The 72,089-nt window shown below is 41.2% G+C and overlaps 1 protein-coding gene across 1 annotated transcript; it reads right to left on the bottom strand.

Annotated features, from left to right (window-relative positions):
- Positions 1–31,662: 31,662 nt before the first annotated feature.
- FAM110C (family with sequence similarity 110 member C) lies at positions 31,663–39,510 on the bottom strand. Its single transcript, XM_041477519.1, has 3 exons — positions 38,279–39,510; positions 34,815–35,130; positions 31,663–31,830 (listed from the first exon to the last, which is right to left on the bottom strand). The coding sequence occupies exon 1, from the start codon at positions 39,423–39,425 to the stop codon at positions 38,319–38,321; it is 1,107 nt and encodes a 368-aa protein (XP_041333453.1). The 5' UTR covers positions 39,426–39,510; the 3' UTR covers positions 31,663–31,830; positions 34,815–35,130; positions 38,279–38,318.
- Positions 39,511–72,089: the final 32,579 nt, after the last annotated feature.

Below are 72,089 nucleotides of genomic sequence, written 5' to 3'. Positions count from 1 at the left end.
ATAGAAGGAGTTGTGACTGCTTTGTTGCTGTTGCTTTGTTGTTGTTGCCTTTTTAGTTTTTTTTTTTTAAGAGAGAGAGCTGAACTACTATCGTAGTGATTGGATTTTTCTGTTCGCTAAGCAGTCTAAATTTCCTTCGTTGCCAGCTGCTGCCCAATGTAACTGTAGTTGTGCAGATTATTTTACAGAGATGAGTGCAATTTTGAGGTATGTTGTCTGGTGCTGAATTGTTTGTCAGGGAAATTTAACTGTAAATGCACCAATATATGAACAGACTGCATGAAATTTGCAGTCATGTGCTCATGATATCACCGCTTTTCCATTTTAAAGATAAACAGCCAGGCTGGATGACTACTGAACAAATGAACAGATGTTCCTTCCTCATCACTGAGCACACTGAGTGTCATACTGATTTATATGACCTGGAAAGGATGTATTTATAAAATATTTTGGATCTGGAAAAGCAGAATAATTATAAGACCTGTTATTTAAAGCTTCAGCACTGAAGCACAATATTTGGCTGTAAACTGTTTGATCACATCTTCAGTCTCTTGCTAACAGGAAGACTGTTGCCTTGAGCAATTTTAGCAAGAGCAGGATAACTGCCTTAAAAAGGCTGCAAGCCTGGATGTGTCACTGTGGTGGTTTAGAACCAGGTGGGAATTAAGCTCCAAATAATCTGCTCCCCTTCCGTGCACCTCCCTCCGAGAGACGAAAGCAGAGAGATGGGTCAAGATTACAATTTCCTGAAGGCAAAGAGCAACAGGCTGAGAAAGAACCAGTAACAGCAACAATATTAATAACAAAAGTATACAAGAGACACAACAAGGTGCTCACTACCTCGACTCAGTTCCATGTGGCCCCTGAGAAAAAGAAAAGATGGTGGACATTTCCACATTTCACAGCTGGCTTTTCCCTTCCCCAGTGAGAAAACCTCAGGATTTTTTTTTTTCTATAACTTGTTTTGAATCTAGATATTGCAGCAGAAAGGCCGTATCTGGCAATCAGCATTGAAAATTGCCACAAAAAAGCCATTTGGGCAAATACCACTAAACTTCCCTATGGTGTTGTAACACTTCCAGTAAATGACTTGTGCATTAGATGAAGGATGTCATCAGGTCACTCTCAGGGAGCTGGTGTGGTCAGTCACACAGCTCTGAGGTGAGACAGAGAGGACAGGGCTCACATGGAAAGATCAAACTTCACGTGCTGCAGCCATCCCCCTCTCAACTTGTTGTTTAAACTCCCCTTGCTGTCAGCACAGAGAAATATCTACTCTGGAAGAGCAGGCATCCCTTAAAGTCAGTGAGGATGAATAAGCACCTCCAGAATATTATGATCTCATCTAGTGTAGGCAAAGGATGGGTGTTTGTCAACAAAAGACTTTCTCTTCCTGGTGACTAGAAGAAACAGATGACTGATCAGATAACAAAAAGCATATTCAAGCATTGGTGGAATTGTGTCAATGTAAAGAGTGCATTATAACTTATTTCCCTTCAAAGTATATAAGCAATTTTAACCAAACAAAATGCTGCCATGCTATTACAATTGACCTCTGAGGCTGGATAACTGAGAATCCCATTAATAAGTCTCTTGGGGTGAATTATGAATATGCAACTACTTTAAAAGAGAGATTAATTTCCATATAACACAGGGCCAGCCACTCATAAAAGGGCATTGTGGTTTATACTGTGCCTCAGATCCACACCCAAAGGTTTTACAATGCAGTCTGGCATCCTGTCTGTCCTTCTCCTCACTCACTGGGGTGTCCAGCTCTAGTGTTGGCTTGTGCAGGGTTGATGAGGTTTTCTCTTGGACCTGTGGCAGAAATTGGCCCAAGATGTCCCCAACTACTCAGAAGCAAAGCATATTAGGTGGGGTAGTGATGCAGTGTGCAGAGCTCCCATCTGTCAGAGGGAAGCCTGAATGGTGGATTTGGCCACCCATGGATGAAGAACAGTGTTTTCCTCCAAAGACAGATTCAGCACTTGCATATATTTAAGTATAACTAAATGGCACACCAATAATTTTTACTAATCCTTCTGGGATGGACCTTTCTGGGGTCCAACTCTCTGGTGATGAAAATCCTGGTTCTATGTAGGCTCTTCTTTAGGTATTTTTGTAGATCTGGACCATAATGATTTACCTCTTGTGACAGTCACACATCTTAAGATGAAACAAAGGTATGTGATTAGTAGCCACTGGGACAATCAGCTCTTCATATCTTGAAATCTAAATTTTACCCACTGGAAAGGAAGCACAAATGGATCACTTGCATTGAGAAGGACCCATATTTGAAGTGACAGTGGGCTGTCATGGCAAAAAAAATAATTTTCAAAATAGGTGTTTTAAAAGCAAGAAGGAAGATATTACAGTTCTTTTGTGGTGGGTGAAAGGGAAAAGTCAGTTGGCATGTTATGTGGTGTAGAAGCTGGATTAAATATAGAAGGATACTTTCTTCTGTCTACATCTAAGTGACATAATGTTCATGTGAAACCCTGAAGTAAAAATTTTCCCCAAAAAGCTGAGATTCTTAAATGACTCATTGAAAACTTGGATTTTCTTTCAATGTATTAGAGACAGGAAAATCTAAAGACAGTCCCTGAAGAATTAGAGTGTTAACCAGCCAAGTCCCTCAAATACACAGCATGTCCACGTGCTAGTTTAAAATTTCACTCTTAATAGTATAGATATGAAGCCTTCCTCTGAAGTCAGTGGAGTTATTCTCAGAATAACTCAGAAGAGAAAGCACATATAACTCACTGTATAGGAAAAAAAACCCAAAAAACCAAACCTCAAAACTTGCTATGACTGAAGCTGAGAAAGTGTTTTATTATTTTGTCCAAGCAATATCTTGACATTGCATGTGTTATTTGAAAAACTTCCTATTTCTTGAGTCTGAGATAGCACCTGGAGGGCTGGCATATGCACAGTGAAGGAGACATCTGGTCTGGAACAAAGCTGTCTTTTAGCTCAAAATAAACATCACTTTTCCTTCAACCACAAACAGTAGACAGAGGTAGGGATGAAAGCCAGGTGAATGTTACACAGTGCATATCAAAGTGATTATAATAGGAAGAACTTACAGGGCATGCAATTTAATCACCTCTCCAGAATCCAGGGCATTTTTCTGCTTTTTTTTGTTTTTGCAGAGGCCTCACTGTGGTTCACCAGGTTTGTTTCAGTAGCTGAAGATGACATTGCAGACCACCCCGTGAAGCTCTGTGGGACAGTAGCTGTGTAAAGCCTCTCTTTGCCTGGTTGCCACCGTGGAGGGACTGTGGGAGCAGGCAGGGGAAATGCTTTCTGGAAGAGATAGCTTGAATATGGTACCCAGCTGGTTCCTGTGCATCCCTGTGATGCTCCTATCCTGCTGGCATTCTGGCCAGCCTGCTCACCTTGGTCAAATACATGGGACTGCAGAGTGGGAGAGGTGCCACAGTGTCAGGGGAGCTTTAGCCTTGTGTCTGTGAAATAATAATGATGAGGCAATCAACAAAGGCCAGGGCAGGGTCCTACACACGGGAAGGAACAACCCCATGCACAAGCACAGGCTGAGGGCCATCCTGCTGGCAAGCAGCTCTGTGGAGAAGAGGAAGAGGGGTCCTGGTGGACAACAAGCTGTCCATGAGCCAGCAGTGTGTGCTGGTGGCCAAGAAGGCCAAAGGTCTCCTGGGCTCCATTAGGAAGAGCATTGCCAGCAGGTTGAGGTAGATGATCCTGCCTCTCTGCTCAGCCCTGGTAGGGCACATCTGGAGTGCTGTGTCCAGTTCTGGGCTCCTCAGGACAAGAGAGATATGGAAATCCTGGAGCAGGTCTAGTGGAGGACAGCAAAGATAAGTAAGGGACTGGAAAATCTCTGTATGAGGAAAGGCTGAGCTGAACCTGTTCCCCCTCTAGAAGAAAAGACTCAGAGGGGACCTCATCAATGTATATAAGCACCTGAAGGGAAGGTGTCTAGAGGATGGAGCCAGTCTGTTGTTGATATTCTAGTCCTTGGCACCATCTGCAAGGGCCCAATATATATAAAGTGGGATGTGGAAACATCAGCTTTTAGCCATGAGCCTGTCAGATATTTGCTTCTAAAATCTATAAAAGTGACAGGGTTTGAGTGTAAAAATTTGAACTAGGTTCAGTAGTTGAAAAATTTTTGGATGCTTTGCAAATTAGAAACAATTGGCAACCTGCTGGAAAAAATGTTCTTGCTGACTTTTGCAAACTGTCATTTCTGATAATACTAGCAAGAAAAGCTATTTTATATCCTGGAGGACTGTTCTTGAAAAAGAATATAAAATATTCACTTTTCTTTCAGGGTGGCAACATGGAAGAAATTGTGCAGCAAATCTGGATGTATGACAGGGAAGAGACCACCCTTGCTACTAATGAATACCCACTGGAAGGAGTGTGATGGATGATTGAGGATGAATTTGAGTTCTGGGAAGGGTATGATTTCTGGTTTCATATGGCCTAGAAAAGTAGTGAAAATTTAATTAAGTTCTAGACACTGCCTCTTGGGAAGGTCACTTCAGGACCCACTGGGATAGATGGGTTTTCTTGACGGAAATACTTTTGCAGGCTTCAGTGCAGGGTGTACCTCATGGGCTCAATATATCTGGGGAGTAACTGAGTGTGCTAGTTCTGCACGGTAAGACAGACATCCTGAGCACATCAAGTATACACTGGAAACACAGTTCATCGATGAAATCCACACACCAAAATCAACCTCTCAATGCTCCCAAATAATCAGACTTTGGAATGGGTGCTGAAGGGTAACCTTCCTCCCCAAGGAGCATCTCCATGGTTTCTGGGTGCTGAGCAAGCCAGAGGTCCCAAACAAAAGCAGGAAATCCTCCTGTTCTGCCTAGGTGAGACATTGAAACTCTAGAAGTGAGTGAAAAAATAGAAGCCCTCTTGGAAAGAATAACTCGAGGACAGAGGCAGGAGATATCCAAAGGAATGCCATAAGAGGCTGCCTGTAGTTCTTAAGAAAAAGAAAAAATTCTGTGGAAGAGGCCGTTTCTCATGTTATTTCAAGGTGGTCCTGATAATTTCCTGAACAAATTAACTTGGACAGTTTACCATTTTCAGGGATGGCAAATCCATTACTTTCAAAGAGCTCAGCAGATAAATCCCAACCTGCTGCAGGGACAGCATATGCACAACTGAGCAGGAGATAACAGAATTTCTGCTTGAATTTCCACTATCAACCACAGCAGGTTTTCAGCACAGTTATTTCACAAATATACCATGGTTCATTACAAAAGCAGTCTTCTCTCTTAAATTTTCCAAGTACTTCTTATAAGACTGCCACTAACACCACTAAATACCTGTTAAAGGTAATTTAAACCTACCTAGAACAAATGTCTTTATGAAAGACCAAAGGGAAAGGGAGGAAAAGAACAAGAAATCCTTAGAACAGATTAGCATCACTAGTGTGACTGTCTCAGATGGTCAGTGGTGCTGATGTCATGCCATTTATGTTCAAATTTTACAGGATTTTATAAGAGAGTGGAAGGTCCTCCCCAGACAATCATATGCCATTATTCATTAATCTTGTTTTGCACTTGGTGATGTTTTTGATCTCTCGTGATCTTTCCTGGTACCTGTTGTTGGAGGTGGCATGGGTGCAAAAAACCAAAACTCCTTGGTACGATGCCCATGTAGAAGAAATTAAATAACAGTTTTTACTTTAGAGTTCTGATAAATACAGGTAGTTCTCAAAGCAGCCATAAGAAGTATTTTCCTCAAGGTATCAGTTGTTTAAAACAGCTGTCAGTACACATCTCAGACTTGCTAGACACTGATAATCTGCTAAATTACTAACGAGCAGTTTAACATCAAGTGAAAAATTTCCACCTCCTCCCCCATGGATGCCAGGTACCCGAAAAAGAGAGCTCCTAAGGCGAAGACAAGAGGCACAGAGAAGTGGGTTTGGCCTTGTAAATTAAGTAAATTAAGTAAATTAAGCCTCATCCTGGGCCTGTTGAAGTGTGTAGACAGTTACTGCTGGGTGATGTTAAACATGTGAAAACTGCTGCAGGACAGGACTGGAGAGACAAAGGGAAAAAGTTAAAATCTGCACATTCAAGTCAGGTAATGACTAGAGTGAAATGCAGCACAAAGGAAAAGGTTTCTGATAAATTTCTACAGTCATACTTCTCTGTGTGGATAAAAGATTTGAAACTGAAGACAGAATCTCTACCAGCTAAAGTGACAAAAGGGAGCAGGAGTAAACAGCTGCCAAAAAAAATTGTACTTAGCCCAGATGTGTCCCTACTGCCTCTTATATGGTCATTCCCTCCTCATTCAGCTTCCCAGTAAAAATAAACAGTGCTAGAAAGCTATTATTGTGTTCACTGAAAAAAGTACAAATGCATAGCAAAAATAAATGTTTTTCAAAAGTGGAAATAATCTTAAATTGCAAAAGACCTTTTCAGGAAAATAAAGGGATTTAGGCTGAAATGAAACGGCACATTAATGTTTGAGATCAAAGCCTAAATAAACCCAGAAATGAAACTGATTTTTTAAGTACACAAATGTAAAAATAATGACACTTTAAACATTTTGGTGTATTTTTGTCCAAACTGCAATACCTCGTCTCTTTACAGACAGTAGCAATACCAGTGTAAAAACCATGTTACTTACTAATTGGCAATTAACAGAAAAAAATGTTTATTGTTTTTAGGCATAGCCACAGTGCCTTTTGAGAAGTTTCTAGAAAAACCAAAGAACACACACAAAAATAGGAAATGTTTATGGAAATTTGTGTCTTTTGCTTTTGGTTGATTTTTTTTGGTTGGTTGGTCATTTAGTTTGGAGTTTTTTGGTTTTTTTTTTGTTTTTTTTTTTTGTTCATCTGGGGGTTTTTTGGTTTTTTTTTTTGGTTTTTTTTTTTTTGTTTGTTTTTTAAAGTACAAATTGGTTAAAATTAGTTCTGTCTGTTTCATGGTTTGTGATGTTTGGGGTACTTATTTTCAAGCCTTTCTCCAGAGTAGTGACACCTGACAAAGCTAATATTTGTTATTTCAATAAGCCAAGATTTCCACATAATCACTTAACTTGAGGATTAGCTTTTTAAACACAACATTTAATGTTATGTTATAGCTTGTGTTATCAGATAACACTATTTCCGTCACCAAACCTACCAGAGAGCAATTGCATGCTCCAGCAAGTCAATTGAAGTGGTCTTACATGAGAGGGTTTTAACTAGCAAGAAGAGAAATTAGCTAAGAAGTGACCTGGTTTCCATGCTTTCACACAGTGATATCTCCAGAGGAAAGGCAAGCCCACTGACTAGATGATGGCCTTATCTCATTTACAGGGAGCAGCTTTGTGACTTAGAGCTTTATGAACAGCTTTTTTCACCAAAGAGGAAAATCTACCTATTTAATTGACCTGCTTATTTGATTTGAGCAAAGGCTATTCCCTCTCATGCAGTGCAGCAGCTCAGTGATTTAGATAAGAGCTGTTGCTTGTTCACTTCCTATCAGCCCTGCCCTGCTATGAGAGAAGACAGTCTGGAAACTCCTGAGGAACTGGGGATTAATTTCATGAGGACCCTGGCACAGGACTTAAAGTCTACTAGATCCTGATGGCTGCTTGAGGAATCCTGCATTACCTATAGAGATCTTAATTGGCTCAACACAAGAATATTCCATTCGCTGTGCAAACAAACACAATTAAAAAGTGTTAGTTAGACATTCCTGGTGGTGTCAGACCAAACCCTCATCCTAGCAAAATGCAGATGTTATGCTTCTGCTTTTTTGTGCTAGACAGGAAGCCTGCTAGCTGAACAGCAAGCTTTGTCTTATGCTTGACAACAAAAAGCTACATTTTTCTTACAGCAGTTCAATCTTGCAGAAACAGGATAAACAATTTGAATACTAGACCCCAGTAATGTTAACATCCACCCTGTTCAGTGTCCAGTGCTTTCCTCAGAGCTACTGGAGACACAAATAATCTTACAGCAAAGCTGTAACAATTGTAGACTCAGAAAGTTATGGTGAGAAGAAGCCTTTAATAAACATTCTGTTTTAAGACAATGATCAAACAGCTATTGTAACTAGTAAGAAGCCACAGACTTTAGGCTCTTTTTACATCTTCTGTCAGATTATTCATCAGCATCACTACTATGGATTATAAGCAGAAACATCATGAAAGCAGAAACATCTCACCTTAGACAGCTGTCAGTTTTCAACTTTACAGCTTTAACTAGGTAGCTTAATACAGAGATATTTTTCCAATGTACTTTACTGACAAATATTACCAATGTCAATCCTACTTATTCTATGGTTGTGAATCAGCTGAGAGTGGGCTGAAGAATGTATATTATTATAATTGCCCAAAATAACACCCTCCAGAAGGGTATTTACCCTCACCAGATGATTCAGTCTTTGTCATGCATCAGTACAGTTGGTTTAACTCCCATCCTGGCCTTCAGGATTGTTGCAAAATGTGAAATATGTAAAATTTTCTTAAGAAAGGATGTTCTTTAATTCTTGATCTTTGTATACTTTCAAACCCAATCAATAAGAAGAGAGATTTAAACCATTAAACAGATAGCAGCTAACAGGGTCTAAGTGATGTCCTTGTGTTAGAAAAGCTAATTACTTGTTGGTAGAATTGCCTTGTTAAGGTTTAGGGCTGGACATGATCTCAGACTTAAGGGGATGTTAACAAAGCTTAGGAGGAAGGATGCCTACTGATAGAGGGCACAAAGAGTGCAGAATTTATGGGCCACAAAAACAACTGGCAGGACTTCCAAGATAGGCAGAAACAAATAAACCCAACTCAGCAACTGTGCTGAAATCAGCTCCAACTGGGTAAAAGGAAATTCTGGCAAGGGGAGATCTGCAGCCACCAACTCAGGGGCCACTGACACAAGAAACCCACTGACCCAAAAGAACAGAAACACTGAGCATGGGGACTAATTAGCATGAGAGGCAAGAGAGTCATTAACCAATAGAAGATAGAATGCTAATTAATAGAAGAACTGTGTAACTTGTGTCCAATGAACACGAACTGCTTTGTCTGCTAAAATGTATGCATAGTAAAATGTTATGATAGATGGTGTGCTTGATTTGAGGAATTCCACCAAGCACTCAGGCTTGCACAACTCTGAAATAAATAATCAATGTCTCTCTCGAGTGTTTAATTACTGGCTTGCTGCACACTGGGTAATGAATCCAATTTTTGCGGACAGCACCCCTGCCCTATGAGAACTGCATCTGAGCAGCTGGGCTGTCAGGTAATGCCCTGGAGGAGCCACAGGACGCTTTGCAGAGCACAACCCCAGTGCACAGAGGTTACCATGTTCATATATCTTTGCAGGATCAAACCTTTCAGTATAAATCTGCCCTTTTTATCTTCCTTGCCTTTCAGTTCTGTTTCATTTGTGGCTGATTTGTTCCTGCAAGCTCTTTGGGAGGCATATTCCTCTGCACCTCGTAGGTTTCTGCTTTTCAAGGTCATTTTACCCATGGAAAGTGATATTTCGACTCTTTTTCCCAAGAGACTTTAACAAAAAAAAGCCCTCAGTACACTGAATTCAGACCACTGTCCAGATTTGTGATCATGGCCGCTTGTTTTGACACTGTCATTTCTGAGTGAGGCTGTTATTAATCTGTAGGAGGGGAAGAGTGCTCACTATTTTACCTCGCTGTCAGCTTACTACTTCATGTATCAATGTTATGAATGCAGTTCTGTTTATATTTGTGAAGCCCTGGCAAAATGTTAAGCACTCTAGCAGTGCTGGAAATTAATATGATTTTGCTCTGCAGAGCACACAGCTCTTTCAATAGGACAAAGCAGTTCAAACAGGTCTTGACAGAGTCTGGATAGGAAAACAACACCAAGCCACCCCTTGTTGCATTTTTTTCTGCAAGCAAAAGGCTGGGTTGTATCTGGCTGGAGGATTTTCTTTCTCTGTGTGTTTCTCTAAAATACCCTGAGTCACCACATAACTCACAGGAAGAAAGGTAAAAAAGCTGTCTTTATTCATGTTTCTTTACAGCCCTGATGCCTCTTCATGTTCACAGTAAGTGCAGAAAAACTGTACGTGCTGTGATTTCTTTTGATCTTGGACTGGCACCTGCTGGTGTGGGGAACTGGAGGCCCTGTGATGAATGATGGCTCAGCAGCAGCCACCACACAGAGGTTAGAGATCATGGAGTTGATGTGCAAAGGTAGGTCTGAAGCCCCACTGTGCTTTCGTCAATCCCATTCTTAATCCTTATGGCATCTGATTTGAGAAGCAACAGCTGTGAAAAATGGATAGCAGTTCCAAGACTGCTTTTCTCCCTGCCAGAAAGCCTTGTGCACTACAAATAGCAGTTGAAGAAGTGTGTGTATTTTTATCACTGAGAAGTCCTGGAGGTGCTTACACCCAGAATGCCCCTCCTCATCTCACTGCTCAAATGGGGCTCTGAGGAAGCACTTGGTGCCTCCTAAACTGCAGCTCTCCCAGCAAGCCATGGGCACTTAGCCTGGTTAGTGGTCTCTGAAATAAAATCTAATGAGTAATACAGTCAGAAAGGAAGAAAGTAATTTGGAAAATAACAGAGAGAAGGATAACAGTTTTTTTTAAACATTTACTGCTGCATTTGCACCTGCTTGGCCATATTAATCAAGTTTAATAGTCAAAGACAGAAACAAACTAGATTTTCTAGGAAGTTTTAAAGTAAACCACAGTGCATTGAGGGATTTTTTTCTGTTTGACTGCTTACTTGAAAAAGTTACAAAAAATGGCTCACCACACCCTCACACCCAGACAGCCTTGTTTTTTGTTTTTATTTTTTTCACCCATTACAAAGCATGTAGGCAGTGCAACTCATGGTGCCTGAGTTCAATGCTGGGGTGAGAAATTTGCCCAGATTGCCAGGTCCCAACTCCATGTGCAGTCACTGGAGACAAGCAATTAGGGCATCTACTCTAAGATTTAATTCATTTGCCCTAATTAAAAGCATCTAGAATTCAGCACATGATTAAGGATTTTTCAAAGCTCTGGTATATGCACTGCTACCTATGACAGACTTGCCTTCCAGCAGCCTTCTTCCCTACTTTGTCTATGCCCAAAGCCAGTTCTGAGTCATGGTGTGGGTATTTCTTTGAGACGGATAGTTGAAACTTCCCCTAGCAACTTGACATTTTTAATTGCATAGCATGGTACAGAATTACTAGACTAAGCATAATACACCAAGTCAATAAGCCTTGTATTACATTTTTAACCTGAGGCTTCAGAAATCCATGTATTTATGTAGGTGTGTTTCTTGTACTTGCTTTGAAGCCCAGGACATGTATAGCTTAAGGGAGCCATACGACCTTCTTCATTTTATACAGGCAGCTGTGTGAAAGACTGGAACTTACAGCTTTGGTCCACACCTACAATCATTTTTCTATGGGTGAGAAATGTTCCTTTTTTCAAGTACAGGAGAGCATTAAATATCTCAGAGTATAATAAATAATGACTCCATGTTTCAATTCCAAAGTGGAGACTTCTGACAACAAAGACTCTGCCCAGAATTATACCTATAGAGGAGGTGCCCACATCTACTCTTTCTGTTTTAGGAGACACTGACAATTTGTGACATGAACTGAATATGAAGTCAAGTAAATGTATTATCTCCCCAAGGAAAAGAATGGACTGTGTTTAATTCCCTTGATTATTGCATGAAAAAATTACTACCTGAACATGACATTTCCATCCTGACAGGAAATGTGCCCCTCCCTGGGGCTCAGGCATGGAGATGGAGAGGCTGCAATCTCCAGCATCCTTGACAAGACAGAAGGTACCGTACTCCTAAACATGTTAGCTCGGCAGAGGCTCCTTGATCTCCATCATTCAAAGCAAGGCTCAGTCTGTATTTGGGCCCTGGCTCACCTCACTGGGCTCAGCAGGAGGTGGGAGGGCAGTGCCCCACATGGGCAGCGCCAGGCCAGAGCCTGCAGCAGCCGTTCAGTGACAGAGGGTGTGCAGTGGCAGAGGGTGTGCAGTGACAGAGGGTGTGCAGTGACAATGGGTGTGCAGTGACGTGGGTGTGCAGTGACAATGGGTGTGCAGTGACAATGGATGTGCAGTGGCAGACGGTGTGCAGTGGCAGAGGGTGTGCAGTGACAGTGGGTGTGTAGTGACAGTGGGTGTGCAGCACGGAGCCTCCCAAGGCAGGGAACAGCTGGCAGGCACACTGTGCCTAGGAGCAGGGCTGGGTGCATAGTTTATTCAGCACTAGGTGAATTTGCAAGTAAAAGCATCTGGGAGATCTCAGTCTAGCACAGCATTCAAGTATCTGTTAAAATTTAATCCAATCAATAACTTGTTGACTTTGGTGGGACTCATGATGAGCCTCATTTTCAGGCTGTGTTTAAGTGCTTGGCTGGATTCAGGTTTCAAATATTAGTTGCTACCGAGTTTTGTGTATTCTAATGCAGGTAAGTGTGGAGAAAACAGAAGGTGATACCACCCCTAACATGAATGCTACTAAACTTGTTTTGGAAGAATCAGATAATTGCAGTTCAAGGTCGAAAGCTAACTCTCTGTTTTGCATGAGAACATGTTTTACGGTTTCCTCTCCTAGCGCACTTTAGGACGCTGCCATTGCTGAATTTTATTTGCCTTGCCTACCTCCAAGTCCCTTCTACTTGTTTCCTTCCTTGTTTCACTGTTCTGGGAACTGGAGTTAAAAGGAAAGCAGAGAACCTTTGAAACTGCAGCAAGCTGGATTAACTGGGATAAGCAGCCATCCCTCCCCTCCCCTGCCCTGCTGTTTGCAGCTGAGTGATAATATCAACCAGCCCTTGTTCCTTGCACTGTCCCATGTGTTTTCTCTTTCTCTTTCTGTTTTTTTTTTTTTTTTTTTAACCTGCCTCTGGCTTTAATTCCACATGCACCAGTGAACAGCAGCTGCTAATGCTTGATCTAACCACCACGAAAGGAAAGCTTTTACACAGCCTGCAACCTGAGCTTCTGCAAACACAATTCAAAACTCCAGCTGGTCAAGGTGCACCTCTGCTCACATTTCCTTTTATCAGAGGGCTGCAGGGGACCATTCTGGGCAGATTATTTACTCTCCTCTGTATGCAGCCTTACATTTCATATTGGAGGTTGCCACCCATTAACTAAACATGAGATTAATAATTGTGAGTAAAAATACTTGTTCTTTATAGAATTTACTTAGATCATTAGAGGATCACACACTATTTACTCAAATGAGCAGGCAGGAGCCAAGATGTGGATGCTTGTCTGCACTAAAACTCTATTTTCAATCCTTTTTGCCAGCATAGCTGAGAATCCAGTATGGGTGAAAATAAGAATGCCAGGCTCCAGCTCCCCCAGAGGACATCACAGGGTATGGTGGTAAAGTCATCATACTTGACATAGCTTGCTTACTGCCTGGTGCTATTGAAAAGGACTTTGAAAAGCAATCTGACCCACAGCAGAGGCTGGCACTGAAGGTTACTTCTGCGTCCAGAGCAGGAAGGTAAGAAAGGCCAAACACCATGAGATGACCAAAAGCAGTAGAGGAAAACCACATGAATGTATGCAGGAGGAGCATGAAAAGGCTGTCAGGCCTGTTTCCTTCAGGCTTTCTTCACTGCTTTTTTGCTGGCAAGGAATGAATGAGGTGGCTGGGACTTGGGCTGTGTCTCACAGACCGGCTGGGGAGACCCTGCTTCTCCTTCCCCAGTGACTGCAGAGGAAGGCAGTGAAGCTTTGTCTCAGCCTCTGAAGTGAGGCATGAGTCCAAGCCTCTGCCTCTTTTGTTGATACTCTCTATACTTAGCAAAGAAACGAAAATGTCCTTGAAACGTGTGGACATGATGGGCACTTGTTTGCATTGGGTGTCCCCAGGGAATTCTCAGCTAGTATACATCCTTCTGCATTGCACCACTTTGGGGAAAACGATAGAGCTCCCTCCTGCCTTGTAACTGTGTTATGTAAAGCACCTGAATATGCTACCCTCTGAAAAGTTGTGCCAGCTCCAAGAACCTCATTCAGATATTTCAGATATGATAATGACCCATTTAAGGAACTAATTAAAATTGGATGAGTTTCATATCTCCCCCAGTTTTGGAAAGGAAAAATCATAGGCCAAATATAAATTTCATAAATGCTTGATATAACATCTGTAGGAAGAAATTTGGCATAGGACATCAAGACCTGGCCATTTTGAACAAATGAAAGTACCTAAAACAGTCCGACCTTCAGAATTTATAATAATACACTGGATGACAATGGTAATAAATGCCAGGTAGTGGGACAGAATGTATCTAATGAAGCAGTTTTAGCCATGTTTTGACATTCTTTTCAATTATGTTTCTTACTAGAAGGACGCACAGTTTTGTAGTACTTTTGGTTCTGAAAACACTGCTTTTTTTCCTCTATGCAAAGCAGTACATCATCAGTTATTTTAGAGCCACATCCACTTCAGTGGTGTCATTTCCATTACAGCAGTGGAAAGCTGCAACTGTGTCACTTCACTGAGAACTATGGGCCAAGCACATTTTCCTGAGTTTTATGTTAAAATCCATGGATAATCTAGTAGGCTATACACTGCATATGAACCAGAACACCAATTTCTTGCACTCCATACAGAGAGACTAAAATCTGTGCTCTCTTACTCATTTGTTTTGCCAGAATCACAAAACAAATGAGTTGAAAGGGACTCCTAGAGATCTCCTGTCTGACCCCCACGTTACAGCTCTGTCAATTGTTTATGCACAATTGTAGGTAGAGCAGAGGGCAGGGTCACATCCTTTGATCTACTGGCAACACCACTTTTAATGCAACTCAGGAGGTTCTTGACCTTCTTTACTGCAATTATTTAGTGTTGGGTCACGGTCAGCTTGTTTTCCACCAGGGTCCCCCACTCCTTCTCTGCAGATCTGCTTTTCAGATGGCTGTCTCCCAGAGTCTATTGGAGCATGAAACTTTTCCTCCCCAGATGCAAGACTCTGCACTTCCCCCTACTGAACTTCATGAGATTCCTGCCAGCCCATTTCTCCAGCCTGGTCAGGTCATGTCCCTTTGAATGCCCACAAAACTCCCTGGTGTGTCAACAACTCATTCCAACCTTTTAGTGGCTGCAGTCTTACTGAGTGTTCTCCCTGCCCCAACATCTAGATCATTAATGATGTTACGAGAGCCAGTGTTAAAAGCCCTGCTAAAGTCAAGATAAATATCCCCTATTCTTCAGTTTCTGTGCAGAAGACTGTCAGCTCAAGCATCTTTTCCTCTTCTCAAATCCTTGCTGACTATTCCCAGCCACTTTCTTGCTCTCATGCTTAGCAAGGTTTTTCAGAATTATGTGTTCCATCACCTTCCTGTGACTGAGATGACACTGCCTGGCCTGTAGCTCCCCATATCCTCTTTCTCACTTTCCTTGAAGACAGTGATATTTGCTTGCTACCAGCACTCATGAACCTTTCCCAGCTGCCATGACTTTTGAAATAGAATGGGAAGTAGCTTTCCAGTGGCATTGATCAGCTCCCTCAGCACTCATGGGTGCATCCAACTTGAATTCACCCAGTGTATTCACAAGTTCCCTAAATGATCCTCCTCCTGAAAGGCAGCCTTTTTTGTTCCACTCTTTCCCACTGGTCTCGAGGCCTTGGGACTGATGAAGGACAAGACGAGTGAAGACCAAGTTGAAGGCAGCATTCAGCCTCTGCCCATTAACTACGCTGTCCTTTGTCACCAGGTGCACTGCCCCATTCAGCAGCAGACACATTTCTTCCAGTCTTCCTTTTGTTTTCAATATATCTGCTGAAGCCCTGGTTGCTCAGCATATCCTCCATATAAAAATTTAACTGTGGGTGTGCTCTGCCTTTCCTAACCCCATCCTTGTATGTTCAGGCAGTGTACCTGTAGTTCTCTGAGGTTACCTGTCCCAGCTTCCATCTCCTGTTTTGTCCCTTTTTGTTCTTGAGTTTATAGAGCAGTGGCAGTCCTCCTCCCACCTCTGCTTTTATACCTCCTTATGAGGATGGACTGTTCTTTAGCTCAGAGATGACCATTAAAAAGAAATCTTTAGAGTCTTTCTAGAACTGTATCCCATACAAATCTGCTATATAACTATCTGAACAGACCAAACTCTGCTCTCCTGGAGACCAGGGTTATGGCACTTCTTTTTGCCATGGTTCTTCCTCTCAGAATTCTGAACTCCACCAGCTCGTGGTTGCCACAGTCAACTGCCTCCTGATTTTTATGTTCCTGTGAAATTGTCTTTCTTTGTAATAATGAAGTTCATCAGAGCACCTCCCTCACTGATCCTTGTCTCTGAACTGCATAGCCCTCAGCAGCTGAAAACAGTTGGGTCTCTGCTGGCAAAGCCCAGGGATGGATGATGAGGAAAACCTTACAGGCACCAGTCACAGATACAGAGGCATGGCAGATGCCAGGTGGATTCCTCCACATTCTTTGTTCCCTGCCTCACCTCTTGGTTCACAGATCCAGAACAGCTATGCAAAATGATTTTGCATATTTTGTGCTTCCAATACATAGTATGAAACCTTTTCCCAAAAGGCACCCACAGCAAGGCTGTTCTGGCAGTGGCCCCATTCCCCAGGTGCTCACTTCACAAACTGGCCCATGTAACAGGAACTTTCAAGGCTGAGATAAAGCCATCTGCTGGAGTAGCTTTAGCTACAGGAACAGAAAAACGTGATAACCCAGGAGATTTACAGTGCTTATGTCAGCAAAAAAGACTAATACATGGAAAGCACATCTCGAATCCTGGAGGCTTTCACTTGTGGGATCAGCTCAGTCCTTTCATGCAGATTTGTGTGTGCTCTGGATAAGCACCTGCTGGAGGAAAAGTGGAGGGCTGCTGAACTGTAAGATGCAAAAGGCCACTCTCCACAAACAGAACCATGCTATGTTCTGGGTCTGAGCAACAGGGTGCAGATTTGCATCAGGTTCACTGCCCAGTCCTAAGTAAATGAATCATGCAGTGCTATTGAGAGGAACTCTCTGAGGACATTGGAGACTGAATGTTGTTAAGAGGTGGACACAGAATGCTCTGTTCCAAGTATGACCAACACTATCTGGATATCTGTCACAAAAGTCACCATGCTTCCCTCATAGTCCAAGATAGAATAGGCCATATTAAAAACTGTTGACACTAGACTTCTGCCTGGTCTTGAAGATCACATTTTTTCCTGTTTCCACTTCTTCCAAGACACTTTTGTCAACTGATAACGAGTATTCTCCTTTTCTACCTTCTCTTCATACTTGATTTTTGCATCTCATGCTACAACAGCACAGTAGTCATATTTTTCAGTCTTTACCTAATATTACTTTTCATTGAAAACAGTGGAAATTAATTCCTGGTTTCATATGGTTTACCTAACCTAGGTTCCTGAGCTGTACACAAGCACCTGGTGCTTGGTGAAGCAATCCTGCAGAAATGAGGGCTTCATGGGGCACTGGTTCTCACTCAATTTTCACACTTCTCATAGATGCACTCAGCTGCAGCCTCACATGCCCTGTTGAATCACTCACCCTCTGGGGGATGTCCTCTGTGCCCTGGCTGAATTCATCTTTGAGTGTGTGCCACCACAACAAGGTGACAGGCTTTCTGCAGACTGATGTGCCACTGGGGCGGTAGTGGCAGACGGTCCTTCCTGTCCTCAGGCTTTGAATTATGTGAAGGAAAAAGCTTTTATTCCTTGCTGAGCTGGGTGACACATGCTTCTTTCAGATTCACAGACATATCGTAACTCACAGAATCATAGAATGGCTTGAGCTGGAAGGGACATTAAAGACTATCTAACTTCAAAACCCCTGCAGTGGGAAGGGATGCCTTTCACTAGACCAGGTTGTTCAGAGCTCCATCCAGCCTGGCCATGAAGACTTCTAGGAATGGAGCAACTACAGCCTCCCTGGCCAAGCTGTGCCAGTTCCACACCATCCTCACAGTAAAGGATTTTAAAAATATTTTAGCATCTAACCTAAGCCTACTCTTTTTCAGTTTGAAGCCATTCATCTTGTCATGTCTCCACATGTTCCTGTAAAAAGTCCTTCTCCATCTCATTTGTATTCTTCCTCTAGGTATTGGAAGGCCACAATTATTAGGTCACCCCAAGGCCTTCTTTTCTCCAGGCTGAACAATCCCAATTCTCTCTGCTATTCTTTCCTCACAGCAGAGCTGCTCCATCCCTCTGATCACCTTGGTGGCCTCCTCTGGACTCACTCCAACAGCTCCATGTCCTTCCTGTGCTGGGGACCCCAGGGCTGGATGCAGCACTGCAGGTGGGATCTCACCAGAGCCGAGGAGCAGAATCCCCTCCCTCAGCTGCTCCCCATGGTGCTTTGGCTGCAGTCCAGGATACAAATGGATTTCTGGGCTGCAAAGGCGCCTCTGTCCAACCTCTCATCCACAATGTCCACCATATCTTGGGGTTTTTCTACATGAGGATCCAAGCGCAACATGCGCTTACCCTGGTGGTCTAGCAATGTGGGGTGTCTGTGTGGGGGGCTCCAGTGCCATTTGTGAGAGCTAAGCTGAGAGATCAGAGCTGGTGTCTAACCATGGTAACAATTTTTATGTGTATCTATGTACCTTCATCTAATATATAAAAGATGATTAATAGTACAATTTGTAAACAGTTTTGTACTCCATGGGTTGTTTGAGGCTCTGTCATTGTTCCCAGACTCTACAAAAATCAAAGAAACATCACTGATCTCCTTGAAATTCCTTGTGGTTTACTGCTTAATTATTTTACATGCCTCTTCTAAATTAGCCATGGTTAGTATGTACAGGTTTGTGCATGGCACTGACTGCACTGTAACATGCACGTACCTGAATATTATATAGCATGATTAATGCTGAGTACTTAAACACCAGCTTTGCTGGTAGGGATTGAGTGCAGTCATCTGTGTGACCTAAATTGCTTTATGAGCTGGGGTTGCTAAGAGAGAGTGAATAAGTGATGGGATGGCATTATGAAATCATGTCTTCTCTTGTGTAGCTAAAAATGGCTGCAGTCAAACACCAGTGGGTCTAAGTTTGCTTTGGGGTGTGGAGAACTCAGATATTTGCAGTTTCACACAGGAACAGAATTCAAAACATCCTTTTCTGAAGGGCTACTTTGCTGAACGTTAAGAAGATTGGGCAAGAACTCCAAAGTCTCACTGACATTTGCTATTTGGGTTTGCCATCTGCCAATGGACATTTTCTCAGCTCTTTAGTGCTGGAGGGTTTACAACAACCATTACAAAGCACTGCAGGTACATGCAGGCAGAGCTCACCTGCTGTGCCATGAGCAATTCCCAGAGGCTCCAGCAGCCCCTGGCTTGCAGCAGCAGCACCACTAGCAGAGAAGCTGCGTTGGAAAGTGCTGTGTATTCTACATGTTCACTGACACCACGAAGAATCAGCTTGTTTCAGGTTTTTAGGAAAGTTTTTTGTATCAAAAGGATACAACAAATAGTGATGGCTCCAGTCAGATGAGGATAAATCATCTTTTAGAAAAGAAAGGGAGCAGAAGATTACTAGTTACATAGCAAACTAGCACAGTAGGGCTTTGCACCGAGGTTTGGCACAGCTCTGGTTTTTCTCGTTTACTATGAATATATATATGAGGTCTGTAATTTGGTAAGTAAAGTACCTATGAGTAAAGGAATATCCAAAGCATCATTTCACAATATTCTGGGGGAGATTCTTGAATATCTCAGGGAAAATCCAACCAAACTCCTCAAAGACATTTGTATGAATTTTCTGTTGTTCTGTGGAAATTCTGATTTTTACTGTGATAGACAAATCAAACCCTACATTCTTCCATTAAAAAAAAAAAAAAAAAAAAAAAAAATTAAGGCATGTTCTAGTTCTCAGGGAAGCTGTGTAACAGTGGAGCTAAAAGGCCATATTCTCATTTCACATTTCCTGACTTAAGCAAAGGCTAAAACTTGGGTAAACTGTTTATTTTCTCTAATTATGGAGCAAATGGAGGCACTAACTGAAAAGGTGCATTTATTAGTAACGATAAAAGAAAAAGAAAATTGGGTTTGAGGCAGTACACAATTGTGTTGCTGTTTGTTCTTAGGATTGTGGTAGCTCAATTATGGAAAAAACAGTTATCCTAGGAACAGCACTATTGAGTAGGTCTACGGCTTACATGACTCTAGAGAAAGCATTCAATATTTTGTTTCCAGCATTCTATGCTATGTGTGTAATGATAATTTTTCTTCATAAACTCTGAGGGAATCCTTTCAATGCCAAATCCAATATTCTGGCATCTAGCCCTAGTCATCATCTCTAAAGAGAACAGGTTTTAAATTTGTTTCTATTTCTTATGAAAAAATAAAATTGCAGTCCTAATTCTTCTTTCACTGAAATGATAGTGAGGTTAGAAACCTCTGTAGTCATAGTCTGTATTGCTATTTTTAGAAGAAAGCTCTCAAAACTGTCCACTTAAACCTTTCAAAATAATTGAAAACAAATTTCCAGTGGTTCCACCCTTTTGATCTTGTACAAAATGAAAAGAAGATCCACTAATATTCAGGACTGCATGAATGTCTGTAGTAAATTTTTTTTTCCTAAGATGAAAATTTTATTTTTTGATTGTTCTAAGATAAAAGCTTCAATTCTGTTTTTGTCAGTGTGATGTACTTCACATCAATAATCCCATGATTAGTTAGCATTTAAGGGGTATATGAATACTGTGAAGAGTTTATCAGCTCATGCTTTCTCTTGGCTTACTGCCTAATTGGGAATGTGACTTTGATCAACTTCCAGTTCAGCAGGCTTTGGTGCTTCTGTTATGTAAACACACATGAAAATGGCTATACATACTGCAATGATTATTACACCATTAATGTCTGCAAACTCCAGAAATGTCTGTGTTATGATATTAATTTTCATTGCTAACCAGACCGTATTAGGGGAAATCCACTATTTTGTAACTGGTGTGCCAGTTCTTCTTTCACATTGGTGAAACTCTCTTAGGAAAGACACTGAAGAATTCTGAAGAAAAATTGCTCCTAATGAGAGAATCATGCAACTGAATGGAAAAAGATATGATAAACTGATAAAATCTTCATTTAATGGTTTAGAACATTAGTCATGTTTTAAAATTATTTATGTGTCTGCCTTCCTTTTTCCTCATTCATTTATTCATTCATACTGCTCTCCAAAAAGTGAACAGTATTTCTAATTCTGGAGAAGACAAGAGTCCATATGCAGCTCTGTTTTACATTTCATGTTTTTGTATTTTTAAACGTTACTAACTTTTTATTGGTTGATAGATTAGCAATTGGATGAGGCACGCATGTTTACAAACAGGTCTGCCAAACCCCTTCCCCAAAATAAAAGGCAGTAAAAGAAGAGAAATGTTGATGTATTTCTTAATTCTGTTGTGTACCTGTGCTTTTTAGAATCATGAATCTTCATCAAAAAAGAGACCGAAAGGCTTTGTCATTGTGAACTGTATTCTTACTGATTTTTTTTAAAGCTAAGTTCAAATCCATACAATCACTTGGTGGTACTTGCCCTCCAGCACTGCTAATATTGAAGCATTGAAAGAACAGTGAGTCTACTCTGAAATATCAATATCCAGTGCATGTTGAGTCTGTATTTTAAAATATTGTATTTTTAAGCAGGAATCCAAAATATTTCTCAATATTTTGAATTACAAACTGCAGGAGACACGTTGCCAATAAGGGGTGGGTTCTTATGTGGTGTCTCTGCAGAGCTGGACTGTCAGACATGTCTGAAGTTGGCCTTTCTGAATCAGTTCCTGTGCTCTTAGGAAAAGCTTGGTTTTGCATTGAGTTCAGGCAAAAAATGGGAGCTCTTTTCTTTCAGAATTGCAGAAATTTCTCAACTGTTAATGTCTTTAATGAGGTCTGTGGTTGAGTAATTTAATTGCCCAAGTATAGATTAAGATACTAGCAGTATTTTGAAAATGTTGGCTTTGTTTTGACTTGCATCTGTTGCCTTTACTGTAGCTGTCCGACATTTCTTGACATCTAGAATGTGAACTGCTTTTGTTGCAAATATAATATTGGTTTGTGTTTGTGCCTTTTCAAGCACTTGGGGATGCAGGGTTTGAAGGCAAGCGTGTGCTGGTGCAGAGAGCACCATCCTACAGCTTTGGGTGGATTCTGAGCTGTGCGGGTGCATTGCCCACACCACAAGCCTGGTGCAAAGTAGGTGGCTTCCTGATGGATTCACACAAATGTTGAAAGTTGTCCCAGTTACATGTTTTGCCCTTCACAGCTTTTAATCTTTGCCAGTTTGCCAATTTTTCTTCCTCAGAACATGCTTGGTTTTAACAAGCCAATAAAATATAAATACCAATCCATTTAGTCCTGTATCGTATCTTCAAAACTAACCAGTTCATGGGACTTCAGCAAAAGAATTAAATGTATATCAAAAAGAAAAGAGCCCTTAGGTCTGAAGGGCTGATGAAAAGACCTGAAAAGCTATCAAAAAGTCATAGCATAATTTTTATTAGATAATAATAGGAGATATTACAGTCTTTTTTAAGAACCTATTATTATTGCAAACCTTTATTTTAATAATAAAACAGACCATTATTTCCACTATACCAATTCTCCCATGACATATCACATATCACATATCTCTGGTAAAAATATTTTTTGCATTCCTTTGATCAGCAATTCCGTTTTAAACTGTCTCCTCTCAGCTCCTTCTTTGATCACCTTTGACAGACTACTAGATTCTGGAGGACTAGTCCATCTAGAAGAGCAAGAAAAATCTCTGGATACAAAATATATTTATTAGAAATATGACTTAGGCATGTCTCCAAAGCAGAAAGTCAGGATAAAAGACATAAAAGCTAGTGCAAGGAAATGGCAGAAGCAAGAAAGATTGTCTGGTATCTCTCTGGTGCTACAATTCATTGTTTGCCTTAGGGTTTCAGAAAACAGCAGCTGCCTGAGCCTTGATGGCTAGAAATCAATAATATAGATTTCATCTGCAAACAAATGCAATCTCTGCCCCTTCAGGGGAGGAGCAGCCAATACCTCAGGCAAACACAGGACATGACTTTCAGGTACACCCAGTGAATGCCCTGGGAAGTGTCGTGTAACCTTGCAAGCAGCCTTATTTTCATAAGCAGAATGAAAAATCAAAGGGCTAGATATGAGGGGGAAGACTGCTGGGGACAAATTTAGGAGCAAAGTATAAAATAATTACTTCTAACCAGATTATAGAAAACATGTAAACAAGATTCTAAGAAGAGTGCAATTTCTTAGGAAGGATAGCTGAGCTACAAACAGGCTTTGTTTTAAAATATTTTATTGATTTCTATTTCCTAGACACTTTTATTTCAACCTGATATTGCCTGTGATTCCTTCCTTCCTTCCTTCCTTCCTTCCTTCCTTCCTTCCTTCCTTCCCTTCCTCTCTCCCTCCCTTTCTCCCTCCCTCTATAGTTCTCTTTCAAAGATAAAAAAAAAGAAAAAATCCCTTTAGCATCAGCATGTATTTTCTCAATTTGATGGAATTTTCATTTCTTTTTGCTTCAGTTTTCCACATAAAAATAAAAATATCATTGTGAAATAATCTGAAATGGGTGTTACAAGACTTCCTGGATGATTTAAGTGTGTTTCACCACAGGCTTGCTTTTCACAATATAAGTGATAAAGCAATATTTAGAGAGGGTACATAGACCTTTAGAAAAAGAGAAATGATAGCTAGAAGGGAAATTGCCTTTAATTTTCTCTCTGACACAACTATATTTGTTATATGCAAAATATTTTATCACAGCACACAGAAATCACAAATTGCTGACAGTAACACAACCGAGAAAACTGCAGAGACTCAAGGTATTGTTCCAAAAATCTTTCAGTTAGTTACACATTAACAGCTTCAGTAGTTGTACATTCACATATTAAGAAATCATCCAAGTTTAGAGTTCAAATAAAAACTTCCTTTTCAGTGCATTGCACTTTATCTGGAAAAAAGTAATGACTTTTTATATTGCACTCTAATGGCCTGGAACATGTTTGTCTGACTGGAATACTAATGAATAGTCTTCTTTGATATTAATATACTTGAGAACTTATATGTACATATTGAAATTTTAAGATGAAGGGAGTCTGGTGCCTAGACCCAGCAGTGTACTAGCTAGTAAAGAGTTTTGCATTAATGGTATAATGAGAGCTCTCTAAAACCCCTGTCAGTAGTTTTGGCCTTTACCAATAACAACAACAACAACAACAATACAGTTCAGCTGAACAATTATTAATTAACTGTATTTTCCATGATCTGTCTCAGGACCAAAAAGAACCCAGCACCCAAAATGAGCCCATTTCTGAATACACCAGATGCTCTGAGCACACTGCTTTCTCTCCTATGTATGTGATGTTTTGCTTTGGCTTTGACTATTCTTCCTGGCAAAAATATATTCATTTTCAAAATTTCTAATTTCATTGGTGCCTAAATTTTTATTTTTTTTGGGGGGGGGAGAGGTGGGGGGGGGCGGGAGAATATTCATTCAATACTTCTCTGAAAAACATGAACTCCATTAAAGATCAATTCCATTACGAAAATATTTTTGTTGGTATTTTTTTGACCAGCTGTCATTTAGACATCTAGATTTATGTACACCAGTGACTCACATCTCCTTCCTCCACTGATTTTCAGCACCTTTGCTATTGTTTTGACAAACCGCTCTTTTCTCTCCCATTATGAAAATAAAACAAAGACCGTTGTATCAATCCCTGCCTTTGTTTTCCCTGCCTTTCCCGCTTTTTTGGATAAAGACACAGCTTTTTTTATGGAATAGGAGAATACCACTTTATTTTTCAGATTTGCCTTAGGTGTTGCTCTCTATCATAAGGATAAACCAAATCTCACCATGTCTCAGTTAGCACCACTTTAACCTGCTGGTTGTGAGATTGAAATAGCCTTCAAAAAAGAGATGTAAAGGGAGTAGACAATTGTTCTAGACAGCCACACTCCACAGAAGTTAATTAATATGCCAGACATTGAGTTTATCCTTAACTAACTTGCCTATTCCTAGATAAGTAAGACAACTTTTACACTCCCTCTCAATGTTAGGGTACCACTGTGGCATCACATTTGCTGAGCCCACCTAGCCTGGAGGCACCCAACATTCTTTGCCTTATTGGGACTTTCTGCCAATGACCAAGTTGGCTCTGCAGCATTTCTTCCAGGGCCCCTCAGATTTGACAGATTTGGGGTTTACCAAGTGGAAGCTCTTCCAGCCACACCTGGGTGGGGATTTTCAGAAACCGCAGTCCAAAACAGTGACCAAAATGTTTTACCTCAATAAAGGATTTAAAAAAAAAGTGACAGGCCCTCTCTAAAAATCTCAGTAGGCTTTATGACTTCAGACAAGCACTTTCACAACGATACAGTTTATGAACACCAGATGAGGGTGGGATTGCTCTTGTCTAAGTTTAACTGGCCAAAGGTTAGTAGTCTAAATCAGTCCCTATTCTCCCCCAGCAGTCAGCAGTGAGCTGTAGGTAGCTGCAGAAGTGATTCATTCCAGGTCTATCTGAAGACGGGGATGACTCACTGGCTGCAGGGTAGGCAGTCAGGTGAGATGTACTGGGCTGCTGGGCACTGTTTGTTAGCCTGCCCCTAGAACACAGCAACAGCCTCAGCTGTAAAATACCCACAGGCTGCATCACCTCCCGTTTCGAGCCAGCCAGGAGCACACACCTGGACAGTCACAGCAGCTCACAGGACAAGTGCTGGCAGGTTCGGCTGCCAGAGCTGAGTCATGTGGCTGAACCCTTGGTACCAGCATCTGTTTGCAAAACTGGCTCTGAGATACTTCTGATAAAGAGAATTATGATTTGGAAAGGTTGTGAGTTCTTTTGAAACATTACACCACTTCAAACAGCTCAAGCTATGACCCAGCATCTTAGCACCCCCCTCTCCTTGGCTGCAATATCACGTGGCTCTTTCTAGCTGTAACTACTACCAATAATTGATTATTACTCAATTAAATGCTGTGAGAACCTTAAGCCTAAAAAGCAGAACATTTTATAAGGCCAAAATCTATGACTTCATTAAAATGATTCTCACATCAGCTTACCTTTACCTTAGATGCTCACCAGACTCAAACAGCATAGTGGATCCAACCCAATTGTTAATAAGGAAGTCAAATCGTTGACATATCTTTCACTTTATTCCTGATGAATTTTTCTTGCCTCCTCCACACAATGGAAAACGCCATCATCACAGCTACATTTTCTTTTTACAGTCTGGGAGCTTTCTAGTTCACTTTTTTCTTCATGCCTTAAGAATCCTCCTTGAAGTGATTTAATTTTCACATCCTTTTTTAGCTACACTGGCTTTTCTCATACTTCTGATGGATTTGTTGCTATGTGGCACAATTCTTCCTAGGAAACACATCCATTTATGTTTGACTATTTTGTGTTTCCATTGCACCATCCCATTTGATTTCACTCAGAACCACCCACGTTTACTTCCTGCTTGGATGGAATTTGTTGTCTTTGCTTTACATTTCATCCTTGATCATGGTGGCAAAGGTGTGATCCTGACTGTGCAGAAAACATTGTTGTGTCTCCAGCTATGTCTTTGAGGTTTGTCACAACGAACAGAAGCACTAGGAAAGGCTGGGAAGGCTGCAGGAAATGGACATTGGAGGATTCTTGATATTGGACATATTTGTACTGGGCAATGCTTATGCTTTGCAGTCATTCCCAGGACATTAATATGCTACATGTATATGTCTACAGCAAAGCACGACACTTATCCATGACCAGAGTCATGGATACCATAAATTTCATAGGAGAAGTTCCTCATGGCTCTCCTGCCTCCTCCACTGAACTGTGAATCTGAATGAATACCCAGGCTTGTAGCAAAATGCAAAGTGTAAAATTGGTGTCCTTCTCTTTCTTGTTCCCATTCAGTACCTGAAGAGTCCTAAATGTTTGGATGGTTTCAATCTGGATCATAACTGTGTTTATAGAACTATGAAAAGTATTTATTTCAAAAGAAATATACCTATATACGTTGAAAAGATATCTATGTAGAAGAATGTTGAAATGTTAAGTGTTGAATGTTAACATTAATAGAGAACAAACACAGGAGTTTTGTTTTAATTTAGGAATCAATTCCTAAATTTAGGAATTTAGGTCAGTGTTTGTTTTAATTTAGGAATGAGCAAAATAATTTTAAGCTGGGCTTAAACTGGAAATAAGTATTTGTGATCTATTTAGAGAGAGAAATACATCCTTTTTTGAAGTGGCAGAGCATTAATTTAGATGTAAAGAAACCCTGTTCTCTTCCTTTAACTTACTAGTACATATTCTATTTACACAGTAGGCAAGGGCCCTGAAGCTGTAGTTGAGAGGATGATCCCTGGAGAGCACTTTTTGAGTCCAGGTCAACCACCTTTCTTCCCAGCAGACCTCCTTCCCAGCAGTCCCCACTCCTCCATCACTCCTGCCAGGAGAAGATGCCCAGTGTGCTGCAGCACTAAGGGGAGGCTGGCGGCGGCCAGGGTCTGCTCTCGTGCCCCTCAGCACACACCCTGCAGGCTGGAGGGCAACTAGCTCCACTGCACTTGAGAGCCAGATCTCATTCCATGGCCACATCTCAGCTAAATGAGTGTTTCAGAGCTTCAGATCTTCTCAGTGGTTTCTGTTCAGCTGAGCCCTGTGGCAAGCTGACACAAACTAAGCAGAGAGAGGACTGCTGAAGGACAATTGAGCACATGGACATTTGCAACACTTCTGAATCAATTTTATTTTACAGCTAAAGTAATGCAAATAGATTTAAATCCATGCTTCTAATTAAAACAACAGTTTCCTGTGCCTCCCAACTGCAGTCAGAATCTGAGTTCTATTCTGTGATGAAACATCAACATCTCTTTCACAATTTACTGCAACTTTCCTAGATCTTGCCAGCTCTGCTGAACCATTAGATAGGATGTAAATGCCCTTCTTAGGGTACTCTGAAGAAAGACAAAAATACATCAAATTATGTCACTTTGGAAGTTAAATATTCCTCCAAATTAGTTTTCCTTTTTTCTGTGCATTTTGCAGGGCATGATTTTTTATTGCATTGTATTCATTTTTACCGTAAAAAATCTTACAGATTATCTCTATGTAGTGTGATGTAATGAACAAATTTAGGTTTTTTATGTACTCCTGCTTCTGTGCAAACATTTTACACATGAAGACTGTTGTTAATATTGGTCTCAGTCCTCAGGTAAAGCAAGATGCTAACACAATACAAACCATGCTGCTTTATGTTGTAAATATTTGAAGACCAGGGGAATTTATTTGTCAGTTTGAGATCAAGCATAGGTAAATGGGGAAGTTAGACAATGTGCCCATGGAAGAAAATCATCCTCTTGGATAGTGCATGATAAGACTCTCAGGCACATGGTGTGATTCTTGTGATTGTCCTGGGCAGGGCCAGGAGTTGGATTTGATGATCCTAATGGGTCCCTTCCAACTCAGCATATTCCATGATTCTATGATCAGTGGGCAGAGAAGTCCTCTTACCATCCTACCACTTTGTTTCTGCAATTGTTTTAGAGCAATGTAAGATGATCTATGAATGTCTCAAACTCTGCAGGAAGAAGATGGTCTTTCTACCAACTGTAGGGTAATAAAATTATACAACCTAAATATCTGAAAATTTAGGAAAATTGGAGCTTCCAGACAATTAGTCCGTCTTTAAATGTTACATTGAAGGCCTATTCTCAGAAGTTACACAATTTTCAGCCTCTTTACAGTAATTGATGTCAAGGAATTTAATCCTTTTTTATGATGCAATCCTATTCTCATTGTTGTCAGAGCAGATGGAGGCAGCTGTGCAGATGCTCTTCTTAAACCCAATAGATGCCTGGAGAGTCACCTCAGCTTGTGTTTGCAGGTGAACCCAAAAGACTCTGTTTGATGCTGGTCCACCCTTGCATGTGATGAAAAAGTTCTTAAATTCACTTTCCTGCATGAAATAAATGTTGAGTGAAGACACCTTTCTGTCCTGGGTTCCACACAGAACTGCTTCAGTCTTTCTTTTTCAGTCCTGCTACTGCAAAGCTTACCCAATTGGCTTTCACTGTCCTAATGCTCTTATTTGACCCCACCAAACTTCCTAGAAGGTTTAAACTATAGTACACCATGAAAAGACTTGTGAATTGGGATTTGATTTTGCAATAGCTGTGCTCAGAGCTCTTTGAGGACAAAGTGTCTCCACAGCTCTGAAAAATATCCTCTAGAAGACATAAACCAAGCCAAAGATGATGTTACAAAAAGGTATCAAAGAAGAAAACAATGAAAAATTATTGCTAAGCAGGAAGAACTATATAGATGTAAAAAGACTAGGAAGTTGGTCTCAGATCTTGTAAGCTTCTCCTTAACAACAGAGCACATTAATTTTTGGACTTTTTGCATGACTAGTTCTTAGTTTCCTTAGGGCAGAAACAGAAAGATTGAGCAGAAGGGTGTAAAACCTAACTGAAAGCACTATTCAGAAAAGAAAGATTACAGGAATGAGGATAAATAGAGCAGTGCCATGCGTAATGACTGGCACATGAATGAGTTCATTGGAAATGTAAACATGGAAAGGGACTGGCAGAGAGGGCGTGAGATGAGCAACTCAGAGCGATGAATAACTGCGGAAGTGGTTAAGACTTCCTGGTCACCAAAGAGAAAAACAGTGACGGAAAAAGCTTGGGCTAAAAGGAAGGAATAGGAGAAGCACTCCCCTTCGTGTGCTCAGCTGTGCCTGCCTCTCTGTGTGTGGCTCCACATCTTGGTGCTTGTTGCTTCAGTGCTCTAATGCTGATCAATAACTGACCAATAATCACATGGTTTTGTGTTGATTATTGCTACCCTCTGGTTCCTGTTACTGCCTATGAAAAAACCATAAAAATTAGTACTCCTGTTGAGCTCTTGATGACTGAGGCAAACTTTGAAACCCAGACAATCACAGCTCTTAGATATTTTTAATCATAACTGCTGAGGCAACTCAAGTCTAGTACAAATGTGCAAGCTAATTTTACAGGATTTTGTGTTCTTTCAGTAACTACATTGATTCTTGGAGATGGATATATGTAGCTGACTTTGATCTGGAAGGGGTTTTTTCCTATGATATTGTTTTTCTGCTATGTCACAAATTTCATTGGCAAGTATAATTGACCAAAATTCTCAACACCTTTTGTCATGGAGACCTTGACAGACTGCTGTTACATCACTGCCTGCAAATGAGCTCAGCAGTCCTTTCTAAGTTCATTTTATTTCCAAGGATGGCGCATCTACCACCTCTCTCTACAACATTATACTTAAGTGAATTGACATAGTTCCCATTTAGTACCACAGGATAAAGCCAGGATAAATATGGCCCAATCGAGAAAGGTCCTCAAAATTTGAAGGCATCTCTTTGCAGAGTAAAGCCAAGTCCTGTATTTGTTTATTTGCCTGCTGTTGACATAGCATGGCCCTTCTTTGGCAAAAAATCTTGGAGATACTAAGTGCTTTTGCAGTGGTGTGTTCAGAATGCCTCAACATCTACAATACATCTGAAAAGACCTTTTTTCTGGGTTCTTTCCAACACCAATTTACTACTCAGAGACAAATCAGAAGCAAAGCAGTGGATGGGTAAGCTATGACTTTTAAAGGTTGCTTGCACCAGACAGTGTGAGAGCAGGAGCTTGCCAAACCTTACTTCTGGAAGAAATCCACTGGACTTCATAAAATATGTGATTAAGGTGTTACCTGAAAAATTACTTAAGAACAATGTTTCTAAATGGTAAGCTGGGCTGTAGCCCAAGGTCATTCTCAGACTACAACGGCTCTGTCCTCTGGAAGGCAACAAGATGAGCAAAGGCTTGCTGTGGGAGATTAACCTCCACAGAAACGGGGATGCATGTATTTCACCCTTTCCAGACTTCCTTCATACCTTGCACTGACACAGGTCACGCAGGATTTATGAGAGGAAGGTACATGTCAGTAATAATAAAGTTGCTCTTGAGTTTTTGTGGAAGACCCCAATCTGCAGAGCAGGCATCCTTTACCTCTACCTCAAGTTGTCTTAAAATGCTGGCTGGTGAAACTTGAGTCTGAGCAGATTAGACCATACCAAAATGATAACTATGAAACTGGAGTGCACTGGTTTCCTGTAAAAGCTCACTGTATGCAACCATTATTTCTGCTCCTTTCTTCACTGAATTCTTTCTAAGGAAAGAACAGTCAAACAACAGTTTTTTATAAGATTCTGGGGATAATATATTTTCCAAGCAGAACTTCAAACTCCCTCCCACTTTGGACACTGGATGAGTGTGGTGTTGCCTGCAGCACATCGTTTGACATCGTTTGACAGTGAGCAAGACTGAACAGAATACTAAATTTGGAAAAAAACATAGTACCCATAGAAATAAACTCTATCTTTTCAGCCATATTCTGAAATAAAAAACATTGGAATGTTGTAGAACAGCCTTACCCTCATGTAATTAAAATTTACTGATATTGAGAGCTACTAGTTATTGTGCCAGCTCCTTGAGAGATTCCGTGTCTAAGCTCTCAGCCAGGGGTCCGGGCATGGCTCAGGGATGCATTGCACTTTGAGATGAGTATCAGCCTCACTCACAGAGAAATAATTCCCTAATGGGATTCCAGCTTTAAAATAACAGCACTTTAATGGAGACAGCAAAATAAAAGTATACTTTAAAAAAAACAAACATTACCTCTCAGAGTGGTAGTTTTATTTGTATGCATTCAACAGCAGGCAGTTTTTTTCACAGGAATATAAGCATAACAATGGTGAAATATCCGTATCAGATCCGACTAGTATTCCACTTCAAAGGATTCAAAAGCAGATGTAAGAAACGTCACAGGAGGCAATGGCAGGACAACCTGCTCCAGAAGAAAGTTTCTGCTTAATCCCCACCGATGTAATGCTTGGCCGATTTAATAAAATGTGTAGACTTATACCCATTAGAAAAGTAATATATACATATATATATATAAAAATCTGTATTTCTTATAGATTTCTGTACAGTAATATTTACAATATATTGCAAACATTTCAGTCTTATCTCCATATTCTAGACCATAAAGCCCAGACTTTGTACTTTTCTCCTGTTATGCCACAGCTGCGGACATTGCCCCTTGTCACAGCACTGGAGAACCATGAAACACTCGGGTGTAAACAGCAATTTGTTCTGTACACTTGCATCCCATTTGACTGTTTTGTTTACATAGTTCTAGTCAAACAAAACAATTCCATTTATGACTAGCCTTTGTCATCAGCACCGTTTTAGGCTCCCTAGACTATTGGAAAACCAGCTCCATTGCTAAAACTTCTGTTCAAACTGCAACAGCCCACTTTTCCACAGTTTAACACCAAAGTTGGAAAATTCCACCCATCCCAAATAGTAAAAAAAAACCAAAATAAACCAAAAAATGTTTTTTGTTTTGGTTTTTTTTTTTTTTTTTGAGAAAAAGATAGGCAGTGGCTAACATTAGCAAGTTCTTCTTGTTTTGAAGGATATGACTGAAAGACCCAGCAGAAGAAACAAGAACCCTTTACATGTAACAGTAACAGGAGCGGAATGAAAACCTGAGCTCTCATCATTTGGAAAAAACACTGAATTAGCCATTACCAAAACCTATGGGGAATGAAGATTGTCATCTACTTTTGTTCTGACATACAGGAAATGTAAATTATTAGCTTCCCCACAAGGCATTATTAAATAAAGGGAATCTACAGCTTAACAGGCAAAGATCTTAGACACATCCACATCAACTCTGAAATAAATGGGAGTGCTTGGGATTCCTAAAGAGTTTGAACAAAGCCAAAGAAATTTTGCCACATCAGTGTGGAAAGTCACCTGAATCCTACTGAACCATCCACAGGGACAAAAAGAGGGACTAAAAAAGTATTCAGAATGGGTCCAGTTGTGATTTCACTAACCTCTGCCATAAAACCCTCATCAATTTTCAGAAAGGCTGATGTTCAGTAAATTTTCAAGCAAATGAAACATATTCCTTCCTAATACTGAAAATTCATGAGTAATACATCTTTCATCTTAACTCTTGAAAGCTGCTCAACTGACAGAGGAACCACAAATAGAAGTTTGAAAATGAAACAAGAATTTTCCTTGGAAACAAAACAAATTAATTATCTTCTCCTGTGGCAGGGCACTGGATTGTAACTCAAAAGATTTTTCCTGCACCCTGAGCTATCTGCAGTAATCCATGTTTTTGAAGAAAAGCATCCCTTAGCTCTGATATATAAATATATATGTGGTACAGCATCTTGCTGGGAGCATGAACAGAACAGATTATCATACATCATACATCACATTATATTCCTGACTAATAAACCTAGAGACTGTGATCCTTACAAACCTGCACCTTCAGTGTATAAATCTTATCATATTAGCAGCATCTTGAAGTTTTCTGAGAATCATCCTTTTATAACAATGTAACAAATATATATAGAGATTTCGTTATATAAGAAAATATCCACATATGCTACCCTCTCTGTAAGTAGGAAGGAGCTCACACAAACTACTTAGTTTTCTCCCATTTGAAAAGTGTGTTCAACAGTTATTTTATCTGGAATTGTTATCTAGTTATCTTAAGAACTTCAGACATGTAGGCCTTAGTACCTAACACTAGAAACAGAAGACATTGCATTTCCAGACTGGTGCTGTAATTGAGATAACCATCCAAGGACTGACAAGCACATTTAAAACCCATGGAAGTGCAACTCAGATGATATTTAGCTGATGTCAATGAGCTCTTCAAGGGCAACTCTCCCACAACCATGGTAACACAAAGTAAGCTTTTAACCTCTGCAGGACCAACAGCTGAAGTCAACATTGTGCCAGTCAGGCAACTTTCACAGATGGATATCACTGCAAATGGAAGGGAAAGTGGCTTTGGCTTTTTTTTTTTATTTTAATTGTTTTGTGGTTTGCATTGTCCATACAGAAATGCTTTGATTTTCTAGCAAGCAATGACAAATTGGGGTGTTTGAGGCATAGCCAACAAATTCCATGAGTTACTGCAGAGGCCTCATTCACTACACTAGTGATCCAAGTATCACCTTTTAAAACATGTTTAGCTCAGGCAGCCCAAATGAAGCATTTTACTGATGATATTGAGTGAGGTGTTGTCTACACTGGGTGTCATCAGGACATTCCCTGGCCTGGCTGTGCCCTAACATGCCTTCTTGCCCTGCAGCGCAGCAATGCTGCCTTGCACAGCCCTACTGCAGACCCACACTGGGGAAGTGTGGCTTAACACAGCCTGGCACAGCTGCCTAACACCATTCTGTAACAGCCTGCTCCCTCACTGCCCAAAACGAAAGGTGTTACACCAAACCTTGCAATGCTTGCCATGTCAGACTCAGGCACGTATCACAAACAAACTGTACTGTTCTGCAAGGCAGAAACAATGCAAAACCTCCCTCAATACCTGTTTCCTGGAACCATGCTCCTGGAAGTATTTGGTGCTATTCTTTCCCAATGGCTGAGCACGCTGTGTGACAAACGAGCAAGAGCAAACTAGATGGATATAAGGTACACCGATTTGGCTTGTATGCTCTCAGAGAAAGGGAGGTTTGGCAGGGATTTAGCTTACATATTTGCCAAGTATCTCAGATAAGGCTGCCACAGTTAGTTTTCACCAGCCAAGCAAATGATGGTGAATGATGTCGGGAGGAGCTCTAATCAAACAGCCCTGGTAAGGCAGAGCCTTTGGACATTCAGGTGGAGTCTGTCTGCAAGGAAACATCTGACCCAGAGGTCACTGCCACTTCATTCCCACCTTCTCCCCCCAGCCCTGTTGACAAATTCATTGCTGGAAAGAGATGGGTGCACAAAACAGACCTTCTGTCACAGCCTGGAATGACATCCTGAGGCAGTGAGATGATGTTGAATATTATTGTGGATGGCAGCTGCAGCCATGCTTCAGTTTTCCAGGGGATTTTGTTTCCTGCTGTCTTGCTAGGGCACAGTTCACAAACTCCACTTTCCATTGCAGTCTTGGACACCCTTGGGCTTGAGAAGAGTAAGGCTTCCAGAGGATGGGGGCGAAGGTAGGAAACAACAACAAAATACTAAACTTGGACAAAGTACACATAAGCCAAATGAGGGAAGAGTTTCTTCCTGCGTCTGGTTTTGTTCTACTTCCAAGTCAACAACTCTGAAGAAAGAAGAAAAACAGTGTCATTTGTTACTTATCACATCAGACAAACTTAACGTGATACTCTAAAGCTTTTATTCAGCTGCCTGTGGCTACTGCCAACATAGTAAATTACCCTCCCCAGAGATTTCCACTTGAATAATGCTCACCCAGTTAAGAATGATGAGAAACTCAAGGCTGAATAATCTTGATTCAGCTCAGGAAGGAGGATGCAGAGGGAACCCTCTTCCTAGAATCAAGCAGAACTGACAGTGAGAGGAACTGGACTGCACAGGTCAACCCAGGCAGCTTTCTACCAAGAAACAGCAGTGACTATCTTGCTAAGGACCTCAGTTTTCTGAAGCTCACAACCCACACTCTGCAATCATCTCTCTGATGAAACACACTAAAGAACCTGATCCTTCAACCAGCTCTTTTATTTACATGGTGCTCCACCAGGTCCCAGAAAGCTCATGAAAAATTAAAACAGCGAACATAAAATATGAATGGAATAATCAGGAATGATCGCTGGCCCATAAAAGCTCTGCAGTTCTTGAAAGGTGTTTTAGACATAACGAATGCCGGGATTTCAGAAATGAGGTTTCTGCCTCATTGTCCAAAGAAGATGCAACAATTTTCAAGCTTCTGTAGAAAAACAGGAATTTCTAAGGATGTGCCTGGGAACACCAGGAAGAGCACGTTGCTCCCCAGCAGAGAACAGCAGTCCACTGCCCTTTAGTAAGCAAGCTAAACAGAGCCAAACACTTGGATATTGTGAAAACATAGATATCTGACTTGATGCTGTATTGTCAAAGTGTAGAACTGAATGAAAATTTAGACCAGAACTACAAGGCTCATCTCGCAATCACGTAACGATAAACAACTCTCTCCTTAAATTCTGTACAGTAGATGTGATATTTACCTTATGGCAACTCTTGATGACCCTTGTACAGGTATTTTTAGCTGACCTTTCTGAACTTCCAACTTCTGTGGCCTAAAAGCTAAGTATGTTCTCAGTTTTCAGAAACTACCTGACAGATGAGATCAAACAGTTGAGAGTTAGCCCTAATACTCTTAAAATTAGGTTTATAAATAAGGACCCTCTGAATTAGTCTTTCCTAGCCTGTCAAAGGAATTACTACCAGAGTAATTAAAGTTATTGCAGAATGAACATAGCATCACTTGAAGAAACTTGATGTTTTTTTCACTGAGATCTTTCCACCACCTTGTTAGGCTGTGTACTACAATTTTCTCTTATATGGTAAAAATGAAAAGCCATTGACCAAGCTCATGTGAGGTTACACTGGTTCAGCTCCTGGTACTTCCCACCCTCCTGCCCTTGCCTTTGCCCTGGTGCAGCACCTCCTCTGCAGAGCTCCCAGGGGTGCTCACCAGCATCTCCTGCCTCAGCTGCAGCACTGGACACGCTTAGCAAATAGATGGGGAAAGGACCAGCTGCTCCCTCTGGAGCCAGCTCTGTGGTGATGACCTGGACCTTACCCCCATTAGGGGCATTCAGGAGCAAACAGGCTTTTATTTGGTTGTTTTTCTTGCGTGGTTCATGCTTGCTGGAATCTGCCTCCCATACTCTTTGTTTAACAAGGCTGGCAGCTGTAAGGAGCTTCACAAACCCACCACCTTCCTCATTTTGTTTTGTGTATCTCCCTGGCCTTTTATCACAGAAGGATGAGCAAGGAGAAATTATTAGTTTGGGAGACCCCTTTCTTCTAAAATTATTGGAAAAGGATTTGTTACATAACAACACTTCTTTTAAGTTGTCAACCTGAGAACGTTCTTATCAGCATGGCCTTGAAAAGATATTGTATAATGGCTCTCTCCCTGTCTTCCTTCTCTTGCAGGAAGAAAACAGACTATTGAGAAAAATTCTAATTCTAAAGATGAACAGAATTTCACATAATTAAAACCAGTTTCAAGTAAATGGATAAAAATCTATTTACTTGAAACTTGAAATTGCCTTATATGGATTAAAAGAATTTAGAGTGACAGCCTCACATCCACACAGGAATGAGGCTCAAGCACTACAATTCTCCACATTCATAGGACCCACATGCTCTGTCAACAGCTGTGTCTACACCAAATGATGTTCATCTCATGCACCAATTACGAGCTGTCAGAAAATATACATGTAATCCTTCATATCAAGACCTACTCATGAAATTTTTAAATACCTGACGGTAAGCTGCAGTAGTTATCCTAGGGATTTTATGTACTGGAAGAAGAAAAACTTATCTCATAGATTATCAACATCACAGGCTCCATAAACATAGCTCTTTTCCAGGAGATCATACGCAAAATAAACACCACTTTTATTAAACCCAGGACACTGGCTTTTACCAGAGCTAAATTTGTTATGCTTCTGTCTGTGAAGTAATTGATTTCTAAGCCTAGATCCACACTTTTGTGTTAATTATCTTTAGCTTAAAACACTGGAGCACCCCTCTGACCAAGGCAAACTGCACAACCCATTCCCAGCTACCAGCACCAAACCACACAGCAAAACCCACTGCAGAGGAAAACCCGAACTCTGTGAAATGCTATGAGGTCACCTGGAACAAACTTTTAGGGTCCCAACAGAAAGCCAGGGAGGAAATAAGATTGACAGCAAGGCACTGATTCAGTTTTGCTTTTCTGATACTTGGGGGTGCCTATGTGTAAGGAGAAGGAGAGTGAAGTAAAAGGGGAAAACTGTAGCAATGTAATGTAAATACAGTGCACTCCTGATGAGTAATAGTTTCAGCAGTACAGTATAAATACAGTGTACTCCTAATTAGTAGCAGACTGTTCAGTCTGTTACAAATAACTGTAACTAAAGGTTGAATACATTTCCTAGCATTTAATATAGCAGAAATTAGAAGAAGTAAGATATTTGCAAAGCAGGAATCAGCAAAGTGCAAGCATCCTCCACTGACACTGACTCTTTAATTTCCTGATCTAAACCTGGCAAGTTGCAAACATTTACTTGTTCATATTTTGTCTTTTGTAATAACAGATCTCTGATTTGCAAAATAGCCATACCTGGAACATGTGGTAAACAAAACACATTTTCCTTCAGCCCTTCCTGAAAAGACTAATATAAACCATGAGAAGTTAACTGCTCTCTAAAAAGGAAAGAGAAACGCAAATTGTCAGGGCGAGGCTTTGCACACACCTTGAGTTCACCAGGCTCCAACGCACGCTGAATGAAGCCATCACGCCAGTTCCTGGATCACCTTATTGGTCTCCTTGGCTTTCTTACACGTGTACAACCATTTGATTATCCGAGCGTTGCGCTCGATCACAGAGGTGCTGCTGGGGACCTGCTCCGTGAGCTCGTCCTCCAGCAGCCCCTCATCCCCGCTGTGCCTCGTGAACTCGCTCTCCGATGTTGCCACGCTGATGCTGCGGATCTTGAAGGAGACGTTGTCAGACACCACAGAGAAGTTCTCTCTCCCAAGATCCTCAATGACCTCCTGCTCCAGGCCACAGTACTTGAAAAATGTTTCAAACTCAGCGAAGGACTTGGAGTAGCGAGAGCTGATGTCTGACTGGGAGCGATGGAGACCTCTCCTCTTCACCTCCTTGACCTCTTCAGGAGGTGTACTCAGTTTTGAGGGTCTCTCATGCTCTTTTGTACATACCCCTGCCCCTTCAGTGCTCACGGGGATAGTCTGCACCGCTCCATGTTCGCTGGGCTCGTGGTCACCATCTTTTGCTGAGAGAGGCTCATTGCCCTCGGTGGCTGCGACGTCCTCCATGACCCTGGGCAACGCAGGGGAAGCCAACTGCTTCTCTTTTATGGACCCATGGAAGATCCTCCTCACCAAGTTCCCCCGGGAGCTGTCCTGGCTTTGACCTCTCCCGAGCTCACATTTCTGACGGTAGATCACCAGGGAATCCGGCCGCATCTGCCTCCTGGTGCTGCGCCTGGCGATGGGGGGCCCGTGCTGCAGGGGGGCTTGGCAGGAGCTCACCGCCGTGCCCAGCTCCAGGGGCTTCGCGCCCGTGCCTCTGCCCGTACCTCTGCCCGGCTCCCTGCTCGCTGCTCTGCTCTCCACGGAACAGGTCTCGCTGCTGCTCTCCGAGGCTGAGCTGAGCGCGATGACGGGATCCTGCCTGGTGCCGATGACCTGCTGGCTCTTTACGTACTTTGCCTTATCGGCGGCCAGTCTCTCCACGGCACTTTTCCTGCCCGGCTTGCCGGCCTCCAGCTGCCTGCGGAGGTACTCGGGCCCCTTGTTGAGGAGCCGCAGGGGGAGGGAGGAGTGCAGGTCGGAGATGGCGTGCATTCCCACGGCCCGGGAGAATTCAGCTGGCATAGCAATTCCAGGGACGCGGATCCTGCTTCCAGTCCCGAGAGGGAAGTGGGATAAGAAAATTAAAAAAAAAAAAAAAAACAAACCAAACTTTTAAAACAGGGCAAAAAGGAGAATCGCGTTGTAGGACAGCCCGGGCGCGCAAGCGGCGGCTCCGCGCTCCCAGGGCCGCGCTCCTCGCACCGTCGGGGCGCCGCGCGTCCCGCCCGCCCGCCGGCAGCACAGCCAATCCCGGCCGGCAGGAAGCGAGGGAGAGAGGGAGGGAAGGAGGCAGGAGCCGCCCTGAGGGGGCAGCGGCCCGGCCCCGGCACCTCCCGCTGCGCTGGGGCGGCCGGGGCTCCTGGGGCCCGGCGCTGCGGTGGGCGGGGGCAGCCTGCTCCGACGCCGGGGCGCTCGGAGGGTTTGCTCCCCTCCGAAACGTCCTGTCCCGGGCCGCCGCCTGGGAACGGGGCGCTGCCTGAGGGCCTGACCCGGCAGACCCCAGCGCATCCTGCCCTTCGGGGGGCACCGCCTTGCCCCGCTCCTTTCGCGGCCCTTACGCGGTGCGTTCCCCCCGCGGGTTTCCCTGCCCGGCCGTGCCGGGCGCTGCGCTCCAGCGGGAAACCTTGGAATGATCGGAAAAGGGCGGGACGGGCTGCCACAGCACGGCGGCAGAGCGGAGCCCGGGCACGCCGGGCGGGCAGAACAGATGTGCCCCCAGCTGTGCCCCCAGCTGTGCTGGCGGCATCCTGCCCTTCCCGGGGCAGCGGCAGGGACACGTTTGTCCCTGGGTCACTGCTGTGCTGTGACTGTGCACGTGTAAAGTATAAAGTGCAGTGGAATGGCATCAGTCTGAACTGCGTGTCGCAAATCTTTGCCCTTCAGAAACACAGGGCAGAATTCCCATCTGGGGCTGGCAGTTCTGAACAGGCAGGACAGAGCCATTGGCTGTAATGTAAACTCCCGAAAATTAGACTTGTAAGTCAACTAACTGGGGCAGTTCAACTTTAACATGTGATCTCATGTGAGATGTGCTGTAATGACTAAATTATAGATAACTTTTGTTCTCATACAGGAAACAAAAGCCAGTTTATATCTGCAGGTTTTTTCAAGCATAGTTTTTACTGGTTTGGTTTGGTTTGGTTTTAGTTTGTCTCTTCTGGGGGAATACTAGAATGCTTTAGTGGTGATTGGTTCATAAGTCATTTTTACAGTATGTAGTTTTTGAATTGTAGCTAACAAGATTAGAAAGGAAGAGATGAGCCTCCCTGTCCTTGTTGAAGTTTCAGGGTACACCACTTTGCTACTAGCAAGGTTCTCACTGTGTCAAGAGAAAGGATACAATCAACCCTGGAGTCTGAGTTTGGGCTAGCTCTTCAGTGAAGACCTTCTTCGAAACACACAAAACAAAAATATTCTCTTGCCAACATGGTTCTACTGTTGGTTTTCCCCTTACTTTTACATCATCTTTGTTTCTAGACACGTAGGTCTGAACTCCAGAAGCCCTATAATACAAACAACTGCCTGTTGACAGCAAGAATCCCGGATATGATCCTTGCCTGAATCATGACTGAAATTTGTAACATACCTTGAGATCACGTAGGGTGAAATTGTTGATATGTAGAATGGGTGCAGTTCTTTGAGAAATAATTTTTTTTTTCTTTTACAGCTGTACCAGTAGAGCTGGTTCACATAACAATTTACCTAAAATCAATATTCTTGAAAACTGAGAGACAATAATAAAAGTTTAGGCACAGTTAATTACTAGTGAACTCCTTCCTGTTAAAGTGGTTCATACACACATGTGTAAGAGTGTAGTTCATATCATTACATATTGAAATGCTTCCTGGGATGCTGGGCATATAGACAAGGCTGATGTTTTCTGACAATTAATCTGAGCAATTAGCTGATAGACATAATGAATTTAGTAATGAGATACTAAGGTTTCATTCCCATATTGACAAATCTGCCTTAATTTTTTCCTTCAACATTTTCCTTGGAGTTCTATGGCACTGAATAATGTAGTAACACATATTCACATTTCTCCATGCATTTTATTTTGTGTTTGTTCCAAATTCTAGTGTCTTGTAGAAGCTTTAAGAACGTGCAAAAAAAAAAAAAATTAGTTTACATTCATTTGAAATAATAGAAAAAATGAACACACACAAGTATCAATAAGAGGGGTCTTATTAAACAACTGCAATTAATTTCTTTATCAAAGCTTCATTCACTTCAAAAGTTCATTCACTCCCTGCAAAATTATATAGTTTTTCTCAGTGGACAATAGCTTTGTGTTTAGAGTTGATATACAAAAACAATTTTAAAACATTGGTTTTGATGGAAAAAAAGAGTTTAAAATATTTTTTAAAAATTGATATATTTTCCTTTCTCTTAAAATGCCTTTGGCTTTAAGTGCATGCCTGGAAGACTTTTAATAGAATATTTTCATTTTTCAGCCAGTTTCATCCTTGTCTCACTGACAAAAGTAGATGTGAGTTTTGATTTTCCATGAAGCGCATGTCACAAGAAATTTTTCATGAAAAATTGCAGAAGCAATTTCCAGCTGACTTTCCAGATATGTGAGATACTTTTCCCTGAGTATTCTGGGTGATGACAACAACATTTAAGGGGAAGAAGAGTCTTCCCAGGGTCAGAAAATATTGCAAGCAACAAAATTCTGTCTCCCTTTAGCAGTATAGCAGCTGCACAGTCAAGTGATAATTTAAATATATTTAGGTCACATATTCTAAAACTTAAATGCATTTTAGTTTAAAATATGATTTTCGGATTTGAAATGCTTATATTTTTATTTCTTGGAATTAGCTCTTATACTTATGGATACACTCTTACAGTATTTAAAGAAGAGGGAGCAATTGCATTTCTTCCTTCTGGAAAGCAGAAAGAGAGTGTATTATGAGAGTCCCAAGCAAACCACCTTTGCCCCTGTCCCAGAACAGGCTTGCAGATAATAAAAAGGAAATAAAAATGGGTGCAGCAGCACCCATCCCTCAGCCTGTCAGCTGCCATCAGTCTCCCTCTGGCACCAACGCACTGGACAAAGGTAAGAGAGGCAAGTCCTGCACACACTGAGCCTGAGCTGACACAAAGAGTTTTCCCACAGAAGGAGAATTCTGCAAAACACCTTTGAGTCAGCTGGCATTTAAAGTTATCACGAAACACAAAGCAGTTGAATTTTATGTGGGGTAAGAAAAACCACTTCTCATTGAGTTTTTACTAATAAGGGATGTTTTCGGAGCACAGTTAGAGTCTGAGCCAGAGGAAAGCCAGAAACAGGACTGGTACAATGGCGTTGCAAACAAACAGTACAATGTGTGTCAAGCTTAGGTCATTGCTGTCACTGCTCCCACCCCATTGCCAGTGTCTGTGACACTCTGATTTATAGTGGTCAAAGGGCAAAAATGAAGTGGTGGCAGTGGGAGGTAAGGGCAAGGAGGAAAGAAGAAAAAGGGGAGCTCAAGTCCTAGCAGAAATAGGAAGCTCCCATTTTGGAGACTGCCAGAACAGTGGTGTCCCACCCAGGACTGAGGTTTCTGCGCCCAGCAGCTCTCAGTGCAGGTCTTGCAGCCCACATCAGGGGGTGATTCACTTCCACTGTGACACTGAGTGCTGCCACTGAGTGTCCTGTTTGCTGCACTGGGGGATGTAAAGCAGCCACAACACAGAAATGAACAGTTTCCAAACAACTGTCTCCAGTGGGGACATTTTAGGCCTTTCAACATGAAATCAGTGACTGTACTGATTCTCTCAGATTCACACAACAGAAGATATAGGCATGCCTGTACATCTTCAGGCAGAATTTTAAGACTCAGGGCTTGAGCACTGTATGGCAGAAGCAGACCCACATCACTTGTACGTCTTCATTTAGCCTCTCCCACCACTGCCAGATTGCTTAGCATCCTTTTCACCATTGTGATTTTGGGTTTTTTACTTCATTAGACAGCTTAGCATCTTAATCAGAAAACATCTTGCTCCTAAAATCCATCCAGCTTGCTCACAATCATCATTAGTGGGCTTAATTTTTTGGAAATTCACCCCAGGGGTACCACTTTCCAGGTTGAACAACCATCATGGATCTTAACAGGAGTGTGTAATTTACATCACAGGGATTCATGGCAACATATGGGGAGCCTTATTAGAGCAAAGAGCAGAAGAAAAGTGATGGAATATCACAGTGAAAGCAAGAGATGAAAGAGAGAACAAATGCAACATGCATTGCACCAGGCAGTTACAATGGGGAACGTGCTAGCCATAGCAAGACTCTTTCCTTTTTTTATGCTTTCTTGTCCCTGCAGTACATCTGAGCCTACACTAATTCCTTTTTTTCATACACTTCTCACGTGCCTAGAATGTAAAAATAAAAATCCAACCCAGGTTTGGTGCCTAAGATATTTAAGGATGTGTTAAAATATTGAGATTGAATATTTTGATATGAAAGGGCTGATATGTTTATCATGCTGTCTGATCAATTTCACTGAGTAATTTGGAAAGGAGGGGAAGAGCCAGAGTTTTCACAGTAAAATACAGCTATGATGCTGTAAAGGAAATAAGTAACTGAACTCCCAGAACAACTCTGTTTGATCCTGAAAGGGATTCCTTGAATTTTGAATTGAGATGCTTCATGAATGAATGTGTGCTACATGTGTTAATATAAACTTTGCACTCAGAAAAAGGTTCTTACTGCTGCTTCTGTGGTGTACAAGTTAGATAAATGTTCTCACAGTGTTCCCCATAGACCTAGTCATAGCTTGCAGTTGTAAAGCTGCCTCTCGGTACTTGAAACACCCTTTACCAACCAACCAAACTCAAACACAGTCACTTCACCCAACACAGGGATGGGTCAGGGCACTTCTTAAATACTTTATGAATTTTATAGGCAACATTGCTGCAAACATCAGCATTTTTATCCACACAGTTTTCCTCTGTAAAGGTCCTGCTAGCCTAGTCTCATGTATAGTTAGCTTTGATCATAGAAAAGCCCTTTCATGTCATCTAAAGCTAAAACCTATAAAGGTTTAAAGCCATGCCTGATGTCTTAGGGAACTCCCAGCATTTGTGTGTCACCTCTTTGCTGTCTGCTTGCCTGGCAGATGCCTAAAACAATCAAGGCAAAGTTTTTGCTGTTGCTGTGCCAAGGCAGTGCATGTCTATCTGTGGGCCTAAGCAGGTGAGAGACAGTGCACACTTATGTTCCATGAATTCCACTGTGTATTCACACACAGGCAGGTTAGGAAGTACATGAAAAGTCACTGATTGTTGAACTTCTGACAGAGTATTGCCTGTTGTCTGTTACATATAATTTATATCATGGTAGTTTGGGTACTCACCTGGCAAATGTGAGAGACAATCTTCCCCTCCCAGATTTGCAGCAAACTCTCAAAACCAGATTTCTTGCTTCCCAGCACAGTAGTTATAATGTGGGTCTGTAGTTCATTGTCACTCAGATTCTGTTGTTGAAAACATGTATATTTTGCTTGTCTAATTAGAAATTTACTGAAGGCAATGGTTGGAAGATATTCATTCTATAATCTAGTGTGCATGCACCCAGGAATTTAATAGATGATTAGTTACTCTTGCAAAGTGGAAGGATTTATCAGAGAAGGTTGAAAAAGTCTCACCTTCAATGCTGTTTAAAGTGTTCACTGGAGATGTGCCTTCAAACCACGGAATGGTATCTGAAAACTTCATCTCTTCCACATACTTGCCGACATGCTGCTATAAGCTCTCCCGGTCTCATTTTCACTCATTTTGAGTGTAGAAATCAAACAACTAATGTTCATATTTGAAAATCCTAGTGATGCATAGGAACCAAACAACACTCAGAGCAGTCTTCAGACTTCTGAATGTCCTACCAGCTTATGCAGGTATTGCCCCATTCAGACACTGACTGCTAGAAATCCCATTCCCTATTAGTCTTATCCATTTTCTGTAGAGTTTATTAAATGTTTTACAGTAAGTGGTGAGTCACTAAACTCAAAATGTTTCTATTAAGACAGAAATTTTGTCACATTTTCCTTGAGAGAATGCCCATCATAGAGCTCTTTCTAAATGTAACTGAATAAATTTGTCCAACACTATGATGCACACAGCTCCTAATGTGTGAAGAAACCCAGCTGTCAAACACCAAAACACTGGAAATGTCACCAAAGAAGCACAGTATCAGAACTTGGAATGCATGGATATGTATAACATGTGAAGTCTGTCATCTTCTCTCTAAGGTTTTGATACCAAATTGGATGAGATCATGATATGTCTTTCACAAGGATTTCTTGTAGTCTCTCTAAAGATACAGCTAGCAGTCGTGTCTAAGGTTTTGATACCAAATAGGATGAGATCATATGTCTTTCACAAGGATTTCTTGTAGTCTCTCTAAAGATACAGCTAGCAGTCGTTCATTCTTTCTTATCAAGTGATTGTAAATTTAAGTTTCTGTCCTTATGAAATCTATGGAGAACTGACCAGTGTTTTACCTGAACTTCCTATGTATTAATTTGGGCCATGGTCTCTCAAGCAGGGTCATTAGCAAGTGAAGTCTGCATGTTACCTTTCCACAGAAGGAGCCGGTCCTTTTCATTGCTGAGATACCTTCTGGTTTTCTATGATTTTTCAGTGCTTAGAATCTTTCCCAGATCCTTAAGGATGTGGGTTTGTAGTTCAGTTCTTGATGGACATATGATAATTAAAGGAGAATGTTGGAATACAGGCTGTCCAAGGACTCCAAAATTGTTTTTTAACTGTTTAGGCACAAGAAATATGCAAATATAGGAGAACTGATAAATGTGCTTGTGTGTATCAATGCAGCTTTTTTGCTTCCCCTTTCTAAGTATTTTCAGGTCTCCTTCAGTTTGCTGATGCAAGAGCTCCTTTCAGAGTTTAGATGGGAAAATGAACTAATTTATCAAGACAGTTTTCCTGCCAAGGACAAACGTTTACATTTAATAGTCATCAGTCACTATACCTCTGAAAGTGTGGTGGTTTGTCCTGTCACTTTCTAAAGGACTCTGGTACAGTTCAGACATAAAAGGCAAATATCTTCCAAGCTCAAAAGGGAACCTGCACCCTGCCCTGTCTGTATGTACCGAGGAGTTAGATTGGCTGTGTCTCCTTAGCCTGGCTTTGGGAATCAGCACAGGCTATTGGCTGATAGCGGTTTCTAGCTATCCTGTCTGGCTAACAAGTGAGTTAAATAGTGTAGATGTTGTCAAATCATGTCTGGTTTAGTCTTGAGATCAGAGAATAAATCTGAGCTCACAAATGCGATTCTGAATCCTCACTACAAATTTAATTAATTGTCTGTTTGACCTTCTCTAGGTATTCATCATGACATGCAACAGTTCTATGTATAGGCTAAGTGTGAGTTTGAGTCTATTTAATAATTTTCAGCTTTGGTTTAGGGAGATGAGTAATTTTCTGTTACCCTATAGAGTTGTGTTTTAACTAAGCTGGGCAACATCTGTGTTGCAAGTGGGTTCTCTGACACAGTTGTTTACGTGGTGAAATCGAGCCTTGTCTTGCCCTTTGCATTTCAGAGTGCTTCTAAATGCACCCCACCATGACCTGAGTTCCACATAACAACAGAACAATATTCACAATACTCTTGCGATGACCTGACTACAAATTCTTGATGTACATGTATTTATCTTGAAAGTCAAAACAGATTTCTTCTAATCTGATTGACTCCCAAAGATTAAATAACATCTTGGATAAAGACAGCAAAATAGCTTAGCAGTTCTGTATCATTACATCAATTCCAAAGCTATACAAAACAAATAAGCATAAGCTCCAGTATTCAAGCTTCATTAGGTTTATGTTGCACAGCTACATTAAACAAAATTACAGATTCAGTAAGATCTTACCATGCTGATGCAGCAGCTGCTCCAGACAGGATCACACAGTTATTCTAATTTGCAGGTTTTTCTAGGAAACAATAGTCCAGACCACTTCCATGAACAGGTCCACCCCTGCCCTGCAAACTTTAAGTCAGGTGCTAGCAAGATGCTAAATCCCAGCTGAAAAAGCAGATTCAATGAGCAGAAAAGGGCTGGAGATTTTAATCATTCATCCCATATGACTATTCAGTGTCCATCCAGTAATTTACCTGTCAGAAAATGTTTTTCTACCAATTTCTTGTTATTTTCCTTTTTAACAAGTACAGCTGGTACAGACATCTAATTTATAGCACCCTCTCTATAAACTAACCTATATAAGTTTCTATATAAGTTTAAGTCTTTCTAAGACAACTTTTAAAGACAAATATAAAAGGAAAAGCTTCCTGGATTTCTGAAGTAAATGCCAGGGCCATTTGGGCTTTACTGAGCCTGAGCTGTGAAGGGGTGGACTAAACCAAGGGATGGGTTGTGACCTGATCAGTGTGAGGGGTCAGGGAGGGAAGGTGAGCACTCATTTCCACACTGCCTTTGCTTTGGAGCCTCCAGTCACCCTTCTCCAAACAGGCAAGTCCCCTGGGTGCTGCTCAGCAAGGTTCCACCCCCAGAGCCACTCCAAAGGGATACATGGAGACCGCTCCCCCAGGTCTGCTTCCTTCTGTCCTCGGTCTCCTTCAGCCAAGACCCTCAGGCAATGAGACAAATAAGGCAAAAACATTAATAGTTGATCATATGATATTTTTGAACACCTATTTAATTCCCATTTTTAATGTGATCCATTAATTTAGTTTTTCTATATAGATTTCAGGCTTCTGTTTTGTGTATTTAACTTTTCTGTAAATTGCCTACAGCATTGTTAAGCATAAAATAAAAGAGTTCTAGCAATATTAAAATTAACTGATATACAAATAAATCTGATATGCTATTTACTTAAGGTCTAAAGTACTTATTTATCCCCACTGAAAATGAGACTTCACTGGAGAGAAAAACAACTTCAGTTTATAGTTCTTTGGCTTTGAATAGTGAGTGTCTATTATTTTAATACCAGCTGAACATAGAGGGAGCCTGTAATGTAAGCCTATAGAACTCATTTTTTGTTCTTAAAGAGTAACTGCAGATAGTATTTTAGATTTTGTTTTTAGATTAGTATTTTAGATTTTAGAATTGCAGATAATATTTTAAATTTCTCCTAGAAAATTGCTTCCATTACCCCATCTGCTAAACACACCAAAAAAAGCCCCTCCCCCCCTTAAAAACACCTTTAAAATATTTTCATGATTATACTGTTGTGGGGTTTTTTTCTCTTTCACATGAGATCAACTCAGCTGGTTAGAACATGGTGCTAATAACACCAAAGTTGTGGGTTCAATCCCTATATGAGTCATTCACCTAAGAGTTGGAATCAGTGATTCTTCTGCGTCCATTCCAATTCAGAATAGTCTGTGATTCTGTGAAAGTATTTGATTATTCTATTGTCCTGTTCAGGATCTGTGTCAAAATTTTTGTTAAAGGGAAGAAAATAAGGATTAGCACACAAACTCAAGTCATGCAGTATGTTGTAGAATAAAAGTTAGTTGAAATACTTGTTCCTTTGGTTTAAGACTGGTACTAAGTAATGAATGAACAGATAATCTGGTAATTCAGATTAGCATTTCTGGAATTAATTCTGGATTACCAGGAAAAAAATATTTCCAAAACACCATAATTACTAAGTTTTCTAATCCGGGCGTTTATGCACTGTGTGCGGTTCTCCCAGTAACCCCAAATACAGAACAAATTTGATCCATCCAGTTTTTTAGTGTTGAGCATTCAACCCAGACTGAACTAAAGCTGTTTCCCAGGAGGTGAGAGCTGTGTGCAGCCAGGCCTGGAGCACAGGGTCACACAAGACAGGAGTCTCCTCTTGGCCTTCCTGGTGCCCCTGTGCAGGGTGCTGGCCCTCAGCGCCAGGCATGGCCAGCCCTGCCTCGTGGTGAGGGATGACAGAGCAGTGCTTGGGTTAGCACGTCTCTTGTCCTGAGCTAAACCCATCTGAGGCTGGAGGAGCAAAGCCCAGCCATTGCAGATGTTTTGTGGAATGGGGGCAGTTCTCCAAGGGGAAAAGCAGGACCCTGCATCCACCAGAGCCCCTGCAATCCCAGCACTGGCCCTGGCTTCATGTGTTTCCCGTGGCGCCTGGAACTGACCCTTATCTGATTTCAGCAGAGACAACATTTGCTGAACCATTTGTGAGTCACTTGACACTTGCACAGACTTGTTGAGAATCCAAAGTCATCTGCCAGACCACAGTGTTCCTGGCTTTTCTTTCCTTCCTTCGTGAGACTGCTGCTTCAGCCAACTGAAATTATGTGAGCATGGCAGAGGTGAAGAGATAGGCCAAGATGGTAGAAAATAATTGTGTTTTTGTAGGTTTTGTTGCAAAAATGAAGGCTTTCTATGTATCAGTGAAGCTATAAACAGCTCTAGTTCCCACTGGCTTCAGTCAGAGATAAGGACATGAAGCATCAGGCAAGTTTGTTTGCTCAGAGATACAATCACTCAAGAAATAAAAATAACTTGCATCCTGTCAAGTTAGTCAAAGACGTCAATGCTCAATGAACCTTTACAAAGGCTTTTGAAAGGAGATGAATAGTGTAAAGAGCTTAACTTATTACTCAACTAATTATATTTTATTTTTAAATAATTTAAAGTGAATTAATAAGTAAAATATAATTTAATATTTATTTAACCTTTTTAGAAGCTTAAAAGTACTGTAGACAAAATATGCACGCATTAGTTTGCTGTTGTCTTATTTGAGAGGTTTATGTTTTGTTAATACTGTCTAGGCATTCCTAACACTGAATATGTAAATGAATACAACATCAGAGTGTGAGGTTGCATCTCTGAGCTTCAGTGTCAGAGCTTTGCCTTTTATGCTCCTATACAATTCTTTGAAAAGGCTGACATTATGCATTGGTCACTAAGTTGCCTTGTTATGTTTTAAAGGATTTTAGAGGTCGAAAAAGGATGATTAGCAAGGATATCAGCTATCAAAATCAACTTCCAACTCCATACTGCTCTACAGAGCAAGGAGAAAAAAACCCCCACAAAATCTTTCCTTTTCTAGACAAGAAATAGAGATAATAGGCAATGTTTTCAATGAACACTCAAATCTTTTTACACATATTTTTAAATGGTGGCACTTCCAAATCCTTCTGCTAGCAGAGCCATTACCTAGTAAGGGTCTTGTGTTTCTATCTGGTGAGTATAAATACAGTACAACTACAGCTCATCCCCTGGAAGGCACTTTGTGAAGGCTGTGGTCTACATCTGCCTCTCCCGCACCTTCCTATCAGGGCTCACCACCCTCCAAAGCCAGCACTGACCTCTTCAGTGAAGAATGCATTTTCCTCCATATGATTATGAATTTTCCTTCTGTTGGAAACTGGAGTGCCATTTATATGAACAATATTTGTCCTGCTTCATGCTGATGGTTTAACTAACCCTAGTGTACAGCGCACAGGTTTGAAGCCTGGCCCCACAGCATGGAGCTCTTTGTGGCTCAACACGAGAAAGGATAGCAAAGCACATGGAAATGGTTGGGGCTGTGTTCTCTAGTACAGCAGCAGCAGCAAGGGTTTGCATTCTTTGCCAGCAAGGCACAGCTGAGTTGCTCAGTGGAGGTCTGCGTGGCTAGAGGTAATGAGTATTAGATTACTGGCAAAGTCATTGGACTAAAGCTTTGCTGTGGGGAAGGCTGAAATGCATTTACCTACATAATGTGGTTGGTATTTTATCTTAGTGCACACAAGGCCCGCTGTCCATCTTTTCCACTCCCTTCTCCCTCAGCTCTTCCCCTCTGTTATCATTCTTCCTCACTTCCCACTGTCTCTCCCCCACTGCTGTCTTTGGCCAAGCATTCAGCAGCCTGCAGGGGAGGTGGCCTCTCTAATCACATTTGTGCTAATTGGGGCCTGATGAGAGGCATTTGCTTTCCTCTCGGTGCTGATGGCTCCCCAGCTGGGGCCCTGGCTGGCTCTGCTCTTTCCCTGTGTCTTGGCTGTTCCAGGAGGACAGCAGATGATCCCTGCTCCGCCACAGAGAACAGCTGGCTGCTGTCCCTGCCGTGTCTCAAACCAGCTTGTGCGCCGTGCCACAGAGCCAGGACACTTGGAGTCCTCCACCGGCATCCTGCTCCTCAGGAAGAGCCCCATGCTGCAAAACCATCATTTTCTCTCACAGTAAAAACTAAAACAATTGTGTCCTGGTCTCAGTGTTTAAAGCAGGAACCCTCCAAGGACAGATAGCATCTCTATTGAAAAATGCACACACATAAGTGCAAAGATTGCTGTGAAAATGTGTTGATTTTTAATTTTTTTAAAATAGTAATTAACATAGCTTCTGAAGAGAGCCATATCTGATGGCTAAGGGCAAGGCAGGACCTCATGCACAGAGAGCTCAGTTACAGGGGTAACCCACTAGAGTTTCTATATCAGTTTTTATTCAGTTCAGTCGTGGGATTTTCTGCCCAGTCTCCTGATCATCTCCTTTTACTGCACCTTGGTTTGTACTTCTGTGTGATGTCAGATATCCTGGATGGGACCCTATTTGATAGAAGTACCAGAGCACCCTACATCCCCGTTATGGGCAGGCAGTCAATGGGGATGGTGCAGCCTGGCTAGCAGGCTGGTGGATGTGCTTCCCTTGGGCTGTGCTTCTGCTGCCTCACCCACATGTCCCCCAGAGCAGCCAGCTCTGGCATGACTGTGCCCAAGATGGTAACAAGGACCTGACCTCCAGCCTCCTGTTCCTGATGGCCCAACAGAGCTTGTGCCCCTTTTCCTGGCTGTGGACACGTGTTTCTGTGTGTGTACTGCCAAGGGAGAGCGTCCTCAGGGCCCTTCCAGAGGCTGCAGCAGCAGTATTCTGCTGGAAGCAGGATGCTGCCAGGGACTCCACGCTCCCTATAGCTGCAATCCAGTTCATCCTCCGGGTGGTTTCTTCACTCCTGTTGATTAGATAATTCTTTCCTGGGGCCAGATCTAGTTTAAAAACAATCTACGGGAAATTTTGACTTCATTGTAAGAAGTCACTGAAGTTTGGTGGTTTTTTTTGTTTTTGTTTTTTTTTTTGTTTTTTTTTTTTTTTTTTTTTTTTTTTTTTTTTTTTTTTTTTTTTTTTTGCTTACAAGCAGAAGAATGCTAAATTGATGGCCTTTAGTTTGTAGAGCAGGTTCTGGCCATTTGGTCTGTGGCAACTGAGGACACTCACAGAGACCCTGACAGCTCCACCTTAAATAGGGCCTAATGGCAGCTTTCTTACAAGCCAGCAGAAACAATGAGTTTTTGTCAAGTACAAGTTTTTCTGAGCATGGGGGTGGGAAAAGAAAAATGGTAAAAGAGACAAAACTGTTACTTGAATTTTTTTAATCTTGAAATATTGCAAGTGGCTTTAATCACTGTATCACTTAACTGCATCAAAGAAACTGAGGTTAGGAGAAGGCACTGAACACTCCTTCTGAACAATGTTTCCTTTGAGCTGTTTATCCAGGCAGTGTTCTGCTGGAATGCAACCAGCAGAAATAGTATCTGACTTCTGCAAAGACCACCTAAGGTGCATTTCTGTTGTCAAGGCAGATAGTAAACTAGCTCTTTCTGATCAGGAGCTGTGTGTTTCACCTTAAACCTTCAAAACCTGGCCTGTTATCTGAGGGGAGAAACCATCACTTAGTCCACTTTGTCCACTTCTCCATTGTGCCTGCAGTAAGCCTTCCACTCAGGAGAGTTTGAAGTCCTATGATCAATACATTTTTAATAACATACTGTGTATCCATATGCACTGACACTGTGGCTGGATTCCTTTCACCTTACAGTACCAGTGGGGTTCAGCAAAGGACAACATGTGTCCCCATGAGTGTCCCCATGTAGGTGCCATGAGCCTAAACTGTGGAGGTCTAGTCAATCACTCGACTTGTTGTGTGGGTCTCCCTAAAGCCCACCTAAGTTCAGATGCTTAGATGCAGACTTCTGTATCATTTGAGCTGCCTGAGTGTTGACCCATGGGATGTCCAGCTGCTACCTGGCAGGAAATTGGTGCTCTCCAGGATATGTGCCATGTTTGATGGCACCATGATGCCACTTTATGCATCCTATTGTGACTCAAATGACACCAGATGCCTTTGCATAGGGAGCTCAGTTTCCTTGTAACAGCAGCATGACGGACTTCTATATTCTAACTGGTCCTTCTGTGTTTCCTCTCTGTTCCCCTGTTGCTTGCTGGTGACACCTCTTTCATTTCAGGATGAAGTGTGTCTAGTCTAATACTTCTTTTACTGCATCAGGACCACCAAGGTCACAAGCTTCCATGCTAATTGCTGCAGCTTTTCCTGGGAATATGTCTGCTCTAGGAGAGAGCAGCCTGCAGAGGATGATGGGTGGAGCTCAGGTGTTGTGTGGAAAAAGCTCTTGAGTCACAGCCTGTTCCCACACCACTGCTCCTGTCATCTGACTACACTTTGCCCTTTGGTCAGGACTTCTGGCAGTTTTGCAATATGTCCTTGGCTGATACTGTGGCCAAGGTCACCCAGGGTGTGGCATGGGCAGAAGTAGGGCACTCCTGCCTTAATTTCCAAAGAAACAATGTTCAGAGAAGGTAAATTTCAACAAACAACCATAATGACAATATGGTAGCTGTTGTTTGGATTTTTTGTTTTGTTTTGTTTTATTTTGTTTTGTTTTGTTCTATACTAGATTATCCTGAGTTTAAAACAGAAGCACTGACAATTACACAGTCTTGCAGCCTGTGTACTATGTCAATATTAAAATAATCATCTACACTTTTCCCTACCACATATTTTCAGCTATGGCTGACCAGCTTGGAAATTATTTAGAATGTTTTTTGCTCTAAGGGTATGCCTGCACGGGAAAGGTATTCTATAGAAAATCAAGACAAGAATTTGGAGTGCCAGTATCAACATAAGGGTTTCTCCATTTGAACAGCTTTGTTTCCTTTCCTGGTCACATCTGAAGTGATGGTTAGTGGTACCTTGATCTCCCTGTCCATGCTTTGTTGGGGCAGACATGGAACAATTTCTGTTCTGGAAGTCAAGTAACTATTGCTGCAGCATTGAGCATGAACTGAGGTGCTGACCTGTGCTGACATGCCCTGTGAACTTTGAGCACATTGACTTCATTAATTTCCAAAATTCTCTAAACGAGACAAAGAACTTTTTGAACACATTGTTGACCTAAGAGTCAGCACAATGCATCATTCTGTACCATCTTCTTATAAAGAGAGGTCCTAGGACGAGATATTCAGACTCTATGTTTCTGGAAGACCCCTGTCACTCTGCTTAGCTGTCAGTGAGATAAAAAACTATTTGCATAAAAAAACTCCCTAACAACTGCAGTTGGGGAATTGTAAAAGATCACACTCTTCCTGGGAACACCAAGAAGACACTTCAGTGGCTGCATCATAAAAATGAAGGGGTTGAGGACTCCTATCTCAACTTTGTTCATAACCAATTCATCCACAACCAGCTGTTTGCAGATGTGAAAAATGACTTGAGATACTAGTTTTTCTTTGTGAGACCCTGATGGTGGATCTAAGGGAGCAGTTTGTGCTCCTGTGCCTTGGCTTGTGGAAGGCTTAGAATCCAAATCTTGCTGTTTATTCTGGTTATACATTTAGATAATGCCCTGGCAGTACACATGGGACTCAGTCTTCTGTCTGCGTCCACTGTCAATTTCTGCCTTCTGGTGAAAGGCTTTTTTTTCCCAGCTGCTTACTCAGTTTGTTGATGAGACAGGTTGAAGAGGAGAAGCCACCTTGGATCCAGCAGGGCTGCTCATGCAGCGAGCATCTTCTGCCTGTTTTTGGTTTGCTCATATATCTAATAGGGCTGGGCTCTAATAGATAGATAGATAAAAGATATATTGCAGTTGCCTGCTTACACTAGGTGTGCATACAGTAAATGATTATTTTACATTTGGCCTTAAGCTCAGCCTTTTTTTCCCCAGGCTAATGTGGTTGCTTGTACTCCCAAAACTCTTTCAGAAGCCCACATCATACAGACTACAATATCTTATAAGTTATGTAGAATACATTACATCTTGCTTCCTTGAGCTACTATTTTGTTTCCACCTTCACAATTTCTCTATTTTGTCCATCCTGAGAAATTGTATATTTTAACAACAAACAAATCAACAAAAATACAAAACCACAATCAAAAAAAGAGCTGATGCTTTATGTTTGGCTACTTGTTCAGCTGAGTTTCAAAATGAAGTGCTAATGGTCCCAAAGCGCCATCAGAATAGTGCGGGGGAGTTTTTTTCCACATACTGTTCCATTTTCAATTCTTCATAGTTCTTTGAATTTAGGTCTACTGGTTGAGATAATCCCATGGAAAAGGAGGATCTTTGGATAGTAAAAAGCACAGGTAATTAATGTCTGTAAGGACATCCTGAGTGAGTATACACAAGAAAGTAAAGAGTGCCAGGAGTGTCAGTTTGCTAATTGTGGCCAGGGTTATTAATGACATTCTTTGGGCAGTTAATTACTCTTTTCTTTAGCTGAAGCCTAACTAGATGATAAGACCACCAGGACTCCATTTATTATTCTTCCTACATACGAAGGCAATATGTGCTTTTAAACAGTGTGCAGACACATATAAATCAGCTAATGATGTCAGATTTTTATGGATATTTTCCAGTTTCTCCTTGAATATGCTGAAAAATTGATGAAAAATGTCACCCATAATTAAGTAGGATGGAAACTAGGGTGTTTTCTCTGCCAAATTCATAGGTGAGGTATATAATGGTGGTGTAAGGTTCACATAAGTGACCTGCTGTGTGAAAACAGGAGGGTTAATTTAGTGAATACAGGAGAAGGGTGTGTTGTCGCAGCAGATGAAAATGGGTGTATTAAAATCATATGAAGGACAATACTTGGTGACACCAAAATCCAAGTGTCCCAGTATTCTCTCACTGGTAGGGTCCCATCATGGATGGTTAACACACTCAGGAACATGGCTCAGGAATTCTGCCATGTGTCTGTGTCCCTCTGTTATAAGCACACTTTTTTTCATTAAGGTATAGGCTGTCTGTATTGTGCTTCTCCTTAACTGTCTCAGGCTGTGCTCATCATGCCTCTTGCTCTAGACTATCTGGAGGAATACTTTTAAATGAAATTTTCAGAAATTCTCCTGAACTGCACTCATAAGCAAAATTAAAATAGAAGTGGGAGAAATCCCAGTGTAAGAGCAGATGAGAAACATGTGATAACGTCGAAGGCAGAGACTTTTCTTTTTAAGAAAAGTCTGAAAGAATGGGCATTAAGATTGCAGGAGGCAAGGTCTTCAAGCAGTGGAATGCAGGACATCAGGGGTTTGACATTAAGATAGAATTCCACCAAAATCTGGCACTTATGATGAGATGTCTTAGCCTGGAGCTTTAGTGAAACGTATTAGTAGAGCATGAAATCTCTATGGCAGAGGTAACATCTGTGTTTATTGGCTGTTTTCTATGGCTAACTTTGTGAGTCTGTGGTACTTTTAACTAACCCATCACTCATTTTTGGGATGTGACTGAGTAACAGACAGTGAGATTGTTGTAGAAGTTTACCAACAATTCATAAAGGAAAGGAGCGGCAGAAGCAAGACATTAAAATAATAACCTAGCTGCTGTTTATTTAATACATCTACAAACAGTGCAAATTAGAAAATATCAATGTGTTACTTCTGCAATGACATCAGGGTCATAAAAGTTGAAGGATTATATGAAACTAGAAGTAACTTTGAGGATGGTAAATGGAACAGTAACAGTGTAGCAGATACCATAATCTTAATCTTTCAACTTCTAAATTGCCTGAAATCATCAGTTTATATGCCTCTTGGATAAAAAACTAGCTCTGTGACAACAGAAGGTACCATTACATCATGTTCAGTGTTTCTCAGGCTCTATACAGAGTACCCATTTGTGCCAATGCACAATGATGCAAAGGCTGAGGAGCCACTGTCTTCCTGCTACTGTCTTTTACTTGTCACCTGTAGCACTTCTTCACCCTCCAGAAGTGATACCATTACACAGGGAGAAAAAGGTGTTTTTACCCACTAAATCAAACTAGCCTATTCTAAATTATATAGGATTTTTTATTTAGAGGCTACAGGAACATTTATAATCTCTGCACTCATCTGAGTGTGGGAAATGTCTCCAGATCCACCTCTCTGGTTGGTGGGGTCTCCAAAGCGAATCGTGCTAGGAGGAATATGGTTCTTTTTTGTGCTTTCTAGTTTCTGGTTTTCTTCTGCTTAGTGGGGTATAACTTTCTGACACACATTTGGGGTTTGGTGTTATATTTAAAAATCAGACTTCAAGGTCAACTGAAAATTCTCACTGCTAAAAGGAGGTTTTTTTGCACATTGGCACACCAGATGCATTGCTCTCCCACACACAAGAAATTATACTCTCACTTAAATGAGTGTGCATGCTCCAGATGTAATAGCTGTCCCCGAAAATAACAAATGCACTTAAAATATGTCTTGAGTATGGTCTCATTGACTTCAGCAGGGAGGTTCATGTGATTGAAATTAAACAGGTATAGGCACTTTCGCAGGTTGCTGTCATCAGGACATCATTACGTGCCCCCAGGAACTCTACTGCTCAGTGAGATCAGCTTTCTTTTGCATGAATAAATAAAAGTTTCAGGATTAAAAAATGTTTTTAAGAAGGAGAAGGGAGAGTGACATGGCAGGAAACAGATTTTGCACCTTGACTGACAGACGCTGGAGTGTGAAGAGTGCTGGCAGGGCCTGTTACAGGGGCTCCAGGGCTGCAGTGCTGGCACGGAGCTGCTGCTCTGGTTCTGTTTCAGAAGGTCCTGCAGAGCTCTGTGAGCACAGACAGCATTGCCTGGCCCGGGGTTGAGGCAGCCTGCACAACTTATTGGTAACCAGGGCTGCAGTGGTCCTGGACCTGGCTTCTGTTTTGTTGGCACCTTTACTTTTGAATAGAAGTTTCAGAAGCCTGGGATTTAGCTCTGTCCTGACTTACAAAATGTAGCATCCTTGCCTTTGATGATTTCTCTACTCTGTATTGTGCATTCCCCAATGCAAAGAGTTTTAAGAAAAACTAAAGGATGATTCCTTCTTCTTCTCAATTATTTTGTATGAACTGATAGCAGATTCATTTAAATTTAGGGCCAAAATCATGGTCTGTGTCAGCAATTTGGGTCAGCACTGAGTGATGTTACGAAGCTCTTGTATAGCTTTTATATGGTGGTGGACTTAGCAGTGCAGTGTTAATGGTTGGACTCAATCTCAAGGGTTCTTTCCAACCTAAATGCTGCTAGGATTCCACACAAACAGGTAAAATTCAGATACTCTGGCTTACAAAAATGTTATTATTTGTTGCGGGTCAGTTTGTTTGAAAATTTGTCCTAATTGTGGCAGTGCATAAAAGAGAGGGCAAAGCTTTGTGGAGATACAGGGACAAGGCCAAAACTTTGCCATTAAGCATGGGCCAAATAGACTTTTTTAATGATCTTTACAATGAAAAGGAGACAGAGTTCAGTGGGAGCTGGTTGTTCTGCTGAGAGTGATAAAGGATGTCCCACATGTCTGAAAGCCTTGTATTCAAATTTATGCGTTCCTCTACCACTGCATTTTCTGTGTAGCCAAAACATTATCAGGTAATTAGCTAAAATACCTATATTCTACATTTTGAAAGAGTAAACAAGATTCAAAACTGACGTTTGAGCAGTGCATGGAATATAAACCTTGATGTGGTTTGAACAGACATGAGTATTATTGGATGTATCCTGTTCAATGCATTGTTTTGACAGCTTATCCCTCGGAGCCTGAACGAGTTGTAACTCTTTTATACAGAGGCTTCTTCCTCGGATGTTCCCTCAAGGGAATGAAAGATTGGTTTGTAACAGTGCATGGGGAGCTGAAGGTCGGGAGTAAATTCTGTTTACTAAAACATATTCTGGTGCTTAATCTAATGCTGGGTGAGCTCACTCACACAGCAAAGTTTAGAGCAAGAAAGGAGAAAAACCTTGGCAACTTCATTAAAATGATTGGTGGTATGTGCAGGAAAAGAAGAGAAGGACAAAGAAAGGTCCTGCTAGTACAAGAAGGGTAAATACTGGAGAAGATGAATTTTATTTTCAAAATAATAACTGTGTTCTGGTCAAGTATGCCCATAAATCTGTAATATAGCCTAGGATTTCAGAACAAAACATTTTTTACTTCCTAAAATAAATTTTTGAGACTATTTCCAGAGATCTTTTTAAGAATCCAATGCAGGAAAAGCAGCATTGGTATGTAAAAATTTATTCAGCAACCTGAAATAATATTTTTCATCCCTCATTCAATTTATTTATTTGTAAAGATCTTTCTAACACCAGTAAATTGTTATTCAGTACCACATGTTACATTTTTTTCAGGATTGTCCACTGACCTGAAAAGAGTATGGTCTATTAAAGCACCTATTTGGAGACATGATGCAAGATTGTTTCCATTGTTTAACACAGGAGGCATTGAGTTTAGTTGGTTGAGTCTTTAAAAATATGGCACAGGTTATTTCATACTTTTCTACTAACATAGTGGGTTTTTAAAATTTTATAAGCATAGTGATCACAAAAAGTTCAGTGTGGGAGGGACATGGACACCATCCTTAGAAATATGCTGTATAGAAAGTACCTATGGAGAGGGTCTCTGCCCTCTGTGGCTGCCCTACCGAGCCTGTGTGCAGCCTCCTGCCATGTCCTGATGTCTGCTGATTGATAGAATCAGAGTTACACATTGCTGGGGGGAAGTTTTTCAACTACTTTTTGGTCAAATTGCAGGTGACACAGATCCTGACACATTTAGCACGAGGGGAAATGACTGCCAGGTCTCTCGAGAGGCTGCTTTGTAATTGCTCTCACCGAAGCATTGTTATTATCACTAATAAGAGGGCTGGAGCTCAGAAACAGCACTCATGTTTGGGAGCTGGATGTGCAAGGGGAAATGGAGTAAGTAAGGAGATGTCAACGGTTGTCAGCACCCAAATTCTCCAGTGGTGAAAATACAGGAGATGGAATGTTAATTGCTTTCCTGGAAGATGCCTTCTAATATGGGAATTGCTCATATGAGTATTCTGCAGTCCTACGAGCTTTATTTGAAATTCAAACAGAGCTTTTCTCATCAGTGCATACCAGCCTGAGTGACTTTTAATTTAATGTTACCCTACAGAGTTCCACCAAATGTTAATAAGTGATTGTACACAGCACGGGTGTTTGAAGAAGCCCCCTCAGAAAAGGTTGCAGAACCACGTTGTGCTATAATTTGTATCGAGACAATGTCCTGTGATCCAAAATTAATTTGTATTTTTTCAGTTTGTTTTCTGTGTGCTTTGCATTGTAAACTACTTTTATATACAAATCCCTCACTGCCTCAGCAGGTCACAAATATTTAATGGAGGAAAAAGAGATAAAGAGTGGCTGCCCAGCTGTGTGTGCACCTGCAGGTCAGGGTGCTGGTGACTGAGATGGAACAGGAGGATGTTTGGAGCCAGTTGTCTTGGCCTCTGTGTAGATACCTGATGGCAGACAGTAAGTGAGATAAGAAATTCATAGTCTGAAAAATGAGGTAAACAGTGAAAAAAAGAAGAAAGTCACTCCAGACAACACCAAGTGTTATGCAGTACCCACTGTACATAGCAGTGCCTTTTCAGCATCACACACACAAGCCACAGCTGGTACAAGGGGCTGCCCTTCTTTGCCTCTTTGGTTTTCTGCCTGATAGTACCAGCAGCAGAGATCTACCTGTGCCTTGGGGTTCAGAGCACACCGCTCCCACCTGGGCCAGCAAGGCTGAAACGAGTGCAGCTGACTGTGAAAAGGAGTTTGGAAGGCACAAGTGTCCCTTGCGCTCTGCTGCCACTGGGCTTGGGTGGGCAGGAGCCCCCGCAGCCCCCAGCTCTCCTTGCCTTCCTCACTTTGCCAGCTCCTGGAGGAGCTGCTGCTGAGCTGAGGGCAGAGCAAGACACCCCCCTCCCCTGCAACATCCCCACTCCTGCAACCATCCCACGCTGCTGCAGCTTTCAAACTCGCGCTGCTTTGATGGATTAAAACCTAGTAATAATTTACTGATCCGTGAAGGCTGATATTTCATCCGGGAAATGAAAGAGACATTCACAGGATTATGCACTCCCACCATCTTATATCATCAGTCTTCCCCCTGGATTTTTTCAGGTAGCAGCTATATTGGGATTGTGTAGTACGTAGAAAAGAGGAACTTGAAACCAAGTGAGGCTTTCAAATGCTTAATTTGAAAACAGAAATGAGCATACAATAACATGCAATTTTTCCTGATTTTCATATTCCAACATAAGTAACAGGGAGGAAAACAAGTTCATTTTCCTCTTCAGACACTTCAAATGATGTTTGCCAGCAGAAGTCACAATCATATCTTTGGCCTTCTTTTTTTTAAAATAATGATATTGCAAAGAACTATATTTTTTTATCATTTAGGATAATGTTTAGTTTGCCTAATTCATACACAGAACTCTAGAGTCTCAGGAGAAAGAAATTAGAATAATGTAAAAATGCAGCACACATCAAGACATCTTGAAAGAGATGGAAAGCATTAAATGCTGTTTTAAGAATTATTTTTATCTAGAAAATCAAGGAATTTTGAATTAAGTAGCCTTAGAGGATTTTAAAGTTCTACAAATTCCTTAAAAGCATATTTTTCATGTGAATTATTGCCTATAAAATGTAGATCCTTATTTTTCAAATAAATTTACATCAGAAATGTATTAACATCTAAATATGAGCACAAAATAATTACTTATTTGTGGAAGTATTTTTTTACCAAAACTAAAATAGTAGACACCAGTTTACTAATTTTAATTCTACCAAAATTTGAATGTCCAAGCCTTGCTCAAACTGGAGCCTTCTACTGCTGCCAAAAATCCATAATCAGGAAAAGGAGTGTCTCACCTATCTGAGCATTTTTGCAATGACCAAGTGTCATGTGTGACAAACAGGTGGCAGTGAGCAGGGGAGCTGAAGAACTGGAGAATAGTACAACAGTCTGTGTCAAATAGATCACTGGCTGCAAGACAGACCACAGAATAAAAGTTGCCTACTCAGTAATTTATGTAATGATGGCAAAACTACCTTGATTTTTGTAATGATAACTACCTTGTTTTTATTTCATACAATTTCTCAGGTTTTGTTGCATCTTCTTTTTCTGTATATTCTATATTGGCTTTAATATATATTCTAGCCTTTTTTTTTTTTCTGTCTGACAGTGTGGTAATATTATTTCACTTTCAAAAAAGGTCAAACCACCTTTTTTGTCTGAAATCTTAAATAAGAATCTCCAGTCACTCTGCAAGCTGGTGCCTCCCCCATGCATTGCAACAGGTTATTAACCCCAGAAACTGGTGGTAGACATCCCAATTTCAATATTGTTTCAGTTGCTGCACAGGTCATTTTACCACATTCCTGCTATAGGCTGCTGGAACCAGAACTCACTCCTGGGTTAATTACTGAAGGAGAAGAATCAGATGAAAATGCCTCTGCTCTGTGTCCATGGCAGGTGACAGAGGGCAAGAATCTTCCTGCACATCCAGCTGGCATGTGGAGGAGAGTTGGGGTGGGATTCTGGGCTGTACCAGTGTAGAAGTTTTCCCCCTTGGATGTCCATAATTATCACCATGTGTCACTGAACTGGCCAGCACATGAAAAACTCACACCAGGGCATGGCATAAACTGTCTTTTGCCATGCTGGTGTTTGGGGAGATGGGGACTTTGATGGAATGGAGGATGGGTGTGCCACACTGAGAAACAGACATAAAAGGGGGGGGGGCTGTTCAGGATAGATTATGCTGGAAGGAAGGGAGGGGCAAGCCCCTGCTCTTGGGGGCACATCAGGTAGTAGGGAACAAGGCTGTGAGAAATCATACTGGCAAAACTATTCATTTTAGTATATTTGAACTTTAACCAACTCCTGACCTTGAAAACTGGGAACAAGACTTTTGAAGTAGTTATTGAAAAGATGCAAGAGGCAGTAGAGATTTCCTAAAGAGGAAGCAGGTGAGTAGACACCCAGAGCCTTTCCCTTTGAGAGCTTCCTAGCCAGCCCATGAACATGGTGAATGAAAGGCTGACAATAAACACAGAGCTAAAGATACTTCCCATCTCTGGGGCTTTAATTTTACATGTACCAGGCTGTTTAAGAAGATATCACAGCCTCTGGAAGGAAGCAATAGGAAACTTTAAACTCCAACGAGGAGATCTTTCTTTTCTGTCAGAGAAAAGGGCAACTTAATTACCCTGTTCTGCTTTGCTCAGCCATCGTGGTGTTCCTGCTGAATACAAAATGCTGAGCAGGAGTGAGGGCTTAATAGAAGAACCAGCACTGAGCTGATTCACTCTGTTTTGAGAAATGACTTATTATTTATTTGCTGGTGTCAGTTTTGCCATTAGCTCTAAGGAGAGAAGTAAACAATATTTTTCTGACGCACCCGTCAGTCCTTCCTCAGAATGCACAGTTGCTCAGTTCATAACTGGAGATGTTTTTATGGTGGGGTTGCAGGCATTTTAACTGCCCTGCTGCCCCTTTGCCTACAGCCAGTCTCTCGTGCTGTTGAGACTTTACTGGGCCTCAGAGTTTGTATTTTAATGAACAAAGGTTTGCTGGTTATATCATTAATCTTCTATGTACCTTCCACCCCATTTTCTTCCCTGTCAAAAGACTGTAATCTCTTGCAATGATATAAAAATTGCAAAAACAGTGATTTTCAAATCATTGTTTCTGTAGTTAATTTTCCAAAATGTACTTTTCAAAGCTTTGTAAATTTTTGGCTTTTCCTTGGTCCTTTTTTGTGTGTTTGAGGGGGAGGACTTGTTGCTGTTTTGGTTTGGTTTTGGTTAGTGGTTTTTTGTGGTTTCTTTTTTTAAGGATTTTAGGTAGAATTTTCTGTCATTAAGTCTTTTATGCAGCAAATATAAACCAGATTCTTGTTGCAGCGCACCCCAAATAATGTGAATGACTGCTATAGAGATTCAGCCTTTTAAAGAGAAATTGTACAATATTATCAATGGACATGTTGTCTGAAAAGCTAACTTTTAAATTTTTAAATTAAAAAAAAAGAAGGATCTTAGTCTGCTATCATTGTTTTTCACCTCTTCATAAATAATGTTAACCTTCATAAGTTTATCTAATTGTACTATGGATTTTTTTTATCAAAGGAAAAAAAAAAAAAAAAACAAAAAACAAACCAGAAGTCCTTTATGCATGTCAAAGAGCCATTTACAGAAGACCATTTTCTTCCCCTCACTGACATTTCAGACAGGGAAGTTGAATCACTTACAAAAGGAATTCTGATGTCAGTATTGTAAAAATATTCATTTTTCTAGTGTTGAAGACTCATAAACCTGGAAGTTCTTAAAGCTTTTCTGCCATCAGACTAAAACCTGTGAAGAACTCCCAGACTGAGGTATTTATTTATTATTCTTCACTTTTGACATTTTATGACCCCACACTGGCTAGATGAGTAATTCTATCAGTGCTAATTCTAACCAGATAATCAAACAAAGTATGAGTAAAAACATTGCGCTGTGGGACAACATCCCCTCAGAGACCTAACTTACACTTTCCTTCCTCTGAACCCTTCTGTCTCTCATCTCTGTCCTCCACATCCTGTTACCACAGAAAACATATGGCATGACAATTCTGGGGAATAATCTCTTATGAGAACAATTTCTGTATTTGAAAGAAGCAGATAACCTTTCAGGAACCCAAGTCCTCCTTTGGACATAAAATTGAAGCCCTGAGCTCCTGAGGTAAATCCTAGCTACTTTTTTATTAATTAGATGTGTAAATCATTTAAGACAGCTGAGAGTGGCTGGCCAGCTTGAGCCTCAGGAATAGCATGGGGAATGCTAGATAAGATAAGAAGGTGATTATTCCTTACTGGAGAAAAAAATAACAGGTAATGTATTGTCTAAGGAGGAGAAGGTTGATGGGGGGAGGGAGGAGAGATTCCACAACATTCCATTAAAAATGTTCCATTAGAAAGACTGTTGACTCCCATTTTTATGGATTTGAGTTCCTACCATCATCATTTTGTGTTTTGTTTACTTTTGAACACCACAAAAGAGGAAGCAGCGAAACAGAATAAGAAAGCACTTCTGCTCTGTGGCCTCAGGGTTGGAAAGCCATGCTCCTCTAGGGCAGGACTCAAAAAGGATATGCAAAACCTAAAAAAAAAGACAGAACAGCACTGGAGAACAAAAAGGAAAATAAATTTTGGCTGTGGAATGAGCCATTGTTTGAGGTGGAACCAGCTCCACAGCTGGGCAGCTCAAGGACTAGGTACAATACATTGATTTTCAGTTATGAAAATGTCTCACAGAGCTCTTTTATATGACATTGGATGCATGTACCTAAAGGAGAATTGCCAATAACAGCTAAATAGAAAAGAGGAAAATTCTTTATAAGAAAACAGATATAATAAAGATTATGAAGATGTATCTTACCAAGAAACCATTATTGTAGCGAGGCTCTAAGTGAGATAAACAGTAAGACAGCTTGTTCATTATAGCACACTGTGCATTGTATGTCATAATAACTGCACTGTACTGATATTCCAGCGCTTCCAAGAAGCTTTACATTGTTGTTTCTCTTATTTACTCAGTAGGCTCCTGATTCAGGGAGGAGATCATCCTGTGCTAATAGAGACTTGAGCACATACGATCCTTGAAATTATTTGGCTAGTTATAGTGCTGTAGAATGTCTTCTCACAATGATGTCTATTCTATAGTTTGTCTTCTGACTGTAAATAAAAGCCATTAAGAAGCCTTATGAGTCAACACTTTGGCACAGCTCTATTTACAACACACCTCTCTATATGGAGATTGTCTGATTATGCTTTACATTCTGACATTTAAATAAGCATATTCTGAGCTTTATTTTCTGAGCATTTAAAAAGCTCCTTAAGAGCTCAAAGCACAATAGCACAGAATAATTTACTGTTGTTTGAAGAAGACTTTCAAACAGCTCTCCAGGTGCCTCTGAAGCGAGTGTTGACTGTTTGCCTGCTGGTGTGAAAGTTGGAGGATGGTGATGCCCAGTGTCACGAGACCTCCTCAGTATGTGGGATCAGCCTGCTTCCACGTGAGCCACAGGCTTGGCTTTTTCCATGCTATGTGAGTTATTTGTAACTACAAAGAGTGTCATATTCAATGACCAGTGGCAGAGGCAATAGATAAAATTTTAGAAATTTCATCTGTACCTCACTCAAGTGCAAAAAATGACCTAAAATAAACTTAGCTTTAGAGAAAGAGAGCTGTCCTGTGATATCTCCAATCTGAGGATATTTCTCCAGCTCCTCTGGTGTTTCCATGTCCTTTATTGTCTCAGGGGTATTTCACAATAATAGGAATCTTCCAGCAAGAGTCTGAGTAGTGCCAGAGATTCAACAGAAAAATGGACTGAAGTGGATTGAATAGCAGATCCTGGGCTTTGCAGCTTTCTGCAGTGTCAAAGAATTTTAAGTCTACGGAGAAAACCTCCTTTTCCATGCCAGCAGGCCTAGGACTGAGTTTCATGACTCCTGCAGCCAGTATCACCCCATCCCCTCTAAAGCTGTGCCCTGTGCCTTAGCCTCTCTACCCATGAGAACGAGTAAGACCCACTGCTCCTGCTTGGTTAAAACCCTTCCTTGCTCCACCCACTCCAGACTGAAGGCTCTTCTCCAGAGAACAGACTGCACTACATCAACACAGGCTCACTGGGAGCAATTGTCTTCACCCAATGTGAATTGGTTGGTGGACATGTATCTCACAGCCACCGTGGGTCATTCTGGCCCAGGGACTCTTGCTTTGGGAATTTAACCTGGTCCTAAGCAATGCCCAAATGGGAGCTGTGCCTCTCTGCCAATCCTTGCCTGTGAGAACTGTGCACCAAAGTGTCATCAAGAGCATGAAACTTTTACAGCAAAAAGTAAAAAGGGAAAAGCAGAGTTTTCTTCAGCAGTGTAGTCCTACACAAAATCTTCTAGTGGTGATTGAACTGATCCAAGCTGGTCTTTTACTCAAGGGATATTTGACAAGAGCTACAGCTCTTGAGCCAGTCCCAGCTGGAGTCACTTGGCACTCTGCTCTCAGCTGTGGCAGGTGTATGTGCCACCTTTGGCTGGCATTATTCCCAGAAATACCCAGGGAGTACAAGTGATACTGAAGAGACACAGTATTTGTCTTATATGATTTTCCCCAAATATTTTGGTTCTTAAACTCTATCTGCTAGAGCCTCCAAAGCTGTTGTGGACATTAAAGTTATTTCTCTATCACAGAAAACTCTATTGCTCATAAACTACTTCTGAGTTTTAGTGAGGTCATTAGTCACTTTCTGGAAGAACACAGTTCAGTAAAGTGCACTAGGAGGCAAAAAACATTTCTGGCAAAAGACACCAGCATGAAGGGTGATTCACCCACAGGAGGATTACAGTAAATTACAAAGCAACCTGGAAAGCTGACAGTAGGGATGAATGCAGGAAAGCAAATGTGATTTTATATAGTAGGAACTTGATATATGAAAGGAAATTAAGATCAAGTTTAAAAAATGATGACTGAGCATAATCAAACTACATCCATCTCATTAAAGCAAGTTTATTTTCAGCTTGTTACTTTGATAGAACTTCCTTATGTTTTCATGCTATATCTTTAGTCTTTGATGAAGGAAGCTGAATAAAACTGTCCATCAATGAAGGTTTATTTTACTCATCTTTTGAGATGTGTGAGCCATATTTACACTCCAACAGCAGGGGATCTTTCCCACAATACCATGACCTGGAGGATTTTCTAGCCTGCAGTAATTGCAGATGCATGCCTGAAGCTGCCTCCTCTGCAGCTGCCGCCTGTGGCTGCTGCAGGGGCAGATCAGGGCATCCTGACAGCTCCTCCAGATGCAGGAACACAAAATGCACCATGATTGAAGAGAAGGGCAGGAGCAAAGGCTGGGCCTGTGCACATCAGAAGCGCATCAAGGAGAGTGGTTTGGGATAAGAAAGTCTCTCTTCTCCTTCATGTCATTATCCACAGATACATTCACACTGTGGGTCACTCCATGACTCTTACCTACTTTCCCAGAAAACTACAATCAAAAAGGCTTTGCTCTTTGAAAGCTAAAGAAAAGAACCGGGTGCATAGACTGAAAAGTCTTTGTTATGAAAGGTGTAAGAAGTGGGCTCAAGTCTCACCAGGGAGTTTGCTTACAGAGAAAACACAAAAAACTCTCTTCAGCTGAGTGACAATACAGTAAGAGGAGAGAACACTGAAAACCCCACATTTTTAGATACAAAGCAGCTATGTGTTTCCTTCAGTTGTGGGAAGTAAGTCTATACCTTTTACTAGGTACTGATGATGCTCTAAAAGAGGATTTTAATAGAGATTTACACATGGCTGAAAATCTGGTCTATTTGGCCAAATACTTTTTAACAGAACTCCTCCTGCTATTACTGAGAATGCCATTAACAAGAATAAGCAAACTTGCTTTAGCCCAGGATCAGCCATCACTCAACTGCTTTTACACAGTTCCAGGAGAATGGAGGGGAATTGGATGTTTTCCAATGGCTCTTGTAAATTTGGAAATCTGTTTGGCTATTAGTGCATGGATATAGCAACATCCATCACAGTATTATACCTATGCACAAGTGCTTGGAAAAAACACAGTCAGGATGTTTCTTTGTTCCTATGTATATTTAATAAGAATACATTCCCTCCTGAGCTGCCTCCTTTACATAGGAGTATCTGCCTGCAGAGCAATGTGCTGTTGGATTAAAGCTACAAAACATGCAGACATCAGCAATATATTGGTTTCTGGCAGCAAGGGTTTGTCACACCCTGTTAGTAAAGAATTTCATTTTCAGCCCAGTATATTGAGTGCAGGACAGGCCGCCCCCTCAGGCTTTAAATTAATGTTTTAAATGAGACAGAAGCATTCCAGGGAAAAGAAATTACCTGAAAATCACACATCTTCTGGCATATAATTCTACTGCATAATTTTGACACTTGAATTAAATCAAATTTGTATCTCTATTCCTATTTCAGAAGGATATTTTTCTAGGTTTCTGATGTAGGAATAAAGGACCAAAGGAAAGAGATATGCAAAAAAACCCAGAGAGGACTTCCATTTGCACATAACAAACACGTTATAAATACCAAAACAAAACCAAGGTCCAGTAATTATGCTAGAATAATCACCAGGACTTAGAGACAAAAACAGAGCCTAGAACACTGATCCAAATGTTTAACAAGATGAAAATTACAAAATCTGGATTCTTTTGCATTTCAGAAATTGTGTACTGAGAAATTTGAAATGAAAATAGATTATTTCTTAAACCTGCAAATTTACTGAAGATAAGGTGGAAAGTAATTGTTTAATAATCATTACTGCCCATGTTTTCTTGTTATTCTTTCCTTTAGCCAAGGAAAAACAGATAAATCAGTGCAACTGTAGGGATTTTATAATATTTGTATGCTTTATTCCTTGGGAGGACTCATGACACAATGAGTAAATTTCCCATTGTCAAGGTTTTGCACAGACTATGTCCTTCCACATTAAAATAGCATGTCTGAAGATTAATGTGCAACAAAAAAAGTTCAATTACTGACAGGACTTTAATGACATTGTGCACAGGGTTTAATGTCTTATCAACTCTGATTTTGGGGCCAAAAATGGCATCTGCCATTTTAGAAACACACAAATGACAGTGCACTTTAAAGGAAGATAGTCTATTTTGTTAAACAAAAAGATCATTTAATTTTACCGGAATAAAGGGGACATAAAAAGAAGTAGGATCTACAATCATCTAGGCCTTATGCAGAGTGAAACCCAAGATATAACCCAAACAGCTTCATACTGTTTAAATCTTGGTGAAAACAAACATTTTAAGGATTTTAGATCTCCACACCATTTGAAAATGCAGAAGGCTTGTGTCAGTTCTTATTCCACATTCACCCTTTGCTGTTATATCTTCTTGTAGCATGAATTCTGATGTGGTTGGAGCGATGAAATGCAGCTGATAAAACAGAGAATTCTGTCCCTGACTTTCAGCCTTCCTAACATCAGGTGCTGGAGCTACTGATCAACAGAAAAGGTAATTTATTTACATAATGGATTTTGGGATGAACAGTGGTCACAGTGCTTGTCATGATTTTCATTCCTACTTAATATTCCTTTGGGAAATGAACAGTGACACAGTACAAGGTGGGAGAGGATGTTGATTCTAGTATATGTTCACACAAAATAATTTGGCTCTGCAAAAATTATCAATCCAAGTTCCAACTTTATAACATGACATTACAGTATAAATATACTTTTTAATTCCACTTTGGTAGGAGCTTGCTAGTGGGTTGACAGAATGGGCATGGGGAATTATACTATTTTCAAAGAAATTTTAGTCCTTATAATGATAAATGTGGGGAAAAGTAAACCACTTTAAAATACTACTGCACTACCAAGGTTCCTTTCTCTGCATATTCTGAATACTCAGGAATTCAGACTAAGGAGGTGTTGAAACCACTTGTGCTCACTTGGGCATCACTTGGGAAAAATGAGGGTTCACTTGGGAAAGACAGCAGCACAGGGCAGGAGAGTGAGGCCAGGACCTCAATCCAGAAAACTTGCTTTTCAGACGTTTTAGCTGCAGCTGCAGGTGAACTTAATTGAAATGGTGATTGTTCACTACTTCTCGTGAGTCTCCCCACAATTTCAGGGATGTGTTTTGGAGGTTACTTCAACACACGTAAAACATGTGGGACAATGTACTGGTGTGTCCATTAGAAAATATGAGAAGCATTGCAAAGCCTGGTTTGATTTTATGCAGTGTAAGCATACATTTCTGTGACTGTTCCTCAAATCCTGATACAGTAATTCTTCACATAAGTTCGAATTTATTTTCTTCTTGCTTCATGTGATTAATCTTTTATGAAAGAAGAAAAAAAAAAAGGTTTCTTTCCACATTGATTATCATCCAAAATCTTAGCTCTGTGACGCAGATGAATTACCATGAGCTTTATTTGTAGATGCACGGTCTTGGCGAGCACAGCAGGATGTGAGAAGCTCAAGGTCAAAGAGTGAGGCAGCACTGAAGGAGAAAACATGCCCTGCTCATCCTGATTCCTGTTCCAGCACTTCTCTGCTGGTTCATCATCCAAATTAGTGTGGGCACAAAGAAAAGGCTTAAGAAATATGCCAAAAATCAGTGTACCTAGGCAGATTATAGAAAGCAGAGGAGAATGTACCATGTCTTTGAATGCCTCCCCCTGCCCAAAGGCAGGCTTATTTATCTCTGGCTCTGCCAGTTCTGTTGCTTTTTTTGTGTAACCTGTTCTTAAAAAACAACACTGGCAATCCCCTCCCTTCATTAGGCAATCTTTCCTGGGAACTGGGCTGTATATCCCAGGTCTCCAGATTTGCCTTTCATTGCAACAGTTCTGGGGAGCTGCTGTTCACATGCTGACTTGTTGTAGCTAGTCTTGATAGAGCTCCACGAGATAAGACATTGTGTGGGCTGCTGCCATCCAGGGTGTTTTGTCCCTGGGTAAGGGCTAGGGCAACGAGGGAGCTTTTGCCTTGGCTGGTGAAGGATGGCTGTAAATTGTCAGTGTGCATGTAGAGCTTTGCAGCCATACAGAACACAGATTCTGGCAGCCACAGCCCTTCAGGAAGAGTTAGAAGGTGCTCTGGCCCACGTAGAGAGCTGGGCTGATGGTGCTGTGGCTAGGCACAAGTCAGCAAAGAGTTTCA

The sequence above is a fragment of the Pyrgilauda ruficollis genome, unplaced genomic scaffold (assembly GCF_017590135.1).
Source record: "Pyrgilauda ruficollis isolate IOZ18807 unplaced genomic scaffold, ASM1759013v1 scaffold40, whole genome shotgun sequence".
In the NCBI taxonomy this organism is placed as follows: domain Eukaryota; kingdom Metazoa; phylum Chordata; class Aves; order Passeriformes; family Passeridae; genus Pyrgilauda; species Pyrgilauda ruficollis.
The sequence above is the reverse complement of the archived record's forward strand: the minus strand, read 5'-3'. Positions and strand labels throughout refer to the sequence as shown.

Excerpts from the sequence above, each read along its gene's own strand:
- FAM110C (XM_041477519.1), bottom strand. The coding sequence starts at position 39,425 with ATGCCAGCTGAATTCTCCCGGGCCGTGGGAATGCACGCCATCTCCGAC.